The sequence below is a fragment of the Trichomycterus rosablanca genome, chromosome 15 (assembly GCF_030014385.1).
Source record: "Trichomycterus rosablanca isolate fTriRos1 chromosome 15, fTriRos1.hap1, whole genome shotgun sequence".
NCBI lineage: Eukaryota > Metazoa > Chordata > Actinopteri > Siluriformes > Trichomycteridae > Trichomycterus > Trichomycterus rosablanca.
Window position 1 is genome coordinate 28,356,741 of NC_086002.1, and position 72,089 is coordinate 28,428,829.

At 40.1% G+C, this 72,089-nt stretch overlaps 1 protein-coding gene, 5 non-coding genes and 3 pseudogenes across 6 annotated transcripts; 6 read left to right on the top strand and 3 right to left on the bottom strand.

Annotated features, from left to right (window-relative positions):
• Nucleotides 1-4,669: 4,669 nt before the first annotated feature.
• LOC134328462 (maternal embryonic leucine zipper kinase-like) lies at nt 4,670-8,350 on the top strand. The gene is made up of 14 exons (XM_063009556.1): nt 4,670-4,778; nt 4,988-5,136; nt 5,465-5,582; nt 5,686-5,771; nt 5,889-6,005; nt 6,079-6,219; nt 6,306-6,374; nt 6,658-6,750; nt 6,945-7,043; nt 7,220-7,288; nt 7,413-7,511; nt 7,632-7,718; nt 7,845-7,943; nt 8,056-8,350. Exons 1-13 carry the CDS (start codon nt 4,670-4,672, stop codon nt 7,920-7,922), a joined length of 1,314 nt encoding a protein of 437 aa, XP_062865626.1. The 3' UTR covers nt 7,923-7,943; nt 8,056-8,350.
• A 7,814-nt stretch (nt 8,351-16,164) lies between these two features.
• LOC134328463 (zinc finger protein 850-like) lies at nt 16,165-19,173 on the bottom strand (annotated as a pseudogene).
• Nucleotides 19,174-27,731: 8,558 nt separating this feature from the next.
• Nucleotides 27,732-27,804, bottom strand: trnam-cau (transfer RNA methionine (anticodon CAU)). The gene has a single exon. It is a non-coding gene; the product is annotated as a tRNA-Met (tRNA).
• Nucleotides 27,805-28,646: 842 nt separating this feature from the next.
• trnam-cau (transfer RNA methionine (anticodon CAU)) lies at nt 28,647-28,719 on the top strand. The gene has a single exon. It is a non-coding gene; the product is annotated as a tRNA-Met (tRNA).
• Nucleotides 28,720-34,400: 5,681 nt separating this feature from the next.
• LOC134329666 (5S ribosomal RNA) lies at nt 34,401-34,517 on the top strand (annotated as a pseudogene).
• Nucleotides 34,518-37,073: 2,556 nt separating this feature from the next.
• trnan-guu (transfer RNA asparagine (anticodon GUU)) lies at nt 37,074-37,147 on the top strand. The gene has a single exon. It is a non-coding gene; the product is annotated as a tRNA-Asn (tRNA).
• A 173-nt stretch (nt 37,148-37,320) lies between these two features.
• Nucleotides 37,321-37,393, bottom strand: trnak-cuu (transfer RNA lysine (anticodon CUU)). The gene has a single exon. It is a non-coding gene; the product is annotated as a tRNA-Lys (tRNA).
• A 687-nt stretch (nt 37,394-38,080) lies between these two features.
• Nucleotides 38,081-38,154, top strand: trnai-aau (transfer RNA isoleucine (anticodon AAU)). The gene has a single exon. It is a non-coding gene; the product is annotated as a tRNA-Ile (tRNA).
• A 7,491-nt stretch (nt 38,155-45,645) lies between these two features.
• LOC134328725 (zinc finger protein 850-like) lies at nt 45,646-49,024 on the top strand (annotated as a pseudogene).
• Nucleotides 49,025-72,089: the final 23,065 nt, after the last annotated feature.

Consider the following 72,089-nt stretch of genomic DNA (forward strand, 5'->3'; position numbering starts at 1 on the left):
TGTCATGGTATGGGGGTGTGTCAGTACCAGGGTGTTTCATGGTATGGGGGTGTGTCAGTACCAGTACCAGGGTGTGTCATGGTATGGGGGTGTGTCAGTAACAGTACCAGGGTGTTTCATGGTGTGGGGGTGTGTCAGTACCAGTACCAGGGTGTTTCATGGTGTGGGGGTGTGTCAGTACCAGTACCAGGGTGTTTCATGGTATGGAGGTGTGTCAGTACCAGTACCAGGGTGTGTCATGGTATGGGGGTGTGTCAGTAACAGTACCAGGGTGTTTCATGGTATGGGGGTGTGTCAGTACCAGGGTGTTTCATGGTATGGGGGTGTGTCAGTACCAGTACCAGGGTGTTTCATGTTATGGAGGTGTGTCAGTACCAGTACCAGGGTGTGTCATGGTATGGAGGTGTGTCAATACCAGTACCAGGGTGTTTCATGGTATGGAGGTGTGTTAGTACCAGTACCAGGGTGTTTCATGGTATGGGAGTGTGTCAGTACCAGGGTGTGTCATGGTATGGGAGTGTGTCAGTACCAGTACCAGGGTGTTTCATGGTATGGGGGTGTGTCAGTACCAGGGTGTTTCATAGTATGGAGGTGTGTCAGTACCAGGGTGTTTCATGGTATGGGGGTGTGTCAGTACCAGGGTGTTTCATGGTATGGGGGTGTGTCAGTACCAGTACCAGGGTGTGTCATGGTATGGAGTTGTGTCAGTACCAGTACCAGGGTGTTTCATGGTATGGAGTTGTGTCAGTACCAGTACCAGGGTGTGTCATGGTATGGAGTTGTGTCAGTACCAGTACCAGGGTGTTTCATGGTATGGAGGTGTGTCAGTACCAGTACCAGGGTGTGTCATGGTATGGGTGTGTGTCAGTACCAGTACCAGGGTGTGTCATGGTATGGGTGTGTATCAGTACCAGGGTGTTTCATGGTATGGGGGTGTGTCAGTACCAAGGTGTGTCATGGTATGGGGGTGTGTCAGTACCAGTACCAGGGTGTGTCATGGTATGGGGGTGTGTCAGTACCAGTACCAGGGTGTGTCATGGTATGGGGGTGTGTCAGTACCAGTACCAGGGTGTGTCATGGTATGGGGTGTGTCAGTACCAGGGTGTGTCATGGTATGGGGGTGTGTCAGTACCAGTACCAGGGTGTTTCATGGTATGGGTGTGTATCAGTACCAGGGTGTTTCATGGTATGGGGGTGTGTCAGTACCAAGGTGTGTCATGGTATGGGGGTGTGTCAGTACCAGTACCAGGGTGTGTCATGGTATGGGGTGTGTCAGTACCAGGGTGTGTCATGGTATGGGGGTGTGTCAGTACCAGTACCAGGGTGTTTCATGGTATGGGGGTGTGTCAGTACCAGGGTGTTTCATGGTATGGGGGTGTGTCAGTACCAGTACCAGGGTGTGTCATGGTATGGGGTGTGTCAGTACCAGGGTGTGTCATGGTATGGGGTGTGATTCACTGGGTGGAATTAACAAACCACTCTGGACAGGTTGCCAGACACACCTAAACAAACACACTTATACAGTGTATCACAAAAGTGAGTACACCCCTCACATTTCTGCAAATATTTCATTATATCTTTTCATGGGACAACACTATAGACATGAAACTTGGATATAACTTAGAGTAGTCAGTGTACAACTTGTATAGCAGTGTAGATTTACTGTCTTCTGAAAATAACTTAACACACAGCCATTAATGTCTAAATAGCTGGCAACATAAGTGAGTACACCCCACAGTGATCATGTCCAAATTGTGCCCAAATGTGTCGTTGTCCCTCCCTGGTGTCATGTGTCAAGGTCCCAGGTGTAAATGGGGAGCAGGGCTGTTAAATTTGGTGTTTTGGGTACAATTCTCTCATACTGGCCACTGGATATTCAACATGGCACCTCATGGCAAAGAACTCTCTGAGAATGTGAGAAATAGAATTGTTGCTCTCCACAAAGATGGCCTGGGCTATAAGAAAATTGCTAACACCCTGAAACTGAGCTACAGCATGGTGGCCAAGGTCATACAGCGGTTTTCCAGGACAGGTTCCACTCGGAACAGGCTTCGCCAGGGTCGACCAAAGAAGTTGAGTCCACGTGTTCGGCGTCATATCCAGAGGTTGGCTTTAAAAAATAGACACATGAGTGCTGCCAGCATTGCTGCAGAGGTTGAAGACGTAGGAGGTCAGCCTGTCAGTGCTCAGACCATACGCCGCACACTGCATCAACTCGGTCTGCATGGTCGTCATTCCAGAAGGAAGCTGACGCACAAGAAAGCCCGCAAACAGTTTGCTGAAGACAAGCAGTCCAAGAACATGGATTACTGGAATGCCCTGTGGTCTGACGAGACCAAGATAAACTTGTTTGGCTCAGATGGTGTCCAGCATGTGTGGCGGCGCCCTGGTGAGAAGTACCAAGACAACTGTATCTTGCCTACAGTCAAGCCTGGTGGTGGTAGCATCATGGTCTTGGTCTGCATGAGTGTTGCTGGCACTGGGGAGCTGCAGTTCATTGAGGGAAACATGAATTCCAACATGTACTGTGACATTCTGAAACAGAGCATGATCCCCTCCCTTCGAAAACTGGGCCTCATGGCAGTTTTCCAACAGGATAACGACCCCAAACACAATCTCCAAGATGACAACTGCCTTGCTGAGGAAGCTGAAGGTAAAGGTGATAGACTAAACCTAATTGAGCACCTGTGGCGCATCCTCAAGTGGAAGGTGGAGGAGTTCAAGGTGTCTAACATCCACCAGCTCCGTGATGTCATCATGGAGGAGTGGAAGAGGATTCCAGTAGCAACCTGTGCAGCTCTGGTGAATTCCATGCCCAGGAGGGTTAAGGCAGTGCTGGATAATAATGGTGGTCACACAAAATATTGACACTTTGGGCACAATTTGGACATGTTCACTGTGGGGTGTACTCACTTATGTTGCCAGCCATTTAGACATTAATTGCTGTGTGCTGAGTTATTTTCAGAAGACAGTAAATCTACACTGCTATACAAGTTGTACACTGACTACTCTAAGTTATATCCAAGTTTCATGTCTATAGTGTTGTCCCATGAAAAGATATAATGAAATATTTGCAGAAATGTGAGGGGTGTACTCACTTTTGTGATACACTGTACCTAGGGTACCCTGTTACCCACAGGACATGGGGAGAACATGCAAATTCCACTCGGTAATCGAACCCAGGACCCTCCAGAAGCCGTCCCACAGTGGAAATCAAGTCAGTATATGTGCAGTCACATGAATCCAGTCATGCCCATATATGGTAAAGGTAAATTCACTCTGCTCCCTCGAAACGCTGTGACATCACAATGTGGACCTGTGTTCTTCAGGAGCAGCATTTAGATTTTCTCCTCATTTACGATGGCTGCTTCTCTGAGACAGAGGTTTCTGCGTGTGCTATGTTGCGGGGTGCCTCCCCGGGCGTCCTCCGGGGGCGACCCGGGTCACGGGGGCGGCGCGGAGGCTGAGGAAGTGCTCCTGATGCAGGGGTTTCTGTTTAAGAGGACCAGGAGTGTGTTTAAAACCTGGAACAGGTCTGTACACTGATGCTTAGTGTATATATTAGGAATTATATATATATATATACACTCAATATTATATATATACACTCAGTATTATATATATATATATATATATATATATATATGATGTGTTTGATCTGCAGGCGGTGGTTCATCATACAGAACAATCAGCTTCTCTACAAGAAGAGGTTTAAGGTAGGTCACATGACTTTACATGATCTAAATCAGCTCTCTCCTGGACTCTGTGAAATACCCATAATGCACCGCAGTCTTACGCCCCTCATAATTCAGGCGCATCACAGCAGAAGTCAACTTCTGTGCCGGGCTGTGTCCCAAACCGCCCTTGTCGCGTTTAAGTCTGGGGCGATTTCACTGGTGTTTATATCATCGACTGTATAAATAAGAAGGTTTTATGTTCTATTCCCCCAGCGTGACTTCACGGTGCTGGCTGAAGACCTGCAGCGCTGTTCGATCCAGAGCTGCGAGGACACCGGGCGACGCTTCTGCTTCCGAGTGGACACGCCCACAAGGTAAGTCCAGATCTATAATCATCAGAGATAGTTAGACAGATGATCAATAGACAGACAATAGATAGATAGATAGATAGATAGATAGATAGATAGATAGACAGACAGACAGACAGACAGACAGACAGACAGATAGATGCTGGATAGATAATAGACAGACTGACAGATCGATGATTAATAGACAGATAGACTATTTATTTATCTGTATATATATTGTCTGACTGCCTGTCTGTCAATCTATCATCTGCCTGTCTGAATGTCTATCTATCTATCTGTCTACTCAATCTGTCTGTCCTATATAATCTGTATCTATCACCGTGTGTGTACAGGAGCTGTACGTTCCAGGCTGACTGTGAGGCAGGTAGACAGGTGTGGATCAGCGCCATTCAGAACCTGACTCAGAGTGAAGGAACAGTCGAGAGCGAGGTCAATTATCATCACCACTATACTCCAGGAGAGATGGGCGGGTCTCAAATAGGGTCTCACATAGTCTTAAATAGGGTCTCAGGTCTTAGAGGGGGTCTCAGATAGGGTTTTAGAGAGGGTCTCAGTCTCAGAGAGGGTCTCAAATAGGGTCTCAGATAGCCTCAGCGAGGGTCTCAAGTCTTTAACACCAGTTTAATGCGTCTGAATCAGCAGGAATCAGACGGATACAAGAATAATTTGGAATCAGATTCCTTGAGCGTGCAGACAGACTCCCAGGGACCACGAGCATCTTCTGAAGCTCCAGGTAACTTTAACACCACCACATTTGAGTCTGACACTATTGAACTCTGGTGACTATATATTTAACCCTTGGACTTCGTAAGTGGGATCAGTTCTGGAGAAGTCATCTGCGATGCTCTCGGGAACAAGGGTGAGTACGCCGAACCTTTATTTGGACCCTTATTTTTGGTCCACATAACACATGAAGCATCATTGGTGATACTTGTGTTGAAGATGCTGAAGGAGAAACCACCAACATAGGAGGTCAAGAGGAGAAGACGACAGACACGAACCCGGACAGCCGATACACCCTTGGAGAGCTGCTGGGAAAGGGAGGCTGCGGTTCAGTCTATGAAGGCGACCGTAAGGTGGATGGGAACCAGGTGAGTATCAGTTTGCTGTGTTGATCCTCCCCTGGATCCTTCTATGGCTTCAGATACCTGTGATGACCTACCAGGACTTTATTGGGTCACTGGGATGGATGGGATCTTCCAGCACGGCAAGAACAGCATGACCAAGACTTTAGAGGTCCACCCTGGCCCCTGACTGCGCTTTAGCCCCAAACTTGAACCCAATTGAGCATCTGTGGGACCTCCTCAATGGTCGTGTTGGCTCTACGGATCCTCCCCTGGATGTAGGATGAAACATGTAGGATGAAACAAGAAGAGGCCAAATCAGTAATAATAATAACATGTCTCTTGTGGGCAGCAGGTGGAGGTGCCATGCACTGTACCCGAGACGGACGACATCTCAGAGGGAACGTCTTGTGTGGTTGAGGACAGCTCCGAGCTGCACGAGTGCTATGAGGTTCACGAAATCATTGGATCAGGTAACTGGTACCACTTTCAGTCTTCTCTTTGCCTTTGTGTAACACAGACGTGCATCTTTTGAAACCTGACTTAATGTTTTTATTTTATTCAATCGTTCTTCAGGTGGTTATGCGATGGTCAAGCTTGGCAGGCACATTCGGACTGAAGAACCAGTGGCTATCAAGATTCTGGAGAAGAAAGAGCTCGGGGTTAGTTTCAGCAAAACCGTCTGTTAAAGACGGACGTGTCTCAGTTTCCAAACGTTTGGTTCTCCTAATTCTGATTTGAAAAGTCATAAAACTGTTCCTGTTTCCTCCCCATTGCAGGATGAGTTGTCAGATTTGAGGATAGAGATTGAAGCCCTGAAGAACCTCAATCATCAGCATGTGTGCCGCTTGTACCAAGTCATGGAGACAGCTGACCAGATCTACATGGTGCTTGAGGTACCATCAGTGGTTAGAAACTATCAGATTTGATTCAATCTCTGGATTTACGATGATTTGCTCTCTCCTCCAGTTTTGTCCGGGTGGAAATCTGTTCGACCACATCTTTAATAACGACAGGTTGTCGGAGGAGACGCGCAGGATCTTCCGTCAGATCGTCTCGGCGCTGGCCTACATCCACAGCCAGGGATACGCCCACCGTGACCTTAAGCCAGTGCGTCAGCCAAACGATTTCCCTTTATACTTTGTGTTCCTTCTTTGTTAGTGCTTGGACATGACGTGTTTTATTTTGACTCTCAGGAAAACATGATGCTGGATGAGAAGAACAACATCAAGCTCATCGACTTTGGTCTCTGTGCCAAACCAGAGGTTCGTGTCTCTCCTAAGACTGTATTGTATACTTAAATCAAGCGTACCATTCAGAGAGTCAAGTAAGGTGCTGTGCTTACCCCTTGTGTGTACTTTATTATTTGACACAAAAACATCCATCATGCTTTAATAAAGCCTTGCACACATGGTGTCCACAATTAGTTTCAGTGATCAGTTAGATGAACAGGACATCACAGAGCCATGCTGGTTCAGTTTGTGTGTTGTGTTGCAGATGTGAGTCAACTGTTGGACCTTTGGTTGATAGAAATCTGTTTTGTTGTAGGGTGGATTGGGTACTGCTCTGATTGAGGGCTGTGGAACCCCTCCCTACTTGGCACCAGAAATCATTGATGAGCAACCCTATCATGGTGCAGAGGTAGGTGTGTGTGGGGGGGTGTTCCCAGGTTATTACTGATAAACTTCAATTGGAGAGTCTCCAAATCCAAGGTGTTCAGTCTCCTCTGTAGGTCCATTCATGAGTTATTCTATGAGGTCTGGATGAGTGGATTGACCAGGATAAAGCATGGTTAAAAAAGACAATGAATGTGTGTGTGTGTGTGTGTGTTTTAGGCAGATGTTTGGAGCTTGGGTGTTGTCCTATATGTCATGCTGTGTGGCTACCTCCCGTTCGACGGTGACGACTTTGTGGAGCTCCATGGACAAATCACTGTAAGTCTTGTAACTATGAATGATACACCGTTGGCATACACGTCTTGTTACGATTATGAAGTTGAATCCATTATTTAATGCTCAGCAGCATGTTAAACATACAGTAAAAGTAACAGTAATGGCTTGTGGTGATGTTCTTTGATCAGATGTGATTGTTTTGCTCTGTGTTTCCTCAGAAAGGACATTATGACACTCCTGCTTGGCTGTCTCCTGGTTCTGTACTGCTGATTAAGGAAATGCTGCAGGTGTGTGTTTATGGGTGTGTTCTGTACACCAGTGTTTAGTTTTCCAAATGCACCATGGTGCAAAAATGATTCAATGTTTCTCTGTGGGCTTCATCACCTGAAGTTCTTGTATCTTGTCCTGTAGGTGGTTCCAGAGTGGCGCATAAAGGTGGAGCATCTGCTGGATCATGAGTGGGTAATGAAGGGGTACAGCAGCCCTGTGGAATGGCACAGCACATGCCCGGTACAACATCCACCCTAGACATAGTACAGTGACATGATGGAGATCCACCGTACAGAAGATTGTATCTTTATTATCCTACATACTCATATATTTGTGTCTGTGTGTGTGGTTGTGTCTCAGCTGGATCATCTAGATGAGGAGAGCATCACTGAGATGGCTGTGATGTTCAGACAGTCCAACCAAAGCATCAAGCAGCTGGTGTCTGAGGTACATTTCAGTACTTGTACCTGCATCAACACAGATGCTGAAATGTAGACACATATTTATTAATATTGAGGTTCTTGTGCTCCATCTAAAATAGATGTGTGTGTGTGTGTGTGTGTGTGTCTGCAGTGGAAGTTTGATCAGACCACAGCTACGTATCTTTTGCTCTTGAGAAGGAAGCAGCGCAGTAGTCCAGTGTGTAGCTGAGCGGATGTGTAAGAAATCCAGGTAACATTCCCACAATCAGTGTATTTTACCTGATACACGCTGCTCTACATGCTCATCTGTCCAAACGCTACAGCTTCTGGAATGTTCTTACACCTCTTCTTGTTTTATTTAGCAGGAGACGTCGTCGTGTGAAAAGGAGGGACGATGGTGGCGCCATCCAATCAGGAAACCTTACATCTCAATTTCACATTTCAATGATTGTTGCAGATGTTTCTCTCTAACCCATCCTCTCTCTCTCTTCTTTTACCAGAACGATGCATTTTGGGTATCTGTGTGTGACTGGTTAGAGGAACTCCACTGAGGTGCCGCCCTTGTTGATCCACACAGCTGTATGAGAAGTGTAGAACATGAATGACCAGGATCAACAAGCCTCAAGATCTTAAAACATTAAATAAAAAATAAATTATCTCACTGAATATATGAAGGTGCCTGGATGTTCATTTTTATAATAGCTGATTTTTTTTTCTTAATCATTTTGTGTATGAAGTCAGTAATATGACGTGATCGTTACCACTAAAACTTAATGAACTCATGTCTCCTAAAGTAATAATACACTTTTAACAACCTTTTTAAAATAAATGAGATTACCATATCATATTACTTTTTTACAATTCTTCAAAAATGCCACAAGAGGGCAACATTTCAAGTTTTTGGGTGTCCACTTCTCTCAGGCTCTTTCCTGGACCCACAACACCTCCTGTCTGGTGAGGAAAGTGCAGCAGCGTGTTTACTTCTTGAGGAGACTAAAAAAGGACCTTCTTTTTCCTCAAATCCTCACAAACTTTTACCGCTGCATCATTGAGAGCATACTGTCCAACACAGTACACATAATTATACACAGGGATGCACATAAGTGGTGCGCAGGTGCGCATGCGTGCTCAAAATTAACGATGCGCACCATGCATTACAACGAAAAGCGCGTTTGCGGTTAAGGTCTGGAGACTGGCTAGGCCACTCCAGGACCTTGAAATGCTTTTTACGGAGCCACTCCTTTGTTGCCCGAGCGGTGTGTTTGGGATCATTGTCATGCTGGAAGACCCGGCCACGTTCCATCTTCAATGCTCTCACTGATGGAAGGAGGTTTTGGCTTAAAATCTCACGATACATGGCCCCGTTCATTCTTCCCTTAACACAGATCAGTCGTCCTGTCCCCTTTGCAGAAAAACAGCCCCAAAGCATGATGTTTCCACCCCCATGCTTCACAGTAGGTATGGTGTTCTTGGGATGCAACTCAGCATTTTTCTTCCTCCAAACACGACGAGTTGAGTTTTTACCAAAAAGTTCCATTTTGGTTTCATCTGACCTCATGATATTCTCCCAATCCTCTTCTGGATCATCCATATGCTCTCTGGCAAACTTCAGACGGGCCTGGACTTGTACTGGCTTAAGCAGGGGGACACGCCTGGCACTGCAGGATTTGAGTCCCTCTCGGCGTAGTGTGTTACTGATGGTAGCCTTTGTTACTTTGGTCCCAGCTCTCTGCAGGTCATTCATCAGGTCCCTCCGTGTAGTTCTGGGATTTTTGCTCACCGTTCTCATGATCATTTTGACCCCACGGGATCGAGGGAGATTATCAATGGTCTTGTATGTCTTCCATCTTCTTACAATTGCTCCCACAGTTGATTTATTCACACCAACCTGCTTGCCTATTGTAGATTCACTCTTCCCAGCCTGGTGCAGGTCTACAATTTTCTTCCTGGTGCCATGGTTGAGTTTAGAGTCTGACGGTTTGAGGCTGGGGACAGGTGTCTTTCATACAGATAATGAGGTCAAACAGGTGCCATTAATACAGGTAACGAGTGGAGGACAGAAGAGCTTCTTAAAGAAGAAGTTACAGGTCTGTGAGAGCCAGAAATCTTGCTTGTTTGTGGGTGACCAAATACTTATTTTCCACCATAATTTACAAATTAATTCTTTAAAAATCCTACAATGTGATTTCCTGGATTTTTTTTTTTCTCTTTTTGTCTCTCATAGTTGAAGTGTACCTATGATGAAAATTACAGACCTCTCTCATCTTTCTAAGTAAGAGAACCTGCACAATCAGTGGCTGACTAAATACTTTTTGGCCCCACTGTACTTGCTCCATTGTAAAGTTACTACGCTTCTATTTAAATTTCACAACATTAGATCAGACATCACAAGTTGCAAACCCCCCAACTCCAAAAAAAGCTAAAAAAAAAAAAAAACACCTCTCGCACACACCGAAGGATATGGGTGATAACAGAACTTTTAGGAGATGCTAACTGTTTGTGTCACAAACACAATAATGTGTACTACATAGTGCACTAGATAGTGTGAAAGATAATAAATGTATGTTCCCTACATTGTGCACTAGATTGTATATTAGAAAATAATTTATGTTCCCCACATAGTGCACTAGATAGTATTTTAGATATGAATTTATGATCCCTACTTAGTGCACTAAACAGTAAATTAGACAATAGATTAATGTTCCCTACACAGTGCACTACATTATATATCAGATAACAGATTTAATACACGATTGAGAATAAAGTCTGTGTCACCTGTGTGTGTTTGTGTCGCTCTTGGCCGCTCGTTCTAGATTCCGGGACTTGCAGGCATCAGGGAGCCGCTATGTATATATCAGGGAGCCGTGCATTGTACAAGGTGAGCACCAAGCAACAACCTCAGATGCTCCTTTGAGAACCAGACCAAAAATGTTATGTGCACCCCTGATTATACATAATTGAATAAACTCTTTATATAAGTTTACCATTCTGTTACTTCATAATCCTATAGTAAAATCCTTAAACTCTTCATAAATATGATGAATTCATATGATAGTTTGATTTGCTTATTTTATGGAGTTTTAAATGTAGCCATTTGCATCATTTTGCCATCTATTTTTTTTTTAAATCATCAAGGTAAAAACAGAAGATGTGGTATTATGAGTAAATGAGACAGTTATTTAAATATAGTGGATTTAACCGAAAGCAGGTTTCTTTATTTTTAATACCAAAGAAGGTCTGAATTTGGAACATGTAGATTGTTCTACATTTAGACTAGAACAGACTTTATTTCTGGTACATCTGTGTGCATCAGTACTCGATAAGTTTATTAAACTGTAAAACTTCTTTCTGTTTTAATCTCTGTACTAACAGTCAGAGCATCGTACCGTAAAACAGGATTTAAATGCGCACTAAAACTTTATTAATCTCTGTACTAACAGCCAGAGCATCGTACCGTAAAACAGGGTTTAAATGCGCACTAAAACTTTATTAATCTCTGTACTAACAGTCAGAGCATCGTACCGTAAAACAGGGTTTAAATGCGCACTAAAACTTTATTAATCTCTGTACTAACAGTCAGAGCATCGTACCATAAAACAGGGTTTAAATGCGCACTAAAACTTTATTAATCTCTGTACTAACAGCCAGAGCATCGTACCGTAAAACAGGGTTTAAATGCGCACTAAAACTTTATTAATCTCTGTACTAACAGTCAGAGCATCGTACCGTAAAACAGGGTTTAAATGCGCACTAAAACTTTATTCATCTCTGTACTAACAGTCAGAGCATCGTACCGTAAAACAAGGTTTAGATGTGCACTAAAACTTTATTCATCTCTGTACTAACAGTCAGAGCATCGTACCGTAAAACAGGGTTTAGATGCGCACTAAAACTTTATTAATCTCTGTACTAAAAGTCAGAGCATCGTACCGTAAAACAAGGTTTAGATGCACACTAAAACTTTATTAAGTAGAAATAGCGCGATCTAAAACAAATGCAGCACCCAGTTTCATTTTGTTTGTTAGTAAACTGTGAAGTAGTTCTTAATCTGGTCGTGATGTTAGTGAATTAAACCTACATCTCTCTGATGGTCTGACTGATGAGCTGTCTGTTTTGATGTGCTGCTTAAGCTCAGCTAGCTCAGTCGGTAGAGCATGAGACATTTAATCTAAGGGTCGTGGGTTCGAGCCCCATGTTGGGCGAGTGTCTTTATTTAACATCTTCGGAAACCAAAAGTACGTTCCTCCACTTTGGACAGCCGGTCTCTGGTGGCTTATCAGGTGGATATTTGTGCTTGTAGGACTGTTGTTTACTGGATGTTTTCAGTTATTTATTTCCACTATTCTGTGGGATTACACATTGTTGTTGTGTCTCATATATGTTTGATCAACAGACATGGTTGTGCAATAAAAGCACTCGTCCCTGGGTGGGCTCGAACCACCAACCTTTCGGTTAACAGCCAAACGCGCTAACCGATCGCGCTACAGAGACACAAGCACAGCAGTTTCATTAGACGGTACACACGAGTCACATGACTGGCTAACGTTTAAGTCAGGCTAATAAACATTATAATAGTGTTGCTAGCTATATTTAGCGAGTTTTCAGACCCTCTAGCAACTTTTTCTGGTGTTAAGATAAGATAAGATAAGATATCTTTATTGATTCCACAATGGGGAAATTTACATCGAAATAAGGAATAATAAACACATTAGGATGAGGGGATAAAAAAACCAGCAACCAGATTGTGCTCTCAATAGGAGCACACTGTGATAACATGAAAAAAGCCCCAACAGCACACCAGCACATATACATAACAGTCACACAACAAGCCACGGGTTAGGGGATATGGACCAAGAGGAAAGTAACCAACACGACAAGCCGCCTCAGCTTCTTGCAGACATGGTCTGGCGCACACTGCCCGTCCTGCCGTATTGGTGGGATCAAGCTAAGAGAGTGGAAGACATTGGTTGGGGGATGGTAAAAGTTCTGACAGTCCTTCATTCGTGCAGCAAGGAAAAAAGTCTGTACATAGTTCATGATAACATGGTTGTTGACAGCTCTCTTACTGCCCAGAACGAAAAAACAGCCAGTGGAGGGGGGGTAGGGTAGCAGCAGATACTCTGGAGGAATTTTCTTATCACCAAGGTCGTTGATGATAACATGGTGTGCCAAAAGCAAGAATGACATGTTAGTCTGAGCCCTAATACAATTTTTTACAGGAACTCACAGAATTAATTAATGCGTCTCTGATCCATCTCATTTCGCGAAGCCATTAGTTTCTCCAAAATGGAATCCATGTTGCGATTAATAACCACAGTCTGAGATCCAACAGCTCTGCCCACCATATCAATCAGATTGGGCAGTTTCTGGGGACCTTTGACAACTGACCCAACTTTTTTAATTTCCCGATACAGCAGGGTAAATCCAAGTCCAATCAGCAAAAACCCCACGATCAAAGTTCCGAATAGGTAAACATCCTCTACGTCCTCCAACGAAAGAGGTGCCAAGCACACGACTCTCCACTTCCCCCACGAGTCCGTCACGTATCCTGCCATCTGCGTTCCATCGGGGCATGTGGGTTCCCTCGAACCCAAACTTCTCGATGAGAAGATTGTGTCAATAGCATTCAGAGACCATTTAACCAATTCCATAATTTATTCTTTGAGGAGCTGTGCTGAGAAAATCTCCGTAGAGTGGAGTAGACGAGACAAGACGATACGAGAAGCAAGCAGGAGGGGAGGAGGAGGGAAAAGTGCGTCTGTCTTCCACGAGAGCAAGCAGAGAAAGGAGACTTATTGGAGACTCGGATGTGAAAGCACATATCGTTCTGCAGTTACTGTCCTCACCGAGCAGTGGGTGCTGCTGTTGTTCTGTTGAGCTTATCCCAGATTTTCAACGGGCGCAAGGCACACAGTAACACCCTGGACTGGAAGCCAGTCCATCACAGGGCAGACACACATACACACACACCCACAAACCCACACACACATTTACCTATAAATTCAGTGTCTCCAATTAACCTGACTGCATGTGTTTGGACTGTGGGAGGAAACCGGAGCTCCCGGAGAACATGCAAACTCCCCACTCTATAAAGGACCTGGACCACCCATATAGAGATCGAACCCAGGACCTTCTTGCCGTGAGGCGACAGGGCTAGCCACCGTGCCACCCTTATTATATTTCATTAGGCCTATTATAAAATGTTTTTAGGTAACATGAAAACGTTTATATTGTTTATTGCATTTCAAAAATAGAAAAAAAACATTGAATCGTGTTTTAAAATGATAGATAAAATATCTTTAAAAAGCGAAACTAGTGCAGAATGATACATTTGTGTTGTATGTGTTTGTTGTCATGAGCAGAACAGTAAAGTGCATCCAATAAATGATGATGTGGAGACTGTCCGCGCGACAGAAGAGTAAGAAACAAGTCATGATCTGATTTTACATCTTAAAACAGCTGTATGGAGAATGAAAATGCAACAATCATGTATAAAAGATTACATTTATGTCCTTTAGTGTTTTTACCCGTCATGCTTTTCTTGTGTTTTTGACTGAATGATGCAAAGCTTAACTCTGATTGGTTGTGTCTGCTGAGTAATCAATCAGTGGACATTTAATAGCTTAAACAACAAACGTTAGCTGTGTGTAGAAGAGCGTACTTATATACTGCACGAGTATATACTAAATTGCACTAGTATACTGTGCAGTACAGCCAAAATACATACTGTATACTACATAGTGCATAAGCATACACTGTATACTACATGTTGCAAGAATACATACTGTATACTACATAGTGCATAAGTACACACTGTATACTACATGTTGCAAGAATACATACTGTATACTACATAGTGAATAAGTACACACTGTATACTACATGTTGCAAGAATACATACTGTATACTACATAGTGCATAAGTATACACTGTATACTACATGTTGCAAGAATACATACTGTATACTACATAGTGCATAAGTATACACTGTATACTACATGTTGCAAGAATACATACTGTATACTAAATAGTGTACTAGTGTAAACTGTATATTTCATTTTGCACCACTGTATACTGTGTACTGAATACAATGCATGATCATTTGAGAAGCAAAAATCAAAGATCATATTCAAATACAAGAACTTGGACAGAACTGTGTGTTTATGTTTTCCTGAGTAGAAGACGAAGAAAATTCCATTAACAGAAGAAAATGTTGAAGCTGTCAGCACTACAGAAAGGTAATAAAAGTGCAGAAGACTGAAAACTTTAGATATATGATTTTTAAGCAACAGATGGATATGAGCAAAATGTTCATGTATTTTTTAAGGTTGTTTATGGCCTTGAGTACAGCTAGACAGCATGTTGTGTTCTATTATATCTTTTATTGTAAAAATTTTTAATTCTTATTTTAAACAGACAGAGAAGTGTAATCATTTCTTCTGTGTTGAATATGGCATGTTGTGCTAATTTCCATGTGGTTTATAATGATGAGATGTCCCCCTGTCTGTCTGTCTGTCTCTCTCTCCAAACTATAGTGTAACGGATGTGTGTAGGGTGGATGAAGCCCAGAGTGAAAAGGCTAAAACACCCACACCAGTCCTCTCAGACGACAGAAAACAGCAGCTATAGGACAGAGGGTAAGAAATGCAGCAGCGTATATTTGTACGTTCATAAAGGTTAATACTGAACATGAACCCTGATCAGTATTGTGTTTGTGTCTTTCTGATTTAATTGCAGGTTTGAAAACTTGGGAAACAGCTTCTACGTAAATGCCAGTATGCAGTGCCTGTTCAGCGCAGAATATTTCTGCAAACAGCTCATGAAGAACATTAATGAGGACATGCCAGATGAATCAGCCAACCTCACCGGGTAGAGAAAAAGAAAGAATGTTTTCTCAGTTTATTGTTATTTACTATTCAATTTCTTATTTTAGATTATGAATGATGAGAATGCTGATCTGATAAAGTGTGTTTTGTGCTTTTGCAGATGTTTTGCAAAGCTGTGGTCCATGAGAGAGAGCTCTGATTGGTCCACCAACAACTCTCTTGTCTTGAAATTGATTGAGGCAGCTGCGCTTAACAACCCTGAATTTACACCTTAAGTAATTACTTTTCCGAGATTAACTGGCGTACCACGTCGTGCTGCTTCACGTACCACAGTTTGAGAACCACTGGACTATTCCCTGAATTATTCTTTATTTTTCTCTCTTTATCTGTATAATTTCATGCTGAGGCCTTCATGCATTTAAAGAACCCCCTCCTACCTAGGGTCTGCTTTATCTCAGATCTATCCAATTTGGAAAAGAACTAAGCTAAGTGAATTCTAGCAAAGACAATCCAACATGTTGTAATGTTTATGAATAAAATCCTCAGACAGACTGTCCGGGTAAGTCTACCAGTTATGTATCATTTCTATTTTAATACTGTGTTGGAGATGTAGTGTTAAGAATGAAGTTATACCAATATCCTGAACACAAAGCTAAAGAACATTTGTACTGCATGTTTAAATCACATGTATTGATTTCTGTGTATTAGAGCTGTTTAATCTATATAATCAGTATTTAGATTTTGTTCTGTTATTATGTTAGTGATATTAAAAGTTCACTTTTACAATCAGATACGTTTTAAGATTACTTTGTGTAATAAAACTCTTCCCACACTAAGAGCAATTCTATGGTTTCTCTCCAGTGTGAATGCGCTGGTGTCTTTTAAAATGACTCTGTTGATTAAAACTCTTCTCACACTGTGAGCACTGATACGGTTTCTCTCCAGTGTGAATGCGCTGGTGTGTTTTCAGATAACTCTGTCTATTAAAACTCTTTCCACACTGTGAGCACTGATACGGTTTCTCCTCAGTGTGAATGCGCTGCTGTATTTTGAGATCACTCTGCGTATTAAAACTCATCCCACACTGTGAGCACTGATACGGTTTTTCTCCAGTGTGAATGCGCTGGTGTCTTTTAAAATGACTCAGTTGATTAAAACTCTTCCCACACTGTAAGCACTGATATGGTTTCTCTCCAGTGTGAATGCGCTGGTGTTTTTTTTAGATCACTCTGTGTATTGAAACTCTTTCCACACTGTGAGCACTGATGGTTTCTCTCCAGTGTGAATGCGCTGGTGCATTTTGAGAGCACTTTGTCGATTAAAACTCTTCCCACACTGTGAGCACTGATATGGTTTCACTCCAGTGTGAATGCGCTGGTGTATTTTGAGATCACTCTGTGTATTAAAACTCTTCCCACACTGTGAGCACTGACAAGGTTTTTCTCCAGTGTGAATGCGCTGGTGTCTTTTAAAATGACTCAGTTGATTAAAACTCTTCCCACACTGTAAGCACTGATACGGTTTCTCTCCAGTGTGAATGCGCTGGTGTATTTTTAGATCACCCTGTGTATTAAAACTCTTTCCACACTGTGAGCACTGATACGGTTTCTCTCCAGTGTGAATGCGCTGGTGTTTTTTTAGATCACCCTGTGTATTAAAACTCTTCCCACACTGTGAGCACTGATACGGTTTCTCTCCAGTGTGAAAGCGCTGGTGTGTTTTGAGATAACCCTGTGTATTAAAACTCTTTCCACACTCTAAGCACTGATACGGTTTCTCTCCAGTGTGAATGCGCTGGTGTATTTTGAGATCACTCTGTGTATTAAAACTCTTCCCACACTGTGAGCACTGACAAGGTTTTTCTCCAGTGTGAATGCGCTGGTGTCTTTTAAAATGACTCAGTTGATTAAAACTCTTCCCACACTGTAAGCACTGATACGGTTTCTCTCCAGTGTGAATGCGCTGGTGTATTTTGAGAGCACTTAGATGATTAAAACTCTTTCCACACTGTGAGCACTGATACGGTTTCTCTCCAGTGTGAATGCGCTGGTGTTTTTTTAGATCACCCTGTGTATTAAAACTCTTTTCACACTGTGAGCACTGATACGGTTTCTCTCCAGTGTGAATGCGCTGGTGCATTTTGAGAGCACTTTGTCGATTAAAACTCTTCCCACACTGTGAGCACTGATATGGTTTCACTCCAGTGTGAATGCGCTGGTGTATTTTGAGATCACTTTGTCGATTAAAACTCTTCCCACACTGTGAGCACTGATATGGTTTCACTCCAGTGTGAATGCGCTGGTGTATTTTGAGATCACTCTGTGTATTAAAACTCTTCCCACACTGTGAGCACTGACAAGGTTTTTCTCCAGTGTGAATGCGCTGGTGTCTTTTAAAATGACTCAGTTGATTAAAACTCTTCCCACACTGTAAGCACTGATACGGTTTCTCTCCAGTGTGAATGCGCTGGTGTATTTTTAGATCACCCTGTGTATTAAAACTCTTTCCACACTGTGAGCACTGATACGGTTTCTCTCCAGTGTGAATGCGCTGGTGTTTTTTTAGATCACCCTGTGTATTAAAACTCTTCCCACACTGTGAGCACTGATACGGTTTCTCTCCAGTGTGAAAGCGCTGGTGTGTTTTGAGATAACCCTGTGTATTAAAACTCTTTCCACACTCTAAGCACTGATACGGTTTCTCTCCAGTGTGAATGCGCTGGTGTATTTTGAGATCACTCTGTGTATTAAAACTCTTCCCACACTGTGAGCACTGACAAGGTTTTTCTCCAGTGTGAATGCGCTGGTGTCTTTTAAAATGACTCAGTTGATTAAAACTCTTCCCACACTGTAAGCACTGATACGGTTTCTCTCCAGTGTGAATGCGCTGGTGTATTTTTAGATCACCCTGTGTATTAAAACTCTTTCCACACTGTGAGCACTGATACGGTTTCTCTCCAGTGTGAATGCGCTGGTGTTTTTTTAGATCACCCTGTGTATTAAAACTCTTCCCACACTGTGAGCACTGATACGGTTTCTCTCCAGTGTGAAAGCGCTGGTGTGTTTTGAGATAACCCTGTGTATTAAAACTCTTTCCACACTCTAAGCACTGATACGGTTTCTCTCCAGTGTGAATGTGCTGGTGTATTTTGAGATCACTCTGTGTATTAAAACTCTTCCCACACTGTGAGCACTGACAAGGTTTTTCTCCAGTGTGAATGCGCTGGTGTCTTTTAAAATGACTCAGTTGATTAAAACTCTTCCCACACTGTAAGCACTGATACGGTTTCTCTCCAGTGTGAATGCGCTGGTGTATTTTGAGAGCACTTAGATGATTAAAACTCTTTCCACACTGTGAGCACTGATACGGTTTCTCTCCAGTGTGAATGCGCTGGTGTTTTTTTAGATCACCCTGTGTATTACAACTCTTTTCACACTGTGAGCACTGATACGGTTTCTCTCCAGTGTGAATGCGCTGGTGTATTTTGAGAGCACTCTGTGTATTAAAACTCTTTCCACACTCTAAGCACTGATACAGTTTCTCTCCAGTGTGAATGCGCTGGTGTATTTTGAGAGCACCCTGGGTACTGAAGCTCTTCCCACACTGTGAGCAGACGTTTCCTTCTCTCTGTGTGGGAATGAGAGACGTGTTAATGCTGACAGTACCAGAGGACGTTTGCTGATTACTGGAGCTTCTGGTGGGCGTCAGATCCTTATGTTCAGTCTTAATCTTCACCAGAGTCTCATATTTATCATGGTTGCAGCTCTTGATGTGATTGTGGAGCTGATTTTGGATTGTAGAGGAACGTGGACACGAGGAGCAGCAGAAATCCTTGTTCAGTTCTGAAGCAGAAAATCATCAAATACATTTATAACATTATAAATCATCAAATACATTTATAACATTATAAATCATCAAATACATTTATAACATTATAAATCATCAAGTACATTTATAACATTATAAATCATCAAGTACATTTATAACATTATAAATCATCAAATACATTTATAACATTATAAATCATCAAATACATTTATAACATTATAAATAATAAATACATTTATAACATTATAAATCATCAAATACATTTATAACATTATAAATAATAAATACATTTATAACATTATAAATCATCAAATACATTTATAACATTATAAATCATCAAATACATTTATAACATTATAAATCATCAAATACATTTATAACATTATAAATCATCAAATACATTTATAACATTATAAATCATCAAATACATTTATAACATTATAAATCATCAAATACATTTATAACATTATAAATCATCAAATACATTTATAACATTATAAATCATCAAATACATTTATAACATTATAAATCATCAAATACATTTATAACATTATAAATCATCAAATACATTTATAACATTATAAATCATCAAATACATTTATAACATTATAAATCATCAAATACATTTATAACATTATAAATCATCAAATACATTTATAACATTATAAATCATCAAATACATTTATAACATTATAAATCATCAAATACATTTATAACATTATAAATCATCAAATACATTTATAACATTATAAATCATCAAATACATTTATAACATTATAAATAATAAAGATTGTTAGTAAATGTTAAACTGAGATCTGATGCTAAAGTCCTGTAACGTGATTCATCCTGCATTCATCATTTCCTGCTCACACTGATCTGCATGAGCACAATACAAGCTTTCACTGTATGATGCTTCATCCCAGCTGCCTCTGATTCTATTCAATCCAAATCTTATTTTACTCAAGATAAAAAATATCTTACTGAGTTCATCTTTATCTTCAGCTTCTTCCTTCTTCACAGATTTCATCTGGAAACCTCCACACTGTTGATCCGCTGGGGTGAGGTGTTCCTCAGAGGTGACGTGTTCCACAGGGATGAAAGATCCTTCACCTGAAATGTTTTTGTTTTGTGAAGAAAAATAATAAGTTTGTTATTGTTGGTAGTAACGACCAACTTCTTTATTAAGCACTTAAGTTAGAACTAACAGACACGTACATCTATACTATCTGTCAAAAAAGACGACCTATAAACCTTTATTCAAACAGGGTTTCAGCAGATTTATTAATAATAATAATAATAATAATAATACAACCCCAAATATAAAAAATACTTGGGACAGTATGGAAAATGGAAAATAATAAATCACACAGTTTCTTACACTGACTTTCACTTTTATTTGATGTCAGACAGGATGAAGCTGAGATATTTCATCTTTTATCTGCTCAACTTTATTTCATTTATTAATAAACATCCATTCCTGCATTTCAGGCCTGTAACACATTCCAAAAATAGTTGGGACTGTTCTTTATTGGGGACAGGTCAGGACAGCAGGCAGGCAAGTCCAGTACCCGTACCCTCTTATTCCACAGCCACACCTTTGTAATGTGTGCAGCAGGTGGTTTTGCATCGTCTTGATAAAAAATGCTGGACATCCCTGGAAAAGACGACATCTTGAAGGCAGCACATGTTGCTGACAACAGTCTGGATCCTTTTTGTCTTTGGTCCGGATCACATGTTGTCCATTTTTCCATAAAAAGACCTGAAATGCTGATTCATCTGACCACAATACATGTTTCCACCTTTGGGCAAGATGGCGGCGCATGCACCTGAGCGTCTCACCAGGCTTAGCGATCTAGTGTTTATTGCCAATTTGATGTGTTTTCACTTGAATCACGCCTGCTGACCTGGAATACCTGGTTATAACGTGTAGACCCTTTATAACCAGGTATTATAACCACCAGAGGTTTCCTGCATTGTTACTGCTGCAGTTTATATCCCTCCAGATGCTAATGCTAACACAGCTATAAAAGACCTTTGTGAACCCAGATGGAGTCTTTATTGTTTCTGGAGACTTTAATCACTGCAGTTTAAGATCTGGACGTCCAAAGTTTCATCAGAAGCTCCACCCCTCCCCCACCCGGGTCAGTCTGATCACCTGTCTTTGTTCCTGCTCCTCAAGTACACCCCAGTCATCAGACGTCTGATACCCACAATAAGAACAGTAAAGATCTGGACGGAAGCTGCAGACTCATCTCTCCAGGACCATCAGCACAAACAATCATGTATATATTAAATATATCAGCTTATATACTCGACTTTATTTATTCTCATTCATTACCCAATCATTCAGCCACTTGTATTCACCTGGCATTACTCTGTAATTATATACTAGTCTACACACTGTACAATCAGCATGATCTGTTTAATATTCTTTACTTCTGTCTCCTCATTTCACTCACCTTCTCACTTCTGCACTAAAAATACACAAATATTACAAGTAATTCAGACACGACCAAATTAGGAGAAATGATTTTATAAAAAAGTTATAAAAATATCTTACTGAGTTCATCTGTATCTTCAGGTTCCTCCTTCTTCACAGGCTTCATCTGGAAACCTCCACACTGTTGGTCCTCTGAGAAGAGCAGTTCCACAGAAGCAACAAGTTCCGGAGGGATTAAAGTGACTTCACCTGAAATTCATCAATATGAGAAGAAGAAACTCAACAACTGGAGGAAACTGAAGGTTGTGGGTTTGATTTTACAATCACAAATAAATCCTAGTTAGATTAAAACTGAAATCCAGACTGGAGTGTAGCAGCACAGGACAGTACGGTACAGTACAGGTTCTAATCCCACTATCCACTTTCTCTTATTATTTCTACTGATTAGTGACTCCAATACTAACTGTACTGTACCACACTGTACTGTACCACACTGTACTGTACCACACTGTCCTGTACCATACTGTACTGTACCACACTGTACTGTACCATACTGTACTGTACCACACTGTACTGTAACATACTGTACTGTACCACACTGTACTGTACCACACTGTACTATATCACACTGTACTGTACCATACTGTACTGTACCATACTGTACTGTACCATACTGTACCTCACTGTACTGTACCATACTGTACCTCACTGTACTGTACCACACTGTACTGTACCATACTGTACCTCACTGTACTGTACCATACTGTACTGTACCATACTGTACTGTACCATACTGTACCTCACTGTACTGTACCACACTGTACTGTACTGTACCATACTGTACTGTACCTCACTGTACTGTACCTCACTGTACTGTACCATACTGTACTGTACCATACTGTACTGTACCTCACTGTACTGTACCTCACTGTACTGTACCACACTGTACTGTACCATACTGTACCACACTGTACTGTACCACACTGTACTGTACCATACTGTACCTCACTGTACTGTACCACACTGTACTGTACCATACTGTACCACACTGTACTGTACCACACTGTACTGTACCATACTGTACCTCACTGTACTGTACCACACTGTACTGTACCATACTGTACCACACTGTACTGTACCACACTGTACTGTACCATACTGTACCTCACTGTACTGTACCACACTGTACTGTACCATACTGTACCACACTGTACTGTACCATACTGTACTGTACCACACTGTACTGTACCTCACTGTACTGTACCACACTGTACTGTACCTCACTGTACTGTACCATACTGTACCTCACTGTACTGTACCACACTGTACTGTACCTCACTGTACTGTACCACACTGTACTGTACCATACTGTACCACACTGTACTGTACCACACTGTACTGTACCATACTGTACCTCACTGTACTGTACCACACTGTACTGTACCATACTGTACCACACTGTACTGTACCACACTGTACTGTACCATACTGTACCTCACTGTACTGTACCACACTGTACTGTACCATACTGTACCACACTGTACTGTACCACACTGTACTGTACCATACTGTACCTCACTGTACTGTACCATACTGTACTGTACCATACTGTACCACACTGTACTGTACCATACTGTACTGTACCACACTGTACTGTACCTCACTGTACTGTACCACACTGTACTGTACCTCACTGTACTGTACCATACTGTACCTCACTGTACTGTACCACACTGTACTGTACCATACTGTACCACACTGTACTGTACCACACTGTACTGTACCATACTGTACCTCACTGTACTGTACCACACTGTACTGTACCATACTGTACCACACTGTACTGTACCTCACTGTACTGTACCACACGGTACTGTACCATACTGTACCACACTGTACTGTACCACACTGTACTGTACCTCACTGTACTGTACCATACTCTACTGTACCACACTGTACTGTACCACACTGTACTGTACCACACTGTACTGTACCATACTGTACTGTACCATACTGTACTGTACCGTACTGTACTGTACCACACTGTACTGTACCACACTGTACTGTACCACACTGTACTGTTTGTTTGTTTATTTGTTATTCATTACACAAGGTTCATCAGTTCACAAGTTTTATATCAAGCACAGTCTTGGACAATTTTAGTATCTTCAATTCACCTCAGTAGCATGTCTTTGGACTGTGGGAGGAAACCGGAGCACCCGGAGTAAACCCACGCAGACACGGGGAGAACATGCAAACTCCACACAGAAAGGACCCGGACCGCCCCACCTGGGGTTCGAACCCAGGACCTTCTTGCTGTGAGGCGACAGTGCTACCCACTAAGCCACCGTGCCGCCCCCCACACTGTACTGTACCATACTGTACTGTACCATACTGTACTGTACCATACTGTACTGTACCTCACTGTACTGTACCATACTGTACTGTACCATACTGTACTGTACCACACTGTACTGTACCATACTGTACTGTACCACACTGTACTGTACCATACTGTACTGTACCACACTGTACTGTACCATACTGTACTGTACCATACTGTACCACACTGTATTGTACCATACTGTACTGTACCATACTGTCTGGTGGAAAAGTGGCATCATGCTCCACATTTACTTACAGAAGAAATCATCATCATCTTCATCCTCCTCCTTTTGTATTATTTTCTTCTGGAATTCTTCATTTTGTGGATCCACAGGGGTGACGTCTCCCTCTTCTGCTGACTGCATTATTAATGCTCTAATTAATAGACAGACAGACAGACAGACAGACAGACAGACAGACAGACAGGCTTTAGACTGTCTTAAAACAGACTTCTTTAGACTGTTGTAATTGGCTGTTTTTATTGTTATGAACTGAAGCTGGTCTGTACACAACCAAACTGACACTTTGCTTAAGTTTGTCATCCCATTATTTCAAACTCCTACAGTAAATTATCTCAAAATCACAAACATGAGTACTAGAGTAAATGTTCTTCATGATCATAGGATTTTTAAAAAGTGGTATAAACACAACCGAATAGACACTTCACATGAGTTTGAGATCCGATCACAACAAATTCCTACAGTAAAAATGTCTAAAATGTATTTCATTAATAACAGAGTCGATGCTCTTCTTGAACTGAGTGGATCAGAACATGGTAAACAATGTTTATTAAACTGTAAACAGCAGTTTTACCCTCTTCAACGCTTCGGGTACCGTAATACATGGTTTAGACGCGCAGTAAAACATTTAGTGTAGATGGCGCAGTGATAATTCAACAAAGTTCCACTATAAACAAAGTTCCACTATAAACAAAGTTCCACTATAAACAAAGTTCAACTATAAACAAAGTTCCACTATAAACAAAGTTACACTGTAAACAAAGTTTAAAAATATCACGTGTTTATATAAAAATGTGAGATTTAATCATGAAGAAACTCAATCATTTCCGCTCAATTGATTCATTTAGATGGATCACTTCAAATGAATCGGTTCATCACTACTGAATCATGTGCGATACTAACAGCAAGGAGCAGATAATACTTTGTTTAAATAAAAGTGGAGTTAAAGCTCCTCAAATCCTCAGTGATGTTTTATTATGAACTGTAGTTTTATTATGAATTAGAATGTAGTTATAATGAAATATAAGGGTTATAATTAAATACATATTTTACTTACAGATGAGGCTCTACAGTACAAACACAGCAGCTTCTTGTTCTTCTTATGATGTTTAATGGCGGATGGCAGAACAACTTAAGACGCACCAGCGTCACCAACTGGACTGGAGTTGAACAGCAGCTCAGCAGATATAAACCTCCATTAGCCCTGTATCTCTCAGTTAGATTTAGAGAGGACTACTAGTGGTGTGTGATACTGCAGAATCTGGTATCAATCCAAAACCAAGTACATACAGGGCCGGTATTGATCTGATACCGATACTTTTTAATGATTAAGGTTTATGCATCATTAAATTGCTAAATCTGAATGAATTTTCATGACTTTTAGGTGAATTCTTGTAATACATACATTTTTGTAAGTAGCTGCTCTCAGTAGGGTTGTAGATAAATTCAGATATATAAAGCTCAGATTTCTTCTTTATGGTGCTTTACTTTCTTATAACGTGTCCTTTTACTTTACACATTTAGTTTAAATAAAAATAAACTAGACTAATGTTAGACATATTGGGGTGGTTTCCCGGACAGAGATTAAGCCTAGTCCTAGACTAAAACAGCCTTTTAAACTAAATTAAAAGAAATCTGCTTTCTCAGTCATGGCTTAAAATAGGCCTAGATTAAGCCTAATTCTGAATGATCTAATTTGATTTCTTGAATGAAGATTAGATCTATTGCAGGACCAAATTGAGGCTTAATTTAAACCCCACAGGAGGCAGGTTTAACTTCAGATTAATGTTGTTTGTCAAAGAAAACAAATGAATTACTTGCACTATGTCAATGAAGATCAGTGAGTACCACCAGCTAGACATGTTACTGCTGACAAAAGTGACCCGTTACTTAATTTTGATGACATTAGTTTTTGAGAACGTTTTAGAATGTACAACTCCAAATCAGAAAAAGTTAGACAGAATGGAAAATGCAAATAATAAAAACACAGAGTTTCTTACATTTACTTTGGTTTTATTTGATTGCAGACAGGATGAACCTGAAATAATTAATGTTTTATCTGCTCAACTTCATTTCATTTATTAATGAAGATCTCAATATACTTTTCTGTATTAATGCTGCATCATAGAGTGTAAATGACCTTTACCGGGGGCACTGACACACCTCATACCATGACACACCCTGGTACTGACACACCCCCATACCATGACAGACCCTGGCACTGACACAGCCCCATACCATGACAGACCCTGGTACTGACACTGAGCCAATAATGAGATACTCCGTCTTATGGGTATTCAATAGAAGAAAGTTTGAGCCATGAGTTAACCACAGCCATGAGTTAAGATCACAGATGCACTCGGTGAGGGATGGTGGTGGAAATGGATCAGATGGTATAAGGTTTATAAGGTGTCCTCAGTGTAGCAGTGAAAATTTAACCCATGATGACGAAATATTTCACCAAGGGGCAGGATGTAAATAAGAAACAGCAACGGTCCCAACACTGAGCCGTAGCTAGTTTTAAGATAGTTTGAGACTCCATAGTCCAGGTGTTAGTAATCAGTAGCTAATCTGTGTTTCAGAAAGTCTTTTTTAAAGACAGGATTTACTATTCCAGATTAAGGCCTACTCCTGTCTTAAATTAAACCCTGTCTGGGAAACCACCCCTAAATGACCCAGGTTGTCAATAATGTTAATTCCCTTATGTGATATTGAAGCTTTCTTAGTTTAATGCTCAGTTTCAACCTAGTACAAAGATGTAGCTTGTCATAATCTTTTGTATCCCTTGTAGGCAGCACCATTTTTCACAGATGAGCCCCTTATTTAGAGTAACATACATGCATTATTAATATTATTTCATTTTCATTTCATTTCATTTTCAGCATTTAGCAGACGCTTTTATTCAAAGCGACTTACACAATGGGAACACGATGAGCAATTGAGGGTTAAGGGCCTTGCTCAGGGACCCAACAGTGGCAACTTGGTGGTGGCGGGGCTTGAACCGGCAACCTTCTGTTTACTAGTCCAGGACCTTAACCACTGAGCTATCACTGGCCCAATATTATTAATAATGTGGTGAAAATTCCTGCATTTTTTAAAAATCGCAATATACTGTATATATCGCAGGAAAAAAAATCGCAATGTCAGTTTTTTCCAATATCGTGCAGCCCTAGAATCAAACTCACACCTTTCTGACTGTAAGTGTATGTTCACTACCTGTTCTATTTACAGTGCTGATGAAAGTCACTAAATGACATAAAATCAGTCTGTTAACTGGGCTTAGATTAGGCTCAGCAACTAAACCAGTCCCTCAAAGGCCTTGCCCCGTGTGAGGATCGAACTCAAGACCTTCAGATTATGAGACTGACACGCTACCTACTGCGCTAACGAGGCTGACATGAACATAAGTAGACAAAAACATGTGGAGATGTCTGAATCCGACCGTTTCTTTGGCTGAAGTTTAGGCACAATATTGAAAATCAGATTTGATTCTAATGAACGGCTCTTTCAAATGAAGCGAGTCGCATCTCTGGGAGCCGTTATATATATATGTTTAATATGTTTTCATTTTTGTGGTGTTCTTATCGGCTGTAATACACCCAATCTGCTTCACATCAGTACGGGGAATGAATCAGTCATAATAAAAGCTGTTTATTGTCGGAATTCAAATCCGAAACACATCACACACACACACACACACACACACACACACACACACACACAGAGAGAGGGAGATAATATTATATTCTATAAACTTGCACAAGTGTGTTTTTTTTTTTGCAAGTTCAGGCTTGTCAGTGAATGTAACCGTATTCGGTACACAGAGATATTATATTGACATGCTTGCGCGTTATGCCAACCCACCCCATGGTTTTGAATGGCAAGGTGCTAACTGTTAACTTAGCACCAAAACCTGATGGAATCACTGTCTAAGTACTTCGGCTGAAGTTTAGGTACAATACTGAAAAGCAGAATCTAAATGTAAGCATCAAGAACAAGATGAGAATAAAACTCCCACCCTTCTGAAGATCTGTAGATGTATGTTCACTACCTGTTCTATTTACAGTGCTGATGAAAGTCACTAAATGACATGAAACCAGTCTGCTAACTGGGCTGCAACTAAACTGGTCCCTCAACTGCCTTGATGCTTAGATTTAGATTCTGTTTTTCAATATTGTGCTTAAACTTCAGCCAATGAAACGGTCGGATTTTGATGTCTCTACATGTCTTTGTCAGCCTCGTTAGCGCAGTAGGTAGCGCATCAGTCTCATAATCTGAAGGGCGTGAGTTCGATCCTCACACGGGGCAAGGTCCTTGAGGGACCAATTTAGTTACTGTGCCGAATCTAAGCCCAGTTAGCAGACTGGTTTCATGTCATTTAGTGACTTTCAAAAAAAGCAGGAATTTTCACCACATTATTAATAATATTAATAATGCACGTATCTTACTCTAAATAAGAGGCTTATCTGTGAGAAATGGTGGTGCCTACAAGGGATACAAAACATTATGACAAGCTACATCTTTGTACTTGGTTGAAACTGAGCATTAAACTAAGAAAGCTTCAATATCACATAAGGGAATTAACAGGATTGACAAAATGGGTCATTTAATATTTTATTTCACAATCTTTAAGTAGTAAATATTATTAAAAAAAAACAAATAAACTATGCAAACAAAATAGCAGCTATACACCTGTTCCAAATCCCAGATGCCTTATTAAGCTCACTACTGAGGCATCTTAATATTTCAATGTTATTTTGACTTAAGAACGTGTGAGAATCGGAAGCGTCCTTAGTAATGAAGGCAATCCCAGAATTCATTGCGGCATCTCTTCTCTCACAGAAAAATAAACATGGCTGACATTCGTTTTTGTCTGCAATTTTTTAAAGAACGTGTACATTTAAATATTGTAAATATATATTATAGTTTATACTCTTTCTGTTTTTAAACAAAAGCATAAAAAGCCAACAAAAGCCTCTTCATTATGTAAACATACCTTTTATATCTACACTTTATATTTAGATTATTTTATCAGTTCTACAATTACAGACTGTAGTTCATTTGTTTCTTTCTATACTGTGATAGCCTCCTTTTTGTTCTTGATGACCAGGACCCCCACAGAGCAGGTATTATTTAGGTGGTGGATCATTCTCAGCACTGCAGTGACGCTGACATGGTGGTGGTGTGTTAGTGTGTGTTGTGCTGGTATGAGTGGATCAGACACAGCAGTGCTGCTGGAGTTTTTAAATACCGTGTCCTATACTCACTGTCCACTCTATTAGACACTCCTACCTAGTTGTTCCACCTTGTAGATGTAAAGTCAGAGAAGATCGCTAATCTATTGCTGCTTTTTTTAGTTGGTCATCTTCTAGACCTTCATCAGTGGTCACAGGACGCTGCCCACGTGGCGCTGTTGGTTGGATATTTTTGGTTGGTGGACGATTCTCAGTCCAGCACTGACTGAGGTGTTTAAAAACTCCAGCAGTGTCTGATCCACTCATACCAGCACAACACACACTAACACACCACCACCATGTCAGTGTCACTGTAGTGCTGAGAATGATCCACCACCTAAATAATTCATTGAGTGTGTAAAACAGTTTTTGCTGTTTCTCATGTTTTGTGAATCTGGCAGTTGTTTAGTATTCATTTCATGATAAATAGACCACTTGAATGGTGTTAAAAAGACTTGAAATAAAATCTTTTTACATTTGACTTCAAATGGAATTTTTTTTTTCTTTTGTAACGCGATACAAGGTTTTGAACTGAACAGCATATATATTTCATACCCCATTGCTGCCAGCTTGACACTGATAAATTCTGTAATGACTTTAAGTCTTGATAACCTGCTATAATAAACATACGAATAAAAAAAAAATCAAAGTTCCTCCTCGCATTTACAACAAATATGTTTTTTTGGAGAAAGACATGTTAATACTGTAACATCAAATTAATCAATTGACAGGAAAATTTATGATGGTCTGACATAACATTTGATAATGAATAAAAGACAAACAGTCATGGACAATTCAGTATCTCCAATTCACCTCACTTGCACATCTATGGACTGTGGGAGGAAACCGAAGCATCCGGAGGAAATCCACACAGATACAGGGAGAACATGCAAACTCCACATAGAAAGAACCCCGACCGCTCCACCTGGGAATTGAACACTCACACATACATTATATATACAGTGTATCACAAAAGTGAGTACACCCCTCACATTTCTGCAGATATTTAAGTATATCTTTTCATGGGACAACACTGACAAAATGACACTTTGACACAATGAAAAGTAGTCTGTGTGCAGCTTATATAACAGTGTAAATTTATTCTTCCCTCAAAATAACTCAAAATACAGCCATTAATGTCTAAACCATCGGCAACAAAAGTGAGTACACCCCTAAGAGACTACACCCCTAAATGTCCAAATTGAGCACTGCTTGTCATTTTCCCTCCAAAATGTCATGTGATTTGTTAGTGTTACTAGGTCTCAGGTGTGCATAGGGAGCAGGTGTGTTCAATTTAGTAGTACAGCTCTCACACTCTCTCATACTGGTCACTGAAAGTTCCAACATGGCACCTCATGGCAAAGAACTCTCTGAGGATCTTAAAAGACGAATTGTTGCGCTACATGAAGATGGCCAAGGCTACAAGAAGATTGCCAACACCCTGAAACTGAGCTGCAGCACAGTGGCCAAGATCATCCAGCGTTTTAAAAGAGCAGGGTCCACTCAGAACAGACCTCGTGTTGGTCGTCCAAAGAAGCTGAGTGCACGTGCTCAGCGTCACATCCAGCTGCTGTCTTTGAAAGACAGGCGCAGGAGTGCTGTCAGCATTGCTGCAGAGATTGAAAAGGTGGGGGGTCAGCCTGTCAGTGCTCAGACCATACGCCGCACACTACATCAAATTGGTCTGCATGGCTGTCACCCCAGAAGGAAGCCTCTTCTGAAGTCTCTACACAAGAAAGCTCGCAAACAGTTTGCTGAAGACATGTCAACAAAGGACATGGATTACTGGAACCATGTCCTATGGTCTGATGAGACCAAGATTAATTTGTTTGGTTCAGATGGTCTCAAGCATGTGTGGCGGCAATCAGGTGAGGAGTACAAAGATAAGTGTGTCATGCCTGCAGTCAAGCATGGTGGTGGGAATGCCATGGTCTGGGGCTGCATGAGTGCAGCAGGTGTTGGGGAGTTACATTTCATTGAGGGACACATGAACTCCAATATGTACTGTGAAATACTGAGAAGAGCATGATCCCCTCCCTCCGGAAACTGGGTCGCAGGGCAGTGTTCCAGCATGATAATGACCCCAAACACACCTCTAAGACGACCACTGCTTTATTGAAGAGGCTGAGGGTAAAGGTGATGGACTGGCCAAGCATGTTTCCAGACCTAAACCCAATAGAACATCTTTGGGGCATCCTCAAGCGGAAGGTGGAGGAACGCAAAGTCTCGAATATCCGCCGGCTCCGTGATGTCGTCATGGAGGAGTGGAAAAGCATTCCAGTGGCAACCTGTGAAGCTCTGGTAAACTCCATGCCCAGGAGAGTTAAGGCAGTTCTGGGAAATAATGGTGGCCACACAAAATATTGACACTTCAGGAACTTTCACTAAGGGGTGTACTCACTTTTGTTGCCGGTGGTTTAGACATTAATGGCTGTATATTGAGTTATTTTGAGAGAAGAATAAATTTACACTGTTATATAAGCTGCACACAGACTACTTTTCATTGTGTCAAAGTGTCATTTTGTCAGTGTTGTCCCATGAAAAGATATACTTAAATATCTGCAAAAATGTGAGAGGTGTACTCACTTTTGTGATACACTGTATATATATATATATATATATATATATATATATATATACAGTGTATCACAAAAGTGAGTACACCCCTCACATTTCTGCAAATATTTCATTATAACTTTTCATTGGACAACACTATAGACATGAAACTTGGATATAACTTAGAGTAGTCAGTGTACAGCTTGTATAGCAGTGTAGATTTACTGTCTTCTGAAAATAACTCAACACACAGCCATTAATGTCTAAATAGCTGGCAACATAAGTGAGTACACCCCACAGTGAACATGTCCAAATTGTGCCCAAATGTGTCGTTGTCCCTCCCTGGTGTCATGTGTCAAGGTCCCAGGTATAAATGGGCAGCAGGGCTGTTAAATTTGGTGTTTTGGGTACAATTCTCTCATACTGGCCACTGGATATTCAACATGGCACCTCATGGCAAAGAACTCTCTGAGGATGTGAGAAATAGAATTGTTGCTCTCCACAAAGATGGCCTGGGCTATAAGAAGATTGCTAACACCCTGAAACTGAGCTACAGCACGGTGGCCAAGGTCATACAGCGGTTTTCCAGGACAGGTTCCACTCGGAACAGGCTTCGCCAGGGTCGACCAAAGAGGTTGAGTCCACGTGTTCGGCGTCATATCCAGAGGTTGGCTTTAAAAAATAGACACATGAGTGCTGCCAGCATTGCTGCAGAGGTTGAAGACGTGGGAGGTCAGCCTGTCAGTGCTCAGACCATACGCCGCACACTGCATCAACTCGGTCTGCATGGTCATCATCCCAGAAGGAAGCTGACGCACAAGAAAGGCAGCAAACAGTTTGCTGAAGACAAGCAGTCCAAGAACATGGATTACTGGAATGCCCTGTGGTCTGACGAGACCAAGATGAACTTGTTTGGCTCAGATGGTGTCCAGCATGTGTGGCGGCGCCCTGGTGAGAAGTACCAAGACAACTGTATCTTGCCTACAGTCAAGCATGGTGGTGGTAGCATCATGGTCTTGGGCTGCATGAGTGTTGCTGGCACTGGGGAGCTGCAGTTCATTGAGGGAAACATGAATTCCAACATGTACTGTGACATTCTGAAACAGAGTATGATCCCCTCCCTTCGAAAACTGGGCCTCATGGCAGTTTTCCAACAGGATAACGACCCCAAACACAACCTCCAAGATGACAACTGCCTTGCTGAGGAAGTTGAAGGTAAAGGTGATGGACTAAACCCAATTGAGCACCTGTGGCGCATCCTCAAGTGGAAGGTGGAGGAGTTCAAGGTGTCTAACATCCACCAGCTCCGTGATGTCATCATGGAGGAGTGGAAGAGGATTCCAGTAGCAACCTGTGCAGCTCTGGTGAATTCCATGCCCAGGAGGGTTAAGGCAGTGCTGGATAATAATGGTGGTCACACAAAATATTGACACTTTGGGCACAATTTGGACATGTTCACTGTGGGGTGTACTCACTTATGTTGCCAGCCATTTAGACATTAATGGCTGTGTGTTGAGTTATTTTCAGAAGACAGTAAATCTACACTGCTATACAAGTTGTACACTGACTACTCTAAGTTATATCCAAGTTTCATGTCTATAGTGTTGTCCCATAAAAAGATATAATAAAATATTTGCAGAAATGTGAGGGGTGTACTCACTTTTGTGATACACTGTATATATATATATATATATATATATATGTATATATATATATATATATATACCCACAAAACCTGTTAGATGTGTATTAAGAAAGTCTGAACATAAGAAATGACTAGACAGTCGGACTGAGATCTCGGATCATTACAGTAATATGAAACTGCTGCATTTCTGGTGCAGTAACAACCAAATTTAGTTTAGGCGATGCTCATTTTTACAGATCTTCACTAAACGTGTGCAGAATCTCAAATGGTTTTTGTGCTGCCATGCAGCTGGTTGAATGGAGTTAGTGTAGAATTATGTACAAAGATCTAAAGCAAACAGCTGAACTGGCCGGTTAGCTCAGTTGGTTAGAGCGTGGTGCTAATGACGCCAATGTTGTGGGTTTGATCCTTGTATGGGCCACACACACCTTAACGATTAAAGGCGGCATGGTTGAGAGCGAGTCAGGTGAGCATGTGCTGTGTTTCAGGACTTTCTAACCTGAGTAATTTAATCACTGAAAGTAAGAATATCACCCTGTTCATCTTTGATTTTGGCTTCAGAGAACCACCCTGAGAACACCCGATCTCGTCTGATCTCGGAAGCTAAGCAGTGTCGGGCCTGATTAGTACTTGGATGGGAGACCGCCTGGGAATACCAGCTGCTGTAAGCTTTTATCCACACACACCCACCTTCACTCCAAACCTCCTGTTACACACTGACCCAGCGGCTTTTTCTTCATCAAAGCTACACAATGACACAAAGATCAGCTCAAACTTTCATTCTTACTACAGTAAAACACATTCAACTGACTTTTAAAGTGAAGTTCAGGTCCGGAGTGGCTAATCTGGAGATTCGGGAGGATTCCCGATGGGCCGGCTGGGAAAAATAATCTTGACACTTAGATCCAAAGTTCGTGAAAGTTTTAAGATGATGCGGAGACCTATGGCTAAAGCGTGTTCCACTAATATCCAATCCACTCGATCCCCAAAAAAGCAAAAAAGACTGCACTTTTCTTTGTATGTTGAACTTTATTTAACTATAAACATATAAAGTAACTTAAAATGCATGTACTTGTACATGTACATCTACAGCGTCTAATTATTATAACGAATTCATTTAAATTGGAAAAAATGTGGGCCGGGTTTGGGCATGAAACTCCCGGGCTGAAAAAGGGGCGCACTCCGGCCCTGGTGAAGTTCAACATGTTGTACAGACATCGTCTCCATCTACTGGTGCTAGAAATAAATCACAGCTTGTTACTTGGGTACAGATTTTATAATATATAAAAATTAAAGAGTGTTTATGACTTTTCTGTCGTAAGTGTTTTTGTAACGTGTTGTAGACCTGCAGAGGAAAGAAAAGGCCGAAAGTAGGCGATAAAGTGTTATTTGGCAACCCAGCACTGTGTAAATATTGGACAGAACACATGATCATGGCTGGATTACTGACCGGGCCAGTGGGGCCAGCTCCCAGGGGCCCTTGAGGGAGGGGGGCCCCGGGGGGGCCCTGGCCCAAAACATTTATGATACAATATATTTTTATTTCCGAGGGCCCTCCATTTTAAGGATCCTCTGACTATTAGGGACTTTGACCCCAGGGCCTCTTGGGGCCCCTAGCCATGCTTTTAGGCCCTAGCCAAAATACTTCTCTGTTATAGTTGACTCCACTCCAGACCTTGCTCATGTGGACCAACTTACTTTTATTTTCAGGTTTGTTAATAATGACGGCCATGTAGTTGAGCGTTTTCTAGCTTTTGAGCCTATTGAAAACCATAGTGGGGACAGTTTGGCAGAGTGTGTCGTTGCTATGGTGGAGAATCTGGGCCTAGACTTATCCAACTGTAGGGGCCAGTCATATGATAATGCAAGTAACATGTCGGGAAAGTACAATGGAGTCCAAGCTCATCTTAAACAAAGAAACCCTTTGATTTGTTATGTCCCCTGTGCAGCACATTCACTGAATTTAGTTGGTGTCAATGCTGTTGACAGTAGCCCAGAAGTTGGACGTTTTTTTGACTTTGTACAGGCAATGTACACATTTTGTGCATCATCTACACACAGGTGGGGAAAGGTTTTCAGTGATACTGATATCAAACTCACACTGAAATCACTGTCAGGTACTCGATGAAGCTGAGTCAACTAAGGCTCTTTGGAAATATTATGCACAACTGAGAGAGGCATTGAATGATATGGAGGAGAAATTTGTAACTCGAAGTGAAGCCTCTGCACTCTGTGACAAATTGGACAGGTTGGAGATGGCCTTCATGGCATACTTCTGGGACACAATACTACAGAGGTTCCAAGCCACAAGCCTGCAGCTGCAGAAGCATGATATTGACATATGTACAGCTACACAACTTCTCTTGTCTTTACGAGACTTTGTGGCAGCACAGAGAGATAACTTTGAGGTGTTTGAAGGGGCAGCTTTAAATGTCACCACTGCTGTCTCCCAAGAGTACAGGCATGACCTCCAGCGTACAAAGAAGCGCAAAATTATGTCTGATGATAGTGCAGAGCCAGGTGTAGCATTTAACGGAAAGGACAAGTTTCGGATCGAAACTTTCAATGTTGTCATTGACAAACTTGTGTCCTGTCTCAACCACCGTTTGAATGCATACACACACTTAACTGAGCTATTTGATGTTCTTTTCATGCCTGACAATATGTCCAACAGTGAGCTCACTTTAGGTTGCCCTGGGCAACTCTTTGCCCAGGGGCCCAAACTATCCTTAATCCGTCCTTGCACATGATGGGTTATTTTAACTTGTTGGGTTGTGCAGTTTAACCATTGTGCTGAGCTGTGGGTTCTTTTTTTACCATGGATCAACTATGTAACTTTACTTTATATAAACGAAAGGTTTACATTGCTGTCTTCAGGATTTCCTCTTTAGTGATATTTAATGTTAATAGATGTTCTGATCTAAAAGATGCTGCTGCCTTTGACCTTTAAAACTGAGAAGTGATTTGTGAGATCATTAAAATAAGTGAAATGTTTATTTTGTACTTTGGTTTTTTATTATTTGTACAAACATTTGTTTTATGCAACTTTAAACCTGTAATAAAAGATGAACATTTTAAATGTGTCTTTATTTGCTTTAACTAAGCTAAAGTTTTTAACAGGGACAAAAATGACAGTTTGTGTAGCAGGGCTGGACACGTAAGTAAAATGTTATACTGTTTATTAGCATGAAGTAAACATTAGCAAGTCATGTGAAAGAGCTGTGCGTGTCTCTGTGGCGCAATCGGTTAGCGCGTTCGGCTGTTAACCGAAAGGTTGGTGGTTCGAGCCCACCCAGGGACGAGTGCCTTTTATCAACCTGCCTGCCAGACACAACAACATGTAATCCCACAGTATAGTGGAAATAAGTAACTAAAAACATCCAGTAAACAACAGTCCTACAAGCACAAATATCCACCTGATAAGTCACTGGAGACCGGCTGTTTTGGTTTCTGTAAATGTTAAATGAAGATACTCGCCCAACGTGGGGCTCGAACCCACGACCCTGAGATTAAGAGTCTCATGCTCTACCGACTGAGCTAGCCGGGCTTAAGCAGCAGGTCAGAACAGACAGCTCATCGGTCAGATCATCAGAGAGATGTAGGTTTAATTCACTAACATCACGACCAGATTAAGAACTACTTCACAGTTTACAAACAAACACAATTCAGAATAAGTAACAGAAACAGACACAGACTTACTGTCACTTTTAAACTACTGTACTACACAATTACTGAACCCGCTCCATTATGCTTTACACCTCAGTGTATATTATCTGGAAACAGATGCTCTTCATATAGAAATATACTTTACATTTGCTTGTAAATTAAAATATCAATTCAGGTTGTTTTTAGTTCAATTGAAAAATTATTAACAGTAGCTCAACTTCCTAAAACCCAGAATCTACATGTATAAATCCTACATTCATTCCACAAAGTTCACAAACTACATGATTTAATGAGTGATAACTTGATGTTTGGAGCCCCTCTGGTGTGCAGGCTGGTACTGTGTATCAGCACTACTTACTGTGTGCAGGACCTGAGTCGTATCTGCTCCACTCACTGGTTGGTGACATTAAACTCAGTCAAGAACTTTAAGAAATATATAGTTTAGATAGTTCACACATAGAAGAACCCACAAAACCTCTTAGATGTGTATTAAGAAAGTCTGTTTCAGCTGTTGAACTGGGTCAGTGTAGAATTATGTACAAAGATCTAAAGAGAGAATAGATGTACTGGCCGGTTAGCTCAGTTGGTTAGAGCGTGGTGCTAATAACGCTAAGGTCGCGGGTTCGATCCCCGTACGGGCCACACCCACTTTTGGACTTCAACTAACAAACAAGTGATTCTTCTCTAACTAGCAGGTACTATTAACCTGGACTTCAAACATTGTCTCTGACAGTGTGAGATTTTTTTACTGCCCCTCTCATTCAGGTCAGAAACATGCCATTATCTCAATTTACTAAACTTAATGACCCTTCTGTAAATGGTTTAATGTGCACACTGCTGCTACTGGCTCGTTTTTCTTTTCTACAATGTAAGTTCAGACCTTCAGGTTCATGTTATTTGAGATCTCTACATAGATTCTTCCTCATGTACAGAAAGACGCAGTTCAGTTTGAGAAGCGCACAGGGGGAGAGCGAGAGAGTCTGCGCGTTCAAATGAATCAAACGAGTCGATTCCTTAATCCGGTTCTTTAAGTCAAACGACATGAATAGACTCGAAAGAGTCGATTCACTAATTTGATTGTACTCAGCAATGAACAGTTGGAAGCTAAGGGAGTCGATTCTTTTTGATGAAGTCAACATTTTATATGTTATACACAATACTTAAAAGAGTCGGATCACTATCGTTAGCTGTCATTTAAAATACAAAGACAAACCATCTCATCTAACAAAATAGAATAAAATAATGTATAACAGTTTAATGATGCACCATACATACAGTGAAGCAAAAATAACATTCAAAGCTCAACAACATAAAAATACATCAAATCACCTAAATATTATCTACATAACACATACAGCAAAAACATGTGAACGTGGAAGCATGTGTGTGTGTGTGTGTGTGTGTGTGTGCGTGTGTGTGTGCATGCTTATGAATATTAATAGAATAGATACGTATAGATACATGAAGTGATGAAGACACATATTAACTCTTCGGCAATAGAGAGATACAGATGTGCTAGTGGAGATTTATTATTACTAAGCTGCTGTTCAACTCCAGTCCAGTTGGTGGCGCTGGTGCGTCTTAAGTTTTTCTGCCATCCGCCATTAACCATCATAAGAAGAACAAGAAGCTGCTGTGTTTGTACTGTAGAGCCTCATCTGTAAGTAAAATATGTATTTAATTATAACCTTTATATTTTATTATAACTACATTCTAATTCATAATAAACCTAGAGTTCATAATAAAACATCACTGTGAGGATTTGAGGAGCTTTAACTCCAGTTTCATTTAAACACACAAACTATTAGCTGCTCCGCTACCTGTTAGCATCACACATGATTCAGTACTGATGAACCGATTCATTTGAACCGATCCATCTAAATGAATGAATTGAGCGGAACTGATTGAGTTTCTTTATGATTAAATCTCACATTTTTATATAAACACGTGATATTTTAAAACTTTGTTTACAGGTGGTTTGTAGAGCTTTATAGTCACAGTCAGGTGAAACGTGTAAGCGAGCGTCTTTAATTGTGTACTAGCTTGATGAAGTAAACTGTTTACTGCGCGTCTAAACCATGTATTACGGTACCCGAAGCGTTGAAGAGGGTAAAACTGCTGTTTACAGTTTAATAAACATTATTTACCATGTTCTGATGCATAAAATCCACTCAATTCAAGAAGAGCATCGACTCTGTCATTAACGAAATACATTTCAGACATTTTTACTGGAGGAATTAGTTGTGATCGGATCTCAAACTCATGTGAATGTCTGTTCGGTTGTGTTAATACCACTTTTTGAAAATCAAAAATTTGAAATCAAATTGTTATCAGGTGTCACCCCTATGATCATAAAGAACATTTTACTCTAGTACTAATCTTGTGATTTTTAGATAATTTTACTGTAGGAATTTAAAATAATAGGATGACAAACCTTTAATTATGAATACAGCACATCTATCTATCTGTCTATCTGTCTATTAGAACTTTAATAATGCAGTCAGCAGAAGAGGGACACGTCACCCCTGTGGATCTACAAAATGAAGAATTCCAGAAGAAAATAATACAAAAGGAGGAGGATGAAGATGATGATGATTTCTTCTGTAAGTAAATATGAAGCATGATACAGTGCAGTGTGGTACAGTACAGTATGGTACAGTACAGTGTGGTACAGTGCAGTATGGTACAGTACAGTATAGTACAGTGCAGTATGGTACAGTACAGTATGGTACATTACAGTGTGGTACAGTATGGTACAGTACAGTATGGTACAGTATGGTACATTACAGTGTGGTACAGTACAGTATGGTGCAGTACAGTGTGGTACAGTACAGTGAGGTACAGTACAGTGAAGTACAGTGCAGTATGGAACAGTACAGTATGGTACAGTACAGTATGGAACAGTACAGTATGGTACAGTACAGTATGGTACAGTATAGTACAGTACAGTGTGGTACAGTACAGTGTGGTACAGTACAGTATGGTACAGTACAGTGAGGTACAGTACAGTGTGGTACAGTACAGTATGGTACAGTACAGTATGGTACAGTACAGTGTGGTACAGTACAGTATGGTACAGTACAGTATGGAACAGTACAGTATGGTACAGTACAGTATGGTACAGTACAGTGTGGTACAGTACAGTATGGAACAGTACAGTATGGTACAGTATGGTACAGTACAGTATGGTACAGTACAGTGTGGTACAGTACAGTATGGTACAGTACAGTATGGAACAGTACAGTATGGTACAGTACAGTGTGGTACAGTACAGTATGGAACAGTACAGTATGGTACAGTATGGTACAGTACAGTATGGTACAGTACAGTGTGGTACAGTACAGTATGGTACAGTATAGTATGGAACAGTACAGTATGGTACAGTACAGTGTGGTACAGTACAGTATGGTACAGTACAGTATGGTACAGTACAGTGTGGTACGGTACAGTATAGTATGGTACAGTACAGTATGGTACAGTACAGTGTGGTACAGTACAGTATGGTACAGTACAGTATGGTACAGTACAGTATGGAACAGTACAGTATGGTACAGTACAGTATGGTACAGTACAGTGAGGTACAGTACAGTATGGTACAGTACAGGATGGTACAGTATGGTACAGTACAGTATGGTACAGTACAGTATGGAACAGTACAGTATGGTACAGTACAGTGTGGTACAGTATGGTACAGTACAGTACAGTGAGGTACAGTACAGGATGGTACAGTACAGGATGGTACAGTACAGTATGGTACAGTACAGTGTGGTACAGTACAGTATGGTACAGTACAGTACGGAACAGTACAGTATGGTACAGTACAGTATGGTACAGTACAGGATGGTACAGTACAGTATGGTACAGTACAGTACAGTACGGTACAGTACAGTATGGAACAGTACAGTATGGTACAGTACAGGATGGTACAGTATGGTACAGTACAGTATGGTACAGTACAGTATGGAACAGTACAGTATGGTACAGTACAGTGTGGTACAGTACAGTATGGTACAGTACAGTACAGTATGGTACAGTACAGTATGGTACAGTACAGTGTGGTACAGTACAGTATGGTGCAGTACAGTATGGTGCAGTACAGTATGGTACAGTACAGTATGGAACAGTACAGTATGGTACAGTACAGTGTGGTACAGTACAGTATGGTACAGTACAGTATGGAACAGTACAGTATGGTACAGTACAGTGTGGTACAGTACAGTGTGGTACAATACAGTATGGAACAGTACAGTATGGTACAGTATGGTACAGTACAGTGTGGTACAGTACAGTGTGGTACAGTACAGTATGGTACAGTACAGTATGGTACAGTATAGTATGGTACAGTACAGTATGGTACAGTACAGTGTGGTACAGTACAGTATAGTATGGTACAGTACAGTATGGTACAGTACAGTATGGTACAGTACAGTGTGGTTAGTATTGGAGTCACTAATCAGTAATAAGAGAAAGTGGATAGTGGGATTAGAACCTGTACTGTACTGTACTGTCCTGTGCTGCTACACTCCAGTCTGGATTTGAGTTTTAATCTAATTAGGAATTATTTGTGATTGTAAAATCAAACCCACAACCTTCAGTTTCCTCCAGTTGTTGAGTTTCTTCTTCTCATATTGATGAATTTCAGGTGAAGTCACTTTAATCCCTCCGGAACTTGTTGCTTCTGTGGAACTGCTCTTCTCAGAGGACCAACAGTGTGGAGGTTTCCAGATGAAGCCTGTGAAGAAGGAAGAACCTGAAGATACAGATAAACTCAGTAAGATTTTTTTATAACGTTTTTATAAAATAATTTCTCCTAATTTGGTCATGTCTGAATTACTTGTAATATTTGTGTAGTTTTAGTGCATAAGTGAGCAGGTGAGTGAAATGAGGAGACAGAAGTAAAGAATATTAAACAGATAATGCTGACTGTACAGTGTGTAGACTAGTATATAATTACAGAGTAATGCCAGGTGAATACAAGTGGCTGAATGATTGGGTAATGAATGAGAATAAATAAAGTCGAGTATATAAGCTGATATAATCAATATATACATGATTGTTTGTGCTGATGGTCCTGGAGAGATGAGTCTGCAGCTTCCGTCCAGATCTTAACTGTCCTTATTGTGGGTATCAGACGTCTGATGACTGGGGTGTACTTGGGGAGCAGGAACAAAGACAGGTGATCAGACTAACTCAGGTGGGGGAGGGGTGTAGCTTTGAAGGCATCAGCAACATTTGTGTAAACTTGGTCCAAAATTTTTAGTCCCCTTCTGATGAAACTTTGGACGTCCAGATCTTAAACTGCAGTGATTAAAGTCCCCAGAAACAATAAAGACTCACAAAGGTTCACAAAGGTCTTTTATAGCTGCGTTAGCATTAGCATCTGGAGGGATATAAACTGCAGCAGTAACAATGCAGGAAACCTCTGGTGGTTATAATACCTGGTTATATCGGGTCTACACGTTATAACCAGGTATTTCAGGTCAGCAGAGCAGTAGGTATTAACTATGACAGAGTCCATGCAGCAGGTTTTGTTTACATAAAGGCAAACACCACCACAGAAGCTCTTCATCAGTTCCACCACACTGTGGTTTAGCTGCAGTCCATGATCCTCTTCTGTGTCAGGGTCCAGATTTTTATTTTCTCATGGCATATTGGCAAGGAAGATACAAGATAGTTTTAGCTTAGCGTGCAAACCTCCACATTTACCCCTGTTTTGGCTCTTCCTGTTGTGATGAACAGCTCGCTTGGACGCGGTGTTCTGCTCACCTCTGGAAGAAGCTGGTTGAACTTGAATGGACGGTCCAAAACAACACTTAAAGTGATATAAATTAATGTCCAGCAGCGTCTGTCTGTCATATGTGTAGTTCACACGAGTGATTCAAGTGAAAACGCAGTAAATTGGCAAATAAATAAACACTAGATCGCTAAGCCTGGTGAGACTCTCGGGTGCATGCGCCGCCATCTTGCCCAAAGGCGGAAACATGTATTGTGATCAGATGAATCAGCATTTCAGGTCTTTTTATGAAAAAATGGACAGCTTGCTGCACACATTACAAAGGCGTGGCTGAGGAAGAAGAGGGTATGGGTAATGGACTGGCCTGCCTGCAGTCCTGACCTGTCCCCAATAGAGAACGGTCTCAACCTTTTTTGGAATGTGTTGCAGACCTGAAATGCAGGAATGGATGTTTATTAATAAATGAAATGAAGTTGAGCAGATAAAAGATGAAATATCTCAGCTTCATCCTGTCTGACATCAAATAAAAGTCAAAGTCAGTGTAAGAAACTCTGTGATTTATTATTTTCCATTTTCCATACTGTCCCAAGTATTGTTTTTTATTTGGGGTTGTATTATTGTTGTTATTATTATTATTATTAAATCTGCTGAAACCCTGTTTGAACAAAGGTTTATAGATCGTCTTTTTTGACAGATAGTATAGAAGTACGTGTCTGTTAGTTCTAACTTAAGTGCTTAATACCAACAATAACAACCTTATTTTTTTTCTTCACAAAACAAAGACATTTCAGGTGAAGGATCTTTAATCCCTGTGGAACATGTCACCTGTGAGGAACACCTCACCCCAGCGGACCAACAGGATGGAGGTTTCCAGATGAAGCCTGTGAAGAAGGAAGAACCTGAAGATAAAGATGAACTCAGTAAGATATTTTTTATCTTGAGTAAAATAAGATTTTGATTGAATAGAATCAGAGGCAGCTGGGATGAAGCATCATACAGTGAAAGCTTGTATTGTGCTCATGCAGATCAGTGTGAGCAGGAAATGATGAATGCAGGATGAATCACGTTACAGAACTTTAGCATCAGATCTCAGTTTAACATTTACTAACAATCTTTATTATTTATAATGTTATAAATGTATTTTATTATTTATAATGTTACAAATGTATTTGATTATTTCTAATGTTATAAATGTATTTGATTATTTATAATGTTATAAATGTATTTGATTATTTATAATGTTATACATGTATTTTATTATTTATAATGTTATAAATGTATTTGATTATTTATAATGTTATAAATGTACTTTATTATTTATAATGTTATAAATGTACTTTATTATTTATAATGTTATAAATGTACTTTATTATTTATAATGTTATAAATGTATTTGATTATTTATAATGTTATAAATGTATTTGATTATTTATAATGTTATAAATGTATTTGATTATTTATAATGTTATACATGTATTTTATTATTTATAATGTTATAAATGTATTTGATTATTTATAATGTTATAAATGTACTTTATTATTTATAATGTTATAAATGTATTTATTATTTATAATGTTATAAATGTATTTTATTTTTTATAATGTTATGAATGTATTTGATGATTTATAATGTTATAAATGTATTAGATTATTTATAATGTTATACATGTATTTTATTATTTATAATGTTATAAATGTATTTGATTATTTATAATGTTATAAATGTACTTAATTATTTATAATGTTGTAAATGTATTTATTATTTATAATGCTATAAATGTATTTTATTATTTATAATGTTATAAATGTATTTGATGATTTATAATGGCATACATGTATTTGATTATTTATAATGTTATACATGTATTTGATTATTTATAATGTTATACATGTATTTGATTATTTATAATGTTATAAATGTATTTGATGATTTATAATGTTATACATGTATTTGATTATTTATAATGTTATAAATGTATTTGATTATTTATTATGTTATAAATGTACTTTATTATTTATAATGTTATAAATGTATTTATTATTTATAATGTTATAAATGTATTTTATTATTTATAGTGTTATAAATGTATTTGATGATTTTTAATGTTATAAATGTATTTGATTTTTTATAATGTTATAAATGTATCTGATTATTTTCTGCTTCAGAACTGAACAAGGATTTATCCTGCTCCTCGTGTCCACGTTCCTCTCCAACCCAAAATCACCTCCACAATCACATCAAGAGCTGCAACCATGTTAAATATGAGACTCTGGTGAAGATTAAGACTGAACATGAGGATCTGACGCCCACCAGAAGCTCCAGTAATCAGCAAACGTCCTCTGGTACTGTCAGCATTAACACGTCTCTCGGTCTCACACAGGAAGAAGGAAACGTCTGCTCACAGTGTGGGAAGAGTTTTAATACACAGAGTACTCTCAAAATACACCAGCGCATTCACACTGGAGAGAAACTGTATCAGTGCTCACAGTGTGGGAAGAGTTTTAATCAACAGACTAATCTCAAAACACACCAGCGCATTCATACTAGGGAGAAACCATATCAGTGCTCACAGTGTGGGAAGAGTTTTAATTATCGGAGTCATCTCAAATCACACCAGCGCATTCACACTGGAGAGAAACCATTTCAGTGCTCACAGTGTGGGAAGAGTTTTATTGAACAGAGTGATCTCATAAAACACCAGCGCATTCACACTGGAGAGAAACCGTATCAGTGCTCACAATGTGGGAAGAGTTTTAATTATCGGAGTCATCTCAAATCACACCAGCGCATTCACACTGGAGAGAAACCGTATCAGTGCTCACAGTGTGGGAAGAGTTTTATTGAACAGAGTGCTCTCAAAAAACACCAGCGCATTCACACTGGAGAGAAACCGTATCAGTGCTCACAGTGTGGGAAGAGTTTTAATTATCGGAGTCATCTCAAATCACACCAGCGCATTCACACTGGAGAGAAACCATATCAGTGCTCACAGTGTGAAAAGAGTTTTAATCAACAAAGTGCTCTCAAAATCCACCAGCGCATTCACACTGGAGAAAAACCGTATCAGTGCTCACAGTGCGGGAAGAGTTTTAATCAACAGAGTAATCTCAAAAAACACCAGCGAATTCACGCTGGAGAGAAACCCTATCAGTGCTCACAGTGTGGAAAGAGTTTTAATACACAGAGTGCTCTCAAAGAACACCAGCGCATTCACACTGGAGAGAAACCGTATCAGTGCTCACAGTGTGGGAAGAGTTTTAATCAACAGAGTAATCTCAAAAAACACCAGCGAATTCACACTAGGGAGAAACCGTATCAGTGCTCACAGTGTGGGAAGAGTTTTAATTATCGGAGTCATCTCAAATCACACCAGCGCATTCACACTGGAGAGAAACCATATCAGTGCTCACAGTGTGGGAAGAGTTTTATTGAACAGAGTGATTTCATAAAACACCAGCGCATTCACACTGGAGAGAAACCGTATCAGTGCTTACAATGTGGGAAGAGTTTTAATTATCGGAGTCATCTCAAATCACACCAGCGCATTCACACTGGAGAGAAACCGTATCAGTGCTCACAGTGTGGGAAGAGTTTTATTGAACAGAGTGCTCTCAAAAAACACCAGCGCATTCACACTGGAGAGAAACCGTATCAGTGCTCACAGTGTGGGAAGAGTTTTATTGAACAGAGTGCTCTCAAAAAACACCAGCGCATTCACACTGGAGAGAAACCGTATCAGTGCTCACAGTGTGGGAAGAGTTTTAATTATCGGAGTCATCTCAAATCACACCAGCGCATTCACACTGGAGAGAAACCATATCAGTGCTCACAGTGTGAAAAGAGTTTTAATCAACAAAGTGCTCTCAAAATCCACCAGCGCATTCACACTGGAGAAAAACCGTATCAGTGCTCACAGTGTGGGAAGAGTTTTAATCAACAGAGTAATCTCAAAAAACACCAGCGAATTCACGCTGGAGAGAAACCCTATCAGTGCTCACAGTGTGGAAAGAGTTTTAATACACAGAGTGCTCTCAAAGAACACCAGCGCATTCACACTGGAGAGAAACCATATCAGTGCTCACAGTGTGGGAAGAGTTTTAATCAACAGAGTAATCTCAAAAAACACCAGCGAATTCACACTAGGTAGAAACCGTATCAGTGCTCACAGTGTGGGAAGAGTTTTAATTATCGGAGTCATCTCAAATCACACCAGCGCATTCACACTGGAGAGAAACCATATCAGTGCTCACAGTGTGGGAAGAGTTTTATTGAACAGAGTGATTTCATAAAACACCAGCGCATTCACACTGGAGAGAAACCGTATCAGTGCTCACAATGTGGAAAGAGTTTTATTTATCGGAGTCATCTCAAATCACACCAGCGCATTCACACTGGAGAGAAACCGTATCAGTGCTCACAGTGTGGGAAGAGTTTTATTGAACAGAGTGATCTCATTAAACACCAGCGCATTCACACTGGAGAGAAACCGTATCAGTGCTCACAATGTGGGAAGAGTTTTAATTATCAGAGTCATCTCAAATCACACCAGCGCATTCACACTGGAGAGAAACCATATCAGTGCTCACAGTGTGGGAAGAGTTTTATTGAACAGAGTGATTTCATAAAACACCAGCGCATTCACACTGGAGAGAAACCGTATCAGTGCTCACAATGTGGGAAGAGTTTTAATTATCGGAGTCATCTCAAATCACACCAGCGCATTCACACTGGAGAGAAACCGTATCAGTGCTCACAGTGTGGGAAGAGTTTTATTGAACAGAGTGATCTCATTAAACACCAGCGCATTCACACTGGAGAGAAACCGTATCAGTGCTCACAATGTGGGAAGAGTTTTAATTATCGGAGTCATCTCAAATCACACCAGCGCATTCACACTGGAGAGAAACCGTATCAGTGCTCACAGTGTGGGAAGAGTTTTATTGAACAGAGTGCTCTCAAAAAACACCAGCGCATTCACACTGGAGAGAAACCGTATCAGTGCTCACAGTGTGGGAAGAGTTTTATTGAACAGAGTGCTCTCAAAAAACACCAGCGCATTCACACTGGAGAGAAACCGTATCAGTGCTCACAGTGTGGGAAGAGTTTTAATTATCGGAGTCATCTCAAATCACACCAGCGCATTCACACTGGAGAGAAACCATATCAGTGCTCACAGTGTGAAAAGAGTTTTAATCAACAAAGTGCTCTCAAAATCCACCAGCGCATTCACACTGGAGAAAAAACGTATCAGTGCTCACAGTGTGGGAAGAGTTTTAATCAACAGAGTAATCTCAAAAAACACCAGCGAATTCACGCTGGAGAGAAACCATATCAGTGCTCACAGTGTGGAAAGAGTTTTAATACACAGAGTGCTCTCAAAGAACACCAGCGCATTCACACTGGAGAGAAACCGTATTAGTGCTCACAGTGTGGGAAGAGTTTTAATGAACAGGGTAGTCTCAAAAGACACCAGCGCATTCACACTTGAGAGAAACCGTATCAGTGCTCACAGTGTTGAAAGAGATGTTTTGAATAAAAGTGTTGACTAAATGCTACAAATGTGTGTAAATGAGTATGAAAGTGAGTGAGCTGAGTGAGTGGTACGGTTAGTGAGTGACGTCGTCAGATGAATTGGTGCTTCATCCAGCTAAACGTGGTGGTAAGGAACTTTTTTATTTCCAGGTTTATGAGTTTACATCGTTTTCACTTTTAACATATATTTAAATTTGAGTTCATCCCTAATCTAAAACTATTTTTTTCTTGTTAATAATGTAGAATATTTTGTGGTCACATTGATTTTTGTTTGTATTAATGAATTAATATCATTGTAATGGTAATAAATCAATGATATTTCTGTTTTTAACAAATTCCTATTTGATTACTACTAGATTGTTTAACAAAATCTTAGATTGTGAGAGGATGAACGATGCTTTTGTATGTGATAAAGGTCTGCTATGTTGTAAGGCTTGGAGGCCGTGACACTGAGCTGGAGGTGGCAGAGATGAGGATGCTGTGATTCTCATTGTTAGTGACGAGGATGGAGAAGATCGGGAGGGAGTTTATTATAAGGGTAGTGCAGGTGGGATGTTTTGAAGTTAGTGAGGTGAGATTGAGATGGTTTGAGCATGTGCAGAGGAGGTATAAGCGTTATATAGGGAGAGGGGTACGAAGGATGGAACCGTCAGGCTGGAGGACAGGAAGGCCACAGAGGAGCTTCATGGATGTAGTGAGGGAGAACATGCAGGTTGTTGGTGTGACTAAGGAGAATGTTCAGGACAAGATGAAGATAAACGTTGACCAACCAAAACCAGCATATTGTTTTTTATTATTGGTTATTATTTTTGTAAAAACCACCACTCATGATGTTGGTGAATTATTTTGTGCTTTTTGGAGCAATTAAACTTATTTTGCATTTGCTTGATGCTTTAATGTCAAACAGTTTTCTCCATAAAACTTCTCACTTCTCACACACTTATTCCTAATACCTAAGAGCAGAACAAACATCCATAGAATCTGTGTCAGCCATGTTCTAGCAGCTTCTAACTCAAGGCAGATCTGTTTTTGGTGCATCCCCCAGACCAAATATTCCCTTGACATGAACTAACAGTTTGGGGTACTTTTTGACCTTTAAAAAGAGGCCACTGTTTCATTACCTTTTAATGCTACTTTTTAAACGCCCTGCCTCTGACACAGACACATCTCATTGGTATACAATGTTATGACAGGTGACCATTTGCTCAGACTGTAGCAACTGCTCAGGTATGTGAGGAACAAGTTTTATAAGTAACATCTGAGTCAACATGTGAAAAACAGTTTTCATAAGTGGATCAGGATGACCGTGACCTCTCAAATGAGCAGAAAAACTAGTTTCCTAAGCAGGTTGAAGGATGAGGCGACAGTCACATCAGTGCCGGATTCAAACATTACACAGAATAGGGAATCGCCCCACTGGACTCTGTAAACACTGTAATACACAGGAAACAGTCAAACTCAGATTCATAGATTACAAAAGGTATAAGAAAGAACAGAGTTAGAGAAGCATGTTGGAAAACAAAACATTACATTAGAGAAACTGCTCAGAAGAACGTATAGGACTGAGTGTTGGACATCTCAAGTTGCAAAAACTCATTTCAGGGAGGTACCCTCAGACCAGATAATCCCCCCACCCCAAAAATAATAAAAATAAAACCTCTCGCACACACCAACGGATTTGGGTGATAACAGAACTTTTAGGAGCTGCTAACTGAGCTACTCAGCTAACTGTCTGTGTCACAAACACATTAATGTGTACTACATAGTGCACTAAATAGTGTGAAAGATAATAGATTTATGTTCCCTACATATTGCACTAGATTGTATATTAGAGAAGAATTTATGTTTTTTACTTAGTGCACTAGATAGTGTACTAGATAATAGACTTATGTTTCTTACATAATTCTTTAGGTAGTGTAAGAATTAAAATTGACTTATCAAAGTACGAAAAGCATTGCTCCATATAATCATGACTGAACAGTGCAAAAGGTTCTGTGAACTGAAAACATCTTGTTTTTGTGCGCATGTGCTCAAGCTCACAAAGTGAGGCACGAAGAACGGGATGTTCTTTGTGTGGAATAACGACCTTGAAGTGCAAGCAAGTGGATAAGAACATCTGCCGTTTTCACAGAGCAAAAATAAAAAAGAAAGGCAGAAGTGCGGAGGGGTATGAGCTGAATATGAATACTTGGCGCGGACTCTGCTCTTGGTCTGTGTTTTGATCTCTTGCTAAGGGATAGCACGGAACGCTGCAGCTGGAGACCTGAAAGAACAACCTATCTATTCTAAATAAATACATTTAGTTGAGTATATTACGTCATCTGTCTGCATTAATTAATTTAGCTTTAAGGTAAAGATTCATCGAGTTCACGACATGGTCCTGTTTTATGTGCAATAATGCTTGTCACACATCCCCAAAAAACTGTCCTTATAAATGTGTATATGGATGTGCACTCACGTACAGTGTATCACAAAAGTGAGTACAACCCTCACATTTCTGCAAATATTTCATTATATCTTTTCATGGGACAACACTATAGACATGAAACTTGGATATAACTTAGAGTAGTCAGTGTACAGCTTGTATAGCAGTGTAGATTTACTGTCTTCTGAAAATAACTCAACACACAGCCATTAATGTCTAAATAGCTGGCAACATAAGTGAGTACACCCCACAGTGAACATGTCCAAATTGTGCCCAAAGTGTCAATATTTTGTGTGACCACCATTATTATCCAGCACTGCCTTAACCCTCCTGGGCATGGAATTCACCAAAGCTGCACAGGTTGCTACTGGAATCCTCTTCCACTCCTCCATGATGACATCACGGAGCTGGTGGATGTTAGACACCTTGAACTCCTCCACCTTCCACTTGAGGATGCGCCACAGGTGCTCAATTGGGTTTAGTCCATCACCTTTACCTTCAGCTTCCTCAGCAAGGCAGTTGTCATCTTGGAGGTTGTGTTTGGGGTCGTTATCCTGTTGGAAAACTGCCATGAGGCCCAGTTTTCGAAGGGAGGGGATCATGCTCTGTTTCAGAATGTCACAGTACATGTTGGAATTCATGTTTCCCTCAATGAACTGCAGCTCCCCAGTGCCAGCAACACTCATGCAGCCCAAGACCATGATGCTACCACCACCATGCTTGACTGTAGGCAAGATACAGTTGTCTTGGTACTTCTCACCAGGGCGCCGCCACACATGCTGGACACCATCTGAGCCAAACAAGTTTATCTTGGTCTCGTCAGACCACAGGGCATTCCAGTAATCCATGTTCTTGTCTTCAGCAAACTGTTTGTGGGCTTTCTTGTGCGTCAGCTTCCTTCTGGGATGACGACCATGCAGACCGAGTTGATGCAGTGTGCGGCGTATGGTCTGAGCACTGACAGGCTGACTTCCCACGTCTTCAACCTCTGCAGCAATGCTGGCAGCACTCATGTGTCTATTTTTTAAAGCCAACCTCTGGATATGACGCCGAACACGTGGACTCAACTTCTTTGGTCGACCCTGGCGAAGCCTGTTCCGAGTGGAACCTGTCCTGGAAAACCGCTGTATGACATTGGCCACCATGCTGTAGCTCAGTTTCAGGGTGTTAGCAATCTTCTTATAGCCCAGGCCATCTTTGTGGAGAGCAACAATTCTATTTCTCACATCCTCAAGAAGTTCTTTGCCATGAGGTGCCATGTTGAATATCCAGTGGCCAGTATGAGAGAATTGTACCCAAAACACCAAATTTAACAGCCCTGCTCCCATTTACACCTGGGACCTTGACACATGACACCAGGGAGGGACAACGACACATTTGGGCACAATTAAAATGTGAGGGGTGTACTCACTTTTGTTATAACTATGGTATTTTAAACCATTATAAAAAAAACTGAAATATAACTATGGTATTTTAAACCATTATAAAAAACTGAAATATAACTATGGTATTTTAAACCATTATAAAAAAAACTGAAATATAACTATGGTATTTTAAACCATTATAAAAAAAACTGAAATATAACTATGGCATTTTAAACCATTATAAAAAAAAACTGAAATATAACTATGGTATTTTAAACCATTATAAAAAACTGAAATATAACTATGGTATTTTAAACCATTATAAAAAAAAACTGAAATATTACTATGGTATTTTAAACCATTATAAAAAAAAACTGAAATATAACTTTGGTATTTTAAACCAATATAAAAAAAAACTGAAATATAACTATGGTATTTTAAACCATTATAAAAAACTGAAATATAACTATGGTATTTTAAACCATTATAAAAAAAAAAACTGAAATATAACTATGGTATTTTAAAACATTATAAAAAAAACTGAAATATAACTATGGTATTTTAAACCATTATAAAAAAAACCCTGAAATATAACTTTGGTATTTTTAACCATTATAAAAAAAAAACTGAAATATAACTATGGTATTTTATCGTACAATAACAGGAATGCGTCTTTAAAAATACATTTTCTAACTTGGTGTGAATTAGCTTTTAGAGGAAATACATTACAGACTGTGGATAATACTGTAATTTCCTCTAGAACAAGGCATTAAACCATTTGAAATAACTTTTCTACAGCCTTGTTTTGTTCACATGTCTTTAGTTAATTGTGCACCAAGCAAGCAAGCTTATTTTATTTATTCCCCTATAAAACATCGAGAAGCAAAAGAAAATTCACGAACAGTATCAGTAAATATCGTTAGAAGTAAGTTTAGGCTGACACGAGGTTACATTTCAAGGAATAAACATAAACTGACCTGGCAAATGAACGTTAGCATCAACTTATGAACTCGAACGAACTTTAAAATATAAAATACATATAAACTTACCGAAGAAGATCAAATCCTTGCAAGGAAAAGTGTGATGAAAAGCGTTTTATTCTCGTGATATCTCAGAAGAAAAGCGTTAGATATCGCACCAAGAGACGCAAATCTAGTACTGGAGCTGCAGCAATGAGCGTCGCTATTTACCATGGAAACCGTGACGTCATCGGAATGCGTGATATGCGCAGAAAACATACGTCACGACGTCACGCCTCCTTCGATCCTTGGGGGAAAGATGAGGATCGTGATTGGCCGGTTGTTGGCATTCTTGGGGGAAAGCTGAAACGCGATTGGACCAAGTCCCCAAGAGTCCCCCAAGAATAGCGAGACTCACAGCCGGCACTGAGCGCCAACAACCGGAAGATTGTCAGTTCAAATCCAGGCTCTGCTATGCAGCCACTGTTGGGTCCTATCTAAAAATAACACTGCTCTAAGTTATATTTTACTAGTTTTCATTTAACTTCCTAAATTATTCTTTTAATAATTAGAAGATTTGTCGTAACAAATGGTAGCAGAAGGATGGTTCAAGAGGCCTGAAATAGCATCAGATCGATTCAGCTGATCAAGGTAGGACCTGGAATTCTGAGAATCTTTTGTACTCAGTACAAGGCGCGCCTACAAGGTAAACAGATGTTCTCTGTATATATTAGCTGCATTTATTATTTAGCGTATTGAGTATGAAATTGAATCTCAGAGTCCGTAAGTGTCTGATTAAATTACTAAAGTATCGTTAGATAGTTTAAAACTGTGAATATATGCTGGAGCTAAAATGTATGTTTCCTGATTGCTGAGTTTGAACCAGACCGGTCAAAATAAACAGTAGAGGGCGCCATTGTGTTCGGCAGGGCAGGGTCCGGAGCACCATTGGAGTGAAAAGCAAGCCTGTCTGTTATGGAAGCGGGGCGAAGCTAAATTGGTTGTTCTAAATTATAACGAATTTGTCTGTTATGGAAGCGGAATTCGTAATTCGTGTGGGAAATCTTGAAAGAATCTGGCGGTTCTGAGAACGGGATTCGATCAATAAGATTGTCCTATATACGGGCTTGTCTGTTATGGTAGCGGAGTGCCGTTTAATCTTGAAAGAATCTGTCGGTGCTGGGAACGGGATTTGATCAATAAGATTATTCTAAATTCGGACTTGACTGTTATGGGAGCGGAGTTCGGTTAATTAGACTACTTTAAATTCTAAATTCGGTTCGAAAATAGTACATCAGGAGTTTTGTTTGTCAGTGTTTCTGTGTATATTTGTCTGCGAACCGCGGGTGAAACCGTGTGTGTGCTTTGTGTTATTTTCCTTGTCGGCTGTCTTGCCCACGTGTTGTTTTCTTTTGTTCGTCGGCGCCATTTTTGTCTTGGGAACGCAGCGTGGTTTCCCGTCTATCGGCCATTTTGGTCTTGGGAACGCAGCGTGGTTTTCTGTCTATCCGCCATTTTGGCTCTGAATGGGCAGCGTGTTATTTCTGTCCGTCGGCCATTTTGGCTCTGGGAGCGCAGCGTGGTTATCTTTTGTCCGCCGGCGCCATTTTGGCTCTGGGTTGCGCAGCGTGGTTTCCTTTGTTCGGCGGCCATATTGGCTCCGGGCGTGCAGCGTGATATCTTGCTGTATGTCGGCCATTTCGGCTCTTTATGCGCAGCGCATTTCTGTCGGATATCTTTGTCTTTGTATGCCTGGATTGGGTAAGTGCTGCAGTTAATTTTATAATTTAATTTAATTTTATAATCTTAAGATAACTGAGTTAAGATGAAGTATTTGAAGTATTTTTATGGTACCTTATTAAGTGTGTTTTAATGTGGGTAGCGTCTGAAAGAATCCAGTGAGTTTTGCGACGGGGAGTCGAGTCTTTTGTCTCGGTTCCTTTTGAAGAGCCGCGTATTTACATGGCAACTCCCGGAAGAGTCAGTTCCTTTGTTTTAGTTTGGAGAGCCGTTTCATGGATTCGAATCATTTTGCGACACATCACTAGTGGTTATACAGTTTGAAAAAGTTTTATGTCATTTGAAATGACACATTACACATCCCTAACTGTTTTAAATGTTGTATCAACATGTTTCTTCTATTACATTTGAATTAAAAACAACTATTGTGAGATTTATATCCACTCCTGTTACACCGAAGAGACCCCCCCCCCCTGCTGTTTACTCGGTGAGTACATTTTAAATGTTACTTTCTACTTTTTACTTGAGTAGATTTTTAGAGTAGTAACTTTACTCGTAATTAAGTAAAGATTCATTGGAGTAATAGTACTTTTACTTGGATACAGTTTTTTTTTGGTACTCTTTCCACCTCTGATTAAGACATATGTTAATATATTAGATCATATATTGTCCAAGCTTGTGTTTGTTTAAGAGTGATGTCGTGTTTTTCTCTGTATACAAATGCTGAATACAAGTAAAAGGTAAAAGCTAATATATCGTCATTGTTTCTAAAATATTGTGTGGTTGTAAAGGGTGAGATTTCATGGACTGTCGCAGGGTTCAGAGGTTTGCATGTGAGGCCTTTCAATGTTGGTGTTTTTGGCTGTTTTTCTGGGATTTGTATTGTTCATGTCGGTATCGGAATTGTGTCGTGTCGACCGAGGTTGGGAGTTGTGTCGTGATATGGGTTTTGGCCATATCGTCCAGCCCTAGTGTGGGGGTTGTGAAGTTAGGAACACATGTCTACGTGATCCAAAAGTTTAAGGCCTCCATTGTAGTGTTGATGTTAAACTTTAGAAATACTGTATGTGCTCCCCTCTGTAGTTGATAGTGAATTGGAGAAAGCTAAAAGGTTGAAAAAATTTACTTTTAAAAGGGTTTTAATATCTGCTGAATGATTTAGCTCTGACACAGATTATAGTCCAACATAAGAAGCCATTTATTTAAACGTGAATTCTGCCCCCGCTGAAAATCACACACACACACCCACTGAGGAGAAACAGGAAGTAACCAATTCAACACAGATGGCGCCGCCCGACACAGCTGTGCTGAGCTGCGCCCCTCCCCATAAGTAGTGTCAGCCATTTCTGAGCAGACGGCCACCTCCCTCCCGTCTCTCACTCTCACACATACCTCAAATACCACACCCAGCGCTCCTGTGTTACAGCACACACAAACACTGATAATGAGCATCAGAGTGAACAAGGTAAAGACATACACACATCAAATGTGACATTAAAGGTGCTAAGTGGGGTTTTACATGCTAAATCAGAAGAATATGAGCAGCTTAGAAGGCAACAGTTTGATTTTCAAATGAAAGTACAAGAACAGGTACAGCAATTGTCCAATGTGTTAACAGATCAAGTAAAGATGTTGACTGATAAAGTAGAGAGGGCTGAGTGTATTCCTCCAAGAGAACAGGAACTAGAATCTGGGAGGGAGGAATCAGAAGAAGATCGGGGCCAGTGATAGCTTGGTGGTTGAGGTACTGGACTAGTGGGCAGAAGGTTGCCGGTTCAGGCCCCGCCGCCGCCAGGTTGCCACTGTTGGGTCCCTGAGCAAGGCCCTTGACTCTCAATTGCTCATCGTGTTCCGCTCATTGTGTAAGTCGCTATGGATAAAAGCGTCTGCTAAATGCTGAAAATGTAAATGTAAATCAGAAGAAGAAGAGGAGGAAGATATTGGAAGTGAAGATAGCAGCTGGAGGAGAGCAAGTAGCGGAAGAAAACAAGGTAAAATGCAAGGTAGGGTTGTCAGGCCTAAAATTAGGGCCAGTAACAGTGGAGAAGGTGTATTACTGGTGAGGATCTGGATGTGGAATGAAAGGAAAGGAAAGTTGAGTAAAAATGAAGCTTTTGGCAGATATGAGAGGGACTTGAGACGGTTATCAAATCAGCTAGAAACTTCAAGGGCTGAGTTTGACATAAGGATGGGAACAGGTGAGACTGGCCATGAAGAGCCAAAATGCACTAAAACTGGTAGCCCTGTGTCTAGCTGTCTTACTGACACAGAACCTTTTGAGCAGTAACACCGTGTTGATTCAATATGTTGATGACTTGCTAATTGCTTGTACTTCTGAAGAGCTCTGGTTACAGGATACTGTTACCATTCTTACTCATCTGGCGAACTTAGGATACAAAGTCAACAAAGCCAAACTGCAGATATGCCGACCTGTCGTGACATTTCTAGGATGGAGGGTTTCCAGCAAGGGTCACTCCCTGACTGCTGACACCAGAGGTTGCATCCTGAATCACCCGAAGCCAACTACCGTGAGTCACCTTCTGTCTTTTCTTGGCTTGACAGGTTATTCCAGGAACTACATCCCTAATTACTCAGGCTTGGTTGCACCTTTGAGGGCTGAAATTACCAGGTTAGGTCAAAGAAACCTAACAACCTAAGTAGAGTGGGCCAAGCCCCTTGAGGCTGCTTTTATTGAATTAAAACAGCAACTGACCTTAGCCAGTGACCTACAACAACCGAAATACTCTGACCCTTTCTATTTGGATGTTTCTGAAAAGAATGGCATTATAAATGCAGTTCTTTTTCAGAAAAGGGGGGAGTGGAGAGCTGTACTCTTGCACCATAGCTCAAGATTGGACACTGTGGTAACAGGTCAACCAGGTTGTGTCCACAGCAATGACCAAAACAGCACATTTGGTCATGTCATCCTCTTATTGTCAATACAAGTCATGGTGTGACTGCATTTTTGATTTCCACAGCCTTTACCCTGTCAAGAGCGAGAAAAGACAGAATCAATAGTATTCTCACTCAACCTCATATCTCATACACTACAGGGAAGATGGTGAACATCATGACTGTATTACTCTATCTATTTTTTTTTCTGGGCCTGATAGGAATCCTGAATTGGAAATGTTTGTGAAATGATTTGCATCCAGAGATGCTGCAACAGACAGGAAACAAGTGGGCTTAGTTAAAATTTTAGTGTCATACTTTGTGTCATTGTCCCTCCTATTCAATTTATTGGCTTAAACTGTTGAACTACATGCTTTAATAACAGCCTCTAGACTGGCTGAAAGCAAAACTGCTTACATGTTTATGAACTAAACTTTCACACATGGAATCGAACAATTGGTTGTATTTGGTGGGAGAGTGTCTTGTTTTGACTAATTTAAATTTGGAAATCGCCCACCATACCTTGTTGCACAACTTGTGGGTGCAATTCTGCTGCCCAAACAGAGAGCCATTTTGTAAATTGTGCATATTCTAAAGTTTTGTTCCAATTTTACAGGACAATGCCAGAGGTGACACTGCCGACAAAGCTGTTGCACACCTTCCACTGCTCACTAACGACATTATTTGTTTACAGGTCCAGCTAACACCAGACTTTGATTGAACTAACTTTAAAATTCTGTGCTTTCCAACAGGATAAACACATTTAGAAGGTTCTGATTGTGTGTCTCCTGATGTTTGGAGATGTCCAGTGGGCAAACCATGTCTTACTAAAATACTATACCATACCAAATTGACCCATGAGTAGAACCATGTGTCAAACAGGGGGGGACACAATAAAACAATCTATGCAAATCTAGATAATAAAAACCTGCCAAATGCAACAAGGGCTCCTAGTGAAGGACATCCTGTCTCTAATAATCTTTTGAACTGAGACAACATTGGGTCTATTACCCAGCTACTGGAGGAGCTGTGAAGAGGGAAATCGGCACCAAACACTGAAAATAATAATTCTCATACAGATGAGCATGAGATAAACAATAAAAAATTGCCTTTAGGCCGTTTGAAATTCTGTTTGGACAACTCTACAAAGACATGGATTGAAAATATTTAATGGACAAAATTCTAATCGGACACAGGCAAAAATGCAGATTTAATGCTTGGTTGCCGTCAATTTTTTAATTATTTTTGTTTCAGTTGCCCACATCTGGTGGAAAGAGGTTAAGAGGGGTCGGTCTCTGCATATGCGGAGTCTCCACACTGATCTTGTTTAGGTTTATTTAATGTTTTATTTTCAAGATTTGATTGTAAAATTTGAATAAAGGGGGGAGTATAATGGCAGGAATGAGAGTTTAAATATGGCAGGAGTACTATGGCAGGAATGAGAGTTTATGTTTAATATGCTGCTTTGTGTATTAAATCCTGTGATACATTGTGCTGGGGCAGCTGGACTGGCAGACCTACGGATATGCATGCAGATTCAGGTACGCCTGGTGAAGGTAATCTTCAGCCTTACCTCCTGTTTAGAGAAAAGGGAGTTGTAGCAATCTGTAGTATCTCTCAGCGCTGCTGCTTGCACGGACTCAGATGAGATGGACTCAGGTGAGATTAACTGTTTGCGACCCTGCGGTCACATATGAGGACATTACATTTTGACTTTGTTATGCCTTATTCCTTGACCTGCTAAACCTAGACCGATTGTCCCCATTAGTGGACATTTTTTGTCTGCCATCTAGTGGTAGCAAAAGTACTAGAACACTAATAAAGTTTGTTTGCTTCTTTATTAAGATTTTGACATTATGTTTTGCACTTTGGTTGCATTTATGACAGAAACGGTGGTTGCTCATTGCACAAGATTCAGGTTGTATCAGGCACAGACATGGACAGTTCAGTGTCTCTGGTTCGCCTCACTTGCATGTCTTTGGACTGTGGGAGGAAACCGGAGCACCCGGGGGAAACCCACACGACAACATGCGGGCTCCGCGGAGGGGGAACCTTCTTGCTGTGACCGTGTGCGACAGTGCTGCCCACTGAGCCAGCCCAACTAATAAGGTTAAAAACATAAGGAATAGGAAAAATACATTGAAAAAATCAAAGCTCGGGTCTCAGGAGATTAAATATAATTGCTTACACGGACTCCGGTAAGATTCAATTTAATTGGTAATATTTTTTGGAAATTGTTAATTGGCAATTGTTAATATTTGATGCTTGTGTTGTATCCGATGAATCTTTTCTAGCTAATTGATCAGGTCAACTCACTCATCTTATAATTAAGAGGTTTATTAAAAAGTTACAAAGAAATCGGCTCTCCCCAGGCTCTCAGGCTGCAGCGTTCTGAGTCTTCACCCCTCGGGGAAAGTTGAAGCACAGACCCCGACCTGTGCATGCAAAAGGTTTTTATACCCCTTGTCAAGACCTTATGCTCGTAAAGTGACACGTATCCCTAGTCACCAACCTGTCCTAACCATTTTTCCCCTCCTGGCTTTTATCTGGTTTATGATTTTATCACATTTATTGGGGTGGGTGTGTGAGCCCAGCTGGGCGCAGCTGCACAGCTGGGGGCAGCAGTTATGGAGAGCAGGATGTGATTTATTAGCCACAATTGTGCTAAGGTTTTAGTATTCTTTATTGTTGGCTGGAGACTTAAGAACTTACACAGTGAGGTGTAAGTTGGATTTACATAGAGAGTTGTAAATCGGGAAAATAAACAAGAGGCTTATTCGGAATAAACAAGAGGTTTATTCAGAATAAACAGGTGGTTTATTCAGGGAAGAAAATTGGGCCCCGAAACCTGGTGCGGACAGATGGGTTTGTAATGTTGTGAATAATGCACTAGCCTCTCAGAAGGAGAGGACAAGTTGCATCCAACTAATAAACAATACAAAAACCAACTATACGTAGATATATGAAAATTGAGGATTGGTGACTGGATTGAAGAATTTATTGGATGTATGTTTTGTATGTGTCTATGTGTTGTATGAGACAACGTATGTGTTTGTTGAAATAAGAAGGGGGTGGAAGGTATTGTTTGTGTTGTACTTGTGTGTCTTTGTTCTAAGTGTTACACATAAACAATGTTTTAATAATCTGTCCAGGTGAACTTAAGCAGTGGAATGGAAAGTAAAAAGTAAGTTGGAATGGAAAGTAAAAAGTAAGTTGGAATGGAAAGTAAAAAGTAAGTTAGAATGGAAGGAATTGTGTAAAGTGGAATTGAGTTGTCTTAAGGGACAAAGTAGTTTGGCAGTTCGACAATACGACTGCAGCAGGTTGGAACAAGTCCAGACAGTATTGTTGTACTGTGGGGATTGACGGCGGTGTTATGTTTAGAAAACAAAGGAATGACCAAGAAAGGGACAAGGAGATCGTCTGTAGATAAGGAAGAGATGATGGTAATAGTCAAATCAGAGATGGCATGGAGGGACCAATTGACTATAGAAACAGGTTATGACGACACAAATACCTGACTGGAATGGGTCAAGCACTCAGTATCTTCAGTGAAGATAGATAACTGCTTTGTTTGCGCAGCTGCAAAACCTAATTTGGCCACACATCCAGTAACTTTAGGAAATTGGACATGCCTACTCTCATTGTTCAATGAGATTGAGCCAGTAGGGTGTGAGAATTTATCCATGTCTCACCCACTAACTCAGGAACCAACCCCAACCAACATCAAAGCTTATAAAGACAATTACACCTGTTTCAGGAGCAACAAACCAGGACCGATAAACAGGGGACATTTTTCAGAGGGATGGTGTAAGAAAACCATTATCCTGGATAGTGATTGGAATTATACAGGCAGTCAGCTGAATGCACAAAAATTCAGTAGGGCGGATTTAGTATGGTTGTGTGGAGATATGAGAATCCGGCGAAGGTTGCATGGGAATTGGTCTGGGGAGTGTGCGTTGGTCTTTTTGGTTATGCCTTTCAGAATCTACAAGCAGCACGGAGTGGAGGATGCCGCGGACGTCCTGACCAATCACCACAACCATCGAAGAGACACCTGAGAGGTCAAACCTGGCGGATCCTTCGACAAGACCGTGTGGATTGATGGTATAGGGGTCCCAAGGGGGGTCCCAGATGAATTTAAGGCTAGGAACCAAATTGCTGCAGGGTTTGAAAGTGCCCTCTTTTGGTGGGTAACTATCAATAAGAATGTAGACTGGATAAACTATCTCTATTACAATCAGCAGAGATTTGTTAATTTCAGTGTTCAGGCCATTGAGGGACTGAGAGACCAGCTAGACCAGACTTCACTTATGACCTTACAGAATAGAATGGCGTTGGACATGTTGTTGGCAGAGAAAGGTGGAGTTTGCCAGATTGTGGGTTCATCGTGTTGCACCTTCATCCCCAATAATACTGCACCCGATGGTAGTGTGACACGAGCTTTGGAAGGATTGAGGGCTTTGTCACGAGAATGGAAGGAAAATTCAGGGATAAACAATGAATGGGTTAAGTGGCTAGAAGGGATGTTTGGGCAATGGAAGGAAGTTATTACGAGTTTGGTGAAGTCAGTATGTGTAGGATTGGTAATTTTAGTGATATGTTGTTGTTGTGGTATCCCGTGCATCAGGGTATTAATAGAAAAATTTGTGATAGAAGTAGTGTGTAGAGGAAGCAGAGGGGGGCAGGATCCACCAGTTATCCAGATGATGTTGGCTGATTTGTCTAGATATCATGTAGATGATGATGAGGAGGATACCCTTGAAGGTGGGCCGGAAGACCCACTTCGAGCAGTATAAGTGCTACTAACTCTGCTTAATTAAAGGTAAAACCGACCAGACAAGACGAGGAGAGAGGACCAGCACTACTGATCACACACCGTGATGAAGGAAGGAGACTTGGAAGGACTGGCAGAGGCAGACACTGAGGGGACTGGAAGACCCACTCCAAGGGACAGAAGCGCCACTAACTGGACCTGCCTACAGGGAACTAAACACAGCAGAAAGCCCGACAAAACCGACTATGTGGAAGAAGAGTCCAGTGGAATCAACGGAACGGAACAAGAAGATGGGGGAGAATTTAGTTAGACTAGGAGAGAAAAACATAAACATATAGTTCGCAGACACATAGACCATCTTTGAAAACACTAGTTAAGTGCAACACACATAGTTTAGCTACAAAACGCAAGGGGTTAGTTCAGGATTGTTTACAATGTATATATGTTTGGTACTCTGCTATTTTTAGGAAGGATATTCTCTGTGTTTCATTGGTTAAATGTTTGTGCTGCTGCGGAAACAGGTAAGACCGACAGGGGAGAATCCATGAGACAGTAGAAGCTATGCAGAGAAACAGGAGCTATGGGCCCCTTCTGAATATCTGCAGCTCCGTCTGGTGGAGGACAACCTGAACGGACTTCCTGTAGAAGCCACGCACCCATTGTTTTTATTTTATTTTTCTCGTTTTTGATTTCTTATTTTTAAATTGCTTTATTTTGTTTTCCTATTCTTATTTTATTTTCTATTTTTTGTTTGTTAGTTTGGTTTAAGGGTAGGAGCTGTTGCGATAGGTACGGTTCCTTTAGTTTAACTGGTAGCCTTTTATTTTTTAGATACCTTTTATTGTAAAAATTCAGCCCAGTGGCCATGTAAGTCAGAAGGGGTTAAATTGGGGGGTTGCTGACAGCTATCCTTATCTCCTGGAATCTAGAAACACCTAACCTATAGTTAAAAGTTAATGTGAAAGCATTAAGATGCTTTCAAGGGGGGTTTGTTAGGATTTTTGGAACATAACATAATTATTAAACATCATTATTAAACATAAATTCAATATGGGAAGTTTTACGGCATTTTCCAAGTTTTACGACATTCATGCCGCATGGCCTTTTGTTCAAAATGGCGGCTGCCATGATCTCTTGGCAGAGGTCCTCTAGACCCCCACCTAGGGGGTGGGCGGAGCCTGGGCCTCTTTAGCACATTTCATTGGCTCCAACAGCAGCGGCGGAGGAGGAGCCTAGACTAGTTTTAAAGAACGGCGCGCTCAGACGCCGGCTCTCTTCCTGGCTGGCGATCGTTTTGAATTGCAGGAGAAAGGAGCGTCGATCGGCTTAGCTCTGACATATATTCACAGATCATTTTTACACTTAATAAAGTGTTTTAAAGAGTACTTTCTGGACTTCCCGACTGCTTCTTCAGGGCCTCTTGAACTAAAAGATTTGTCGTAACACCCCCAAATCAGATCAAACTAAAAACAGAGAATAAACAAACTAAATCTTAAACTCTAAAATAATGAATGCATGAATTAATGCAAAATAAGACTGCAATTATTAGATTACATTCAACTTTATTGTCATTGTGCAGAGTGCAAGTACAGAGCCAACGAAATGCAGTAGCATCTAACCAGAAGTGCAAGATAGAGATTATTTACATATAATACAGTTAGAGTGCAGTAGTGTCCAGATAAGTAACAATGAAGAGACATGTATTAAGAACAGTAAACAGACAATGATTGTCCAGTGTATAAACTAGTCTATAATTACAAAGTTATGAAAGGGTAAAATTAAAGCAAATGCATTAAAACACGCAACACATGTAGCCTCAAGATCACTTCCTGGTGAACTTTCTGCTGACTGCAACACATGATGCAGCTCTGGTGTTGAAGTGAGCCTCTTGGCCTCTTTTATGATATTTGGTTTGAAGAATGCATTCCGTCTTGTCATCAAAACAGGAGAGTGAATTCTTTATCAACCTTTAATAAAGAATTAATTTTAAACTACTAGTTACACTACTACATTAAATGCTTAATTTCAACCCAGTATAAACATAATTCCAAACTTACCAATCTTTTTGTATCCAGAAATCTTGGGAAGGTGGAAAGGATATCAGTGCTTCTGTCTGGATCATTAACAAGTTTCTGGCAGTGCTGAAAAATCTCCCTCATCATCCTCTCAGATTCTCATTTAATCTGAAAAGAGATTAAATATCTAATTTAAATTTATGCAATTGTCATGCAGTTATACTAAACATAAAATAACCCAAAATAAACTTACATCACACATCCACACACATATCATACTGCCATGCTGCTAAACAGAACAAAGAGCTCTTGCATTAGGTTACATAAGGACAAACAAAATCAAGGGAATAGGTGGGACCAGGTGATATCAATTAAGCAAGTGAACAGAAAACAATCAATTCAGTGAAAAGGTAAACCATTAAATAACTTTTTTTAAGTTAAACATCCACAATACACAGTTCCCCAGCAGGCAGGGAGAAAGCTTACTAACCTAACTGACTAGACGGCTAAACAACCAAACAAAAAAATTGCACAGGACCAAAAGCAGTTGTTTGAACTCAAGTGACAGCAATCAGCTGCAGTCAATTTGTGCAGCGTTCTTACAACAGAAACTTTCTCTCTCACTCTCACACACAAATCCTTCAGTACACCTATGTTTTATAGTAGGCCAGCTGTAGCCTAGTGGTTAAGGTACTGGACCAGTGATCAGAGGGTTGCTGGTTCAAGCCCCACCACTGCCAGGTTGCTGCTGTTGTGTCCTTGAGCAAGGCTCTTAACCCTCAATTGCTCAGACTATTTACTGTAACTGTAATGTAAGTCGCTTTGGATAAAGGCGTCTGCTAAATGCTGAAAATGTAAATGTAAAAAAGTTCCAGTTTAAAGGGCAGTGATAGCTCAGTGGTTAAGGTACTGGACTAGTAAACAGAAGGTTGTCGGTTCAAGCCCCGCCACCACCAAGTTGTCACTGTTGGGTCCCTGAGCAAGGCCCTTAACCCTCAATTGCTCATCGTGTTCAGCTCATTGTGTAAGTCGCTTTGGATAAAAGCGTCTGCTAAATGCTGAAAATGTAAATGTACACTCACAATATCATCATCAGTGTATACTTTCATTAAGTCTGAATTAATTACACTTACCATGTAAACTTGAGAGGAGGAAAATGGTGCCGTCATCTCCTTGTCTCCAACCGAAGAAGTAAAATGCATGGGGCGGAGTTTAATTAAATCTCTGTGGAGTTAGGTTAACACCGATCAAATAAACTCTGCCAAATAACTCCAACACTGAACACAATTTAAACCCGAATGTGTTAAAATGACACTTTGAGAGTGAAAATCAACTCTGAAATGATTAACTCTGAAATTTCAACACTCCAGTTCTTGCTGTGTATCATGAATAAATAAACCCAACTAATTTAAATATAATTAATGTGCTTGCTTATATTTCTCCTAAGGACACACTGCTGGGCATTTTCACATAGTCCTTACCCCAACACACTTCACATTAAATTAATTCAAGGCATATTTACCCTGTACCTATACTAATTTTGCAAAAGTCAATAAAAAGTGAAATAAATAATAAATAAATGATCTGGACAGGTGCAAATGAAAAAAAATATTAATTTCTTAATTAAAATATAGGCTATACAAAGTCGAGTAAAATTATTATGGCCAGCTAATATCCAGAGTGTTACAGGTATCTGGAGCCATGCTGACTGCAAAGCATACCACAGGAGCTGGAGGGTGCGTAGGACATAGCCGACATTCACATGGACGCCGTGTGCTCCGGACCAAAGATGAAAAGGACCATCCAGACTATTAACAGCAACAAGTCCAAAAGCCAGGGTCTGTCATGGTATGGGGGTGTGTCAGTGCCCTTGGCAAAGGTCATTTACATTTCTGTGATGGCAGCATTAATGCAGAAAAGTACATTGAGATCTTAAAGCAACATGAGCTGCCTTCAATTCATTTTTCAACCAGACGATGCAAAACCACATGCTGCACACCTTACTAAGACATGGCTGTGGAAGAAGAGGGTATGGGTACTGGACTGGCCTGCCTGCAGTCCTGACCTGTCCCCAATAGAGAATGTGAAAGGAAAAATCAGACAACGATGACCCCGTACTGTTGCACATCTTAAGACGTGTTTGCAGGAAGAACAAGACAAAATAAAAGCTGAAACACTAAATCACTTGGTCTCCTCGGTGCCAAAACGTATTTTAAGTGTGGTATAAAAGGAATGGCAACATTACAAAGTGGTAAATGCTTTACTGTCCCAACTTTTTTTGGAAGGCGTTGCAGGCCTGAAATGCAGGAATGAATGTTTATTAATAAATGAAATGAAGTTGAGCAGATAAAACATGAAATATCTCAGGTTCATTCTGTCTGACATCAAATAAAATTCAAAGTAAATGTAAGAAACTGTGTAAGATAATGTAAGAAAATTATTTGCATTTTCTGTGAGATTAGCCATTGGTTAACTTTAATCTCCAAAAGTTAAAATGGCAGCATAAGTGAAATGATCCCTAAAGCATGTGGTGTTTGTGTTTATGTAAGTGTGGGGGGAGGATCAGGTTTCAAAGCTGCTGGATACCCAGAGCTCTGAACTCTGACCTGTATCTGCTGCAGCACAGTGTTCCTCTGTTAGATCACAGTTTCAGTTCATTTCAAGTATAAACAGATAATAGTAGATAACCTTGTCAATATCAATAATGAATACATTTCAAAAGTATGTTGGCCTTACCTCTGCACATGCTCATTGCTCCCTCATTACAAAAACAATATTTCAATGCAATACAGTGCAGCATGAAAAAAGTTGTGTTCATAACTTAAAAATGTAAACAAATGAACTCTTTATGACATTCTGCTTTTTGGAGATGCAGTTAAGCTGTTAAATCTATTTAATAACATCACTGTACAAAGCAAATTCAAGAATATGATCAGTTACAAACAATACAGAAAGAATGTCTTTCCAAAGCTGCAGGAGTTTTCTTCATCTTTCTAAAAGTGAGTGAACAAAACAGCAATTCACATTCAGGCCAGGTGTTAAGTGTGATTCACATACTATTACGTTGGTAACCACAATTGCGTCTCTCTAGTCAATGTGAGTCCGAGTTCACCTCATGGTCACCAAATGTGCTGCATATAAAAAATGCTGTATTAAATTAGCATAGGTGGAAAAACTTTCATGAATATGACCATTCGTTCAAAAGCTATTGAAAGCATTTAATAAAAATCTGTTATTATTATGTAATAAATGGTGACGGTGTCAATGTAAGTGTTGTAGAATGTATTGTGGGCTACACTTGATAAAATACAACTTGATTTCGAGCAATATGACCACTTGTTTAAAAGCTATTGAAATTATTTAATAAAAATCTGTTTTTACTTAGAAATAAAAGGTGACAGTGTCAATGTAGGAGTTGTAGTATGTAATGTGGGTTACACTTAATAAAATACAACTTGATTTGGAGCAATATGACCATTCGTTTAAAAGCTATTAAAATTATATAATAAAAATCTGTTGTTATGATGTAATAAAAGGTGACAGTGTCTGTGTAAGAGTTGTAGTATGTAATGTGGGTTACACTTGATAAAATATAACTTGTTTTGGAGCAATATGACCAGTTGTTTAAAAGCTATTGAAATTATTTCTGTTTTTACGAAGTAATAAAGGGTGACAGTGTCAATTTAAGAGTTGAAGTATGTAAAATGAGTATTTTTATAAAACACAATTTGTTTTGGAGCAATATGACGAGCTGTTCAACAGCTATTTAAATTAATTATGTTATGTTAAAACATTAAAGCTACCAGTTGTATAGAAGGCATATGTTTATATGCTGCTGATTATGGAGCAACACTGTCATTTAATCAAAGGATTAAATAAAAGATAAATTAACCAATATATGTGGTGTAGTATAGCGCAGTGTTTCTCAACCTTTTTTCAGTCACGGCACCCTTTAAAAGTTTTCAAAATGTCGGGTCGCCCCAGTCTAAAATGTATAAAAAAAACTTACACTCTGCATCCCTCGAACTGCTAACACACAAAAACACTACAGGGATGAGATGTAATGTGGTTGTATTGCATTAAGTTTCAGAAAAATTCTCTCTTGATGAGCCTATGTTTGTTTCTGTATATAGTTTATTTCTCAATTATCTGTCATTATACCACTAGCACTGCTCATTGTCTGCATGGTTTCTCTGTAGCTCGGTTATGGCCCTCATACTCAAACTCAAAAGAAGCTTTATTGGCAGGACATTCGTATTGCCAAAGCTCAGTTACAGATAAATAATAAAAAATGCAAAAATATAAAATAGAATAAAATATTAATAAAAATAGTGCAAAATAATAACAATTAAAATTATAATATTTACATTAATGAGGTAATGAGCTCTTTTTCCAGGTGAAGGACAGTGGGTGACCATGCCCCCCCCCACACACACAAACTGATCGTTATTACTACCTCATTAATGTAAATATTATAATTTTATTGTTATTATTTTGCACTGTATTAATATTTTATTCTATTTTATATTTTTGCACATGTAACTGTTCTGTATATATTTGTTCTTATTGTTATTTGTAATATTTCTCTGTAACTTGCTTTGGCAATACGAATGTCCTTATTTGTCATGCCAATAAAGCTTCTTTTGAGTTTGAGAGTCTGAGTGTGTATGTGTGTCGCTTGCTCTCTCCGCGATACTGAAAGAGATTAGATTTTCTACAATAAACAGCTCTTATTATGACTGATTAATTCCCTCTACTGATGGAAACAGAATGGTTGAATTACAGCCAATAAGAAATATAAATATATATTATAACGGCTCCCAGAGGCGCGACTCGGTTCCTTTTGTTCATTTTAAAGAGCCGTTCAACAGAATCGGATCGTTCGCAAATGACTCATCACTATAGGCAACGCACGCAACCCACGTTGATGTTGTAGCATGGGGAAAGGGACGTGTGAGACAAATTTTGATGTTTGAGGCGGCTAATGATCTACATTTTCATGATACGTTGACTTTTTTTTATTTTAAATTTATTTCATAATATTTATTAATTAAATTAAATTTATTTAAATAACTTAGAATATTTTTGACGGCACTCCTGACGAAGCCAGACGGCACCCCAGGGTGCCGCGGCACCCCGGTTGAGAATGGCTGGTATAGCGTATGGGTTGGACTTGATTAAGTGCATCTTGTTTTGAAGCAAAATATTTTCAACAAGATTGGACTTTTCACAAAAACCTTTCACTACAGGCCTGCAGATGTTAAAATCACCAGGATAAGAGGTTTATTAAGTCATATATTAATAAAAAAATAACGAGTGAAGTGCTTTTCTCCCCGCTGATCTTCACTTGTGTTTTTACTGTGTAATGTAATTTGTAGACGGTCCCTTGGTGCTCGCTGTGCTCACTGCAGCTCGTATAACACAACATGCTCCGTGCTTTACAGAAGACAAACATTTCTGAAGCAAAGTAAGTTCTAGCTGCTTGTCTTGGATGTCAACAACAATAATCTGTTATTATTAAGCCTTTGTTAGGATGAATCTTTTGTCGAGAGGTCCTGAAGAAAGCAGTCGGGAAGTCCAGAAAGTACTCTTTAAAACACTTTATTAAGTGTAAAAATGATCTGTGAATATATGTCAGAGCTAAGCCAATCGGCGCTCCTTTCTCCTGCAGTCTAGAAACACAACCACCAAAGAAAGAGACCCGGCATCTGAGCCCGCCCTTCTTTTAAACTAGTCTAGGCTCCTCCTCCGCCGCTGCTGTTGGAGCCAATGAAATGTGCTAAAAAACCCAGGGCTCCGCCTCCCCCCCTTCGGTAGGAGTCAGGGAGGGAGCCTGGCCGGCGCCATTTTGAACTAAGGGAGCAAGGCCGGCGCCATTTTGAACAAAGGGAGCACGTGGGTGATTGCCGGAACGCTTCCCATATTAAATGTACGTTTTTATGTTCCGAAAAACCTAACACCTTTTACACGCACCGTTTAAAAGTTATTGAAGAAAGAAATGTAAATATGTGAATATGAAACCAGCTTGACCTCACTGTCATTTAAACCCTGTCCACAACAACACGGAGATTTTTAACCCTTTTTACTCTTCTGTGTTTTTCTCTCTTCCACACGAAATCGAAAACACACAATTAATCAAAGCAACATGGAGATTGTTATTAATACACTATGATTTATATAAGAATGTTAAATCAGATCAGTGCTGGTTGAGTTATTGGTATACTGGTGTAAAACTGAAAGTATTACAGAGTGGTTTTGAATCAGCTTAGATTTACATTTTAGTTATTTTTAATAGAAGATATGACTTAAGATAAATTACACTAGCTGCTAGTTAACTAAGCTGTTTGATTACTGTGTCATGTACGAGACTGAAGTTAGTTACTTATTCGCGGCTTCCATTTCGTTTGGTTACTTATTCGCAGCTTCTTATTTAGCGGCTGAAGTTGGTTCCTTATTCAGAAAGGGAGCGTTCGCCATGGATATTTGCTGCACAATTTATATTTTACCGAAATAAATCAACTAAATGAAGATGTGAACATATTTGTTTTGGCTGATTCTCATCGTGATATTGTCAATGTAAAAATGTGATTCAAATATAATTAAAATATTTACTTTGTAAAATATCTTTTCAATTCATTCTTTCAGGCTGCATTTCCACTGTAAGGAAAACCTATTTTTATTCAGAAGCATACTGGTGGCATAATTCATGTCAGGTCAGACAAATAACAAATCCATTATACAGAACTAGTCCCTCTCTGTAAGAAAAAGTTGATTTTAGACTGGCCCAAGATCATTGTTGGTTCTATATAAACCCTGAAAAAGTGTTAAAACCAACTCTGTGAGAGTTAATTCAACACTGGACTTTTTGCTGTGTACGTGAACATTTTGTTTTTGCACACATTAAACTTCTGGTGTAAAAATTATATAGAAAATGCATGTCCTATAATACAACAATTCATCCATATTTCTTAAATATTTGTGGTCTCTTGCATAGTTTGTGGTTGCTTTCCAAAATGTGCACCACTGCAGCTGTATCACAAAAGTGATAGTTAGGGTTTCAATCATTTATGTTTACATGGTTTTAATTTGGAACATATGAAAGAAAACGGATTGAAGGGAAAAAAACTGAAACTCAAGG

What these genes read in the sequence shown, in the direction of transcription:
- LOC134328462 (XM_063009556.1), top strand. Translation starts at nt 4,670, where the DNA reads ATGCGTCTGAATCAGCAGGAATCAGACGGATACAAGAATAATTTGGAA. An exon ending in GTCTCTGTGCCAAACCAGAG is followed by an intron (nt 6,375 to 6,657) that starts GTTCGTGTCTCT and finishes GTTTTGTTGTAG; the next exon opens with GGTGGATTGGGTACTGCTCT. An exon ending in AACCCTATCATGGTGCAGAG is followed by an intron (nt 6,751 to 6,944) that starts GTAGGTGTGTGT and finishes TGTGTGTTTTAG; the next exon opens with GCAGATGTTTGGAGCTTGGG.